This window comes from Corythoichthys intestinalis, chromosome 2 (genome assembly GCF_030265065.1).
Source record: "Corythoichthys intestinalis isolate RoL2023-P3 chromosome 2, ASM3026506v1, whole genome shotgun sequence".
Taxonomy (NCBI): Eukaryota; Metazoa; Chordata; class Actinopteri; order Syngnathiformes; family Syngnathidae; genus Corythoichthys; species Corythoichthys intestinalis.
Genome location: NC_080396.1, coordinates 67,877,161 through 67,935,074, shown reverse-complemented (window position 1 = coordinate 67,935,074; position 57,914 = coordinate 67,877,161). Strand labels below are relative to the sequence as shown.

The 57,914-nt window shown below is 40.2% G+C and overlaps 4 protein-coding genes and 2 non-coding genes across 6 annotated transcripts; 5 read left to right on the top strand and 1 right to left on the bottom strand.

Moving 5' to 3' along the window:
• Nucleotides 1–524: 524 nt before the first annotated feature.
• rnd1a (Rho family GTPase 1a) lies at nucleotides 525–20,535 on the bottom strand. The gene is made up of 5 exons (XM_057830454.1): nucleotides 20,314–20,535; nucleotides 19,726–19,813; nucleotides 13,937–14,046; nucleotides 13,681–13,815; nucleotides 525–2,551 (listed from the first exon to the last, which is right to left on the bottom strand). The coding sequence occupies exons 1-5, from the start codon at nucleotides 20,431–20,433 to the stop codon at nucleotides 2,306–2,308; spliced, it is 699 nt and encodes a 232-aa protein (XP_057686437.1). The 5' UTR covers nucleotides 20,434–20,535; the 3' UTR covers nucleotides 525–2,305.
• Nucleotides 20,536–27,570: 7,035 nt separating this feature from the next.
• On the top strand, nucleotides 27,571–34,581 carry prim1 (DNA primase subunit 1). Its single transcript, XM_057829486.1, has 13 exons — nucleotides 27,571–27,830; nucleotides 29,267–29,424; nucleotides 29,495–29,601; nucleotides 29,666–29,739; nucleotides 29,829–29,965; nucleotides 31,715–31,773; nucleotides 32,700–32,811; nucleotides 32,899–32,988; nucleotides 33,064–33,196; nucleotides 33,269–33,338; nucleotides 33,417–33,523; nucleotides 34,257–34,355; nucleotides 34,429–34,581. The coding sequence occupies exons 1-13, from the start codon at nucleotides 27,707–27,709 to the stop codon at nucleotides 34,446–34,448; spliced, it is 1,290 nt and encodes a 429-aa protein (XP_057685469.1). The 5' UTR covers nucleotides 27,571–27,706; the 3' UTR covers nucleotides 34,449–34,581.
• Nucleotides 34,582–37,533: 2,952 nt separating this feature from the next.
• On the top strand, nucleotides 37,534–46,751 carry naca (nascent polypeptide associated complex subunit alpha). The gene is made up of 8 exons (XM_057830139.1): nucleotides 37,534–37,623; nucleotides 38,177–38,251; nucleotides 45,372–45,457; nucleotides 45,661–45,738; nucleotides 45,824–45,970; nucleotides 46,094–46,222; nucleotides 46,304–46,426; nucleotides 46,639–46,751. Exons 2-8 carry the CDS (start codon nucleotides 38,182–38,184, stop codon nucleotides 46,651–46,653), a joined length of 648 nt encoding a protein of 215 aa, XP_057686122.1. The 5' UTR covers nucleotides 37,534–37,623; nucleotides 38,177–38,181; the 3' UTR covers nucleotides 46,654–46,751.
• LOC130912578 (small nucleolar RNA SNORD59) lies at nucleotides 45,512–45,585 on the top strand. The gene has a single exon (XR_009062631.1). It is a non-coding gene; the product is annotated as a small nucleolar RNA SNORD59 (small nucleolar RNA).
• On the top strand, nucleotides 46,496–46,570 carry LOC130912579 (small nucleolar RNA SNORD59). The gene has a single exon (XR_009062632.1). It is a non-coding gene; the product is annotated as a small nucleolar RNA SNORD59 (small nucleolar RNA).
• Nucleotides 46,752–48,569: 1,818 nt separating the features above from the next.
• On the top strand, nucleotides 48,570–57,251 carry LOC130912471 (prostaglandin E synthase 3-like). Its single transcript, XM_057830584.1, has 8 exons — nucleotides 48,570–48,760; nucleotides 49,674–49,787; nucleotides 49,879–49,948; nucleotides 50,015–50,113; nucleotides 50,196–50,285; nucleotides 56,057–56,110; nucleotides 56,196–56,223; nucleotides 56,310–57,251. Exons 1-8 carry the CDS (start codon nucleotides 48,741–48,743, stop codon nucleotides 56,333–56,335), a joined length of 501 nt encoding a protein of 166 aa, XP_057686567.1. The 5' UTR covers nucleotides 48,570–48,740; the 3' UTR covers nucleotides 56,336–57,251.
• The last annotated feature ends 663 nt before the right edge of the window (nucleotides 57,252–57,914 follow it).

Genomic DNA, 57,914 nt, shown 5'->3' with positions numbered 1-57,914 from the left:
CAAATAGGCCATGTGTCTGGTTTTATAAGATTTTAAAATGAAATCATGTCACCTTGACTGTGGAAGAAGGATGTGATATCACTTTTGCTTGAGACAAAATAGACTAAACACTGTCTTTTCTTGAATTCGATTACCCAAATATCTTTGCTCTACTTTGATAAGGCTCTTAAAAATTTAAAACCAGTGCAGAGAATGTGTTTTTCCACAATTTTTTTTTTTACCATTTTTATTTAAATAAATATTTGAAGATGAAAAAAATGTTTATGGCAATAACAAATACAGAATTCAATCAATAATTTAAGCCATTTTTGTCAAGTTCACTTAAACATTCTTTTAAACAAGCAAGGAAATGTATGTACAAAAATAAACCAAGCAAGGGCGTAAACAGATGTTTTGTTTGGGGAACTGAATGCTCTTAAAACGACCGTGGAATATATCATCAGTATTTGAGAAGTTGTTTCAATATTCTTCTCTCGCTTGCTAGTTGCTACCCATTGCGGTCTTTGAATTAAAAAAAAAAAAAATTTATCTTTGAAAGCAGACCGCTTCACTTTGGCCATGGCTTGTGTCTAATGCTACAAATGAAAGGTGAGGCACCCTCTCACAGAATCATCCCTCCATCTCTGGGCAAGACAGGAACCCTGCACACTGTTGCTAGGCAACATGTTAAATTCCAGTGTTCTCTATTACCAGACAACCCCAGTCTTCTTGGTGCAGTCCTACAAATCATCCAGTCTTCCATTAGCTTAGCTGTCAACAGACACTAACGCCAGAAGACCCAAGTGAATACAAGAATGGCAACAGATTCAGAAACAATACAAACACTTAACTCATTGGCTGCCATTGAAAATGGATCCTCTCGTTCTCTAAATATGTGACCCACTCACATTTCAGGACCATTGACGGATGGATGTCCAATCCATTTGAACTGGGAGAGACCACCCTGTCCAAATCGATTGAACGTCTATCGCTGTCAATGGCAGCCAATCAATTAAGATAGATAGGAATCCAAAAAGATGGGAAAAGTCTTTCGCCAAACAGGACCAGCCTATTTGAGTGATTCTGCTCTCCCCTGTTTATCTTCATCATCTCAGGACATTTGTATTAATGCTAACAAGGCAAAAGGGGGCATTCTGCATAACACAGAAAAATGTTGCATAACTAGCTACGGAACGTGTTTCTTAAAGGCTCATGAGGAAGAAAATGAACTAAAATTGCGCATAAAGGAATGTTGCTGGGATATGGATTGCAGGCGTCTTGAGATGATGTGCTCACGTTCAGCACTAAAATCAAGGCTTAAAGTTAATGCGCCTCTACACTGTAAGGCTCACATGAGTGCTGAGTCACATCTCATCCCTTGAGTTCATCCTCCCACTGACTTTGCAAACCAACGCTCTTCTTGCCAAACCGCTACCCTTGTTGCTACTTTCTCCACTGTCAGCTTTAATCCAAATGAAAAACAGCAAAGGGGGCAGCGAGGGAATCAATCCTTTAAGGACTGCTGTTTTAGGGGGGGTTTCACACTATGGTTTATTGTGAGCCTCAGTGCCATTCACAAAATGACAACAGCGAGGCAAAACAATAGTACCGCTAATACACATTTAACCTTTGTAAATCACATATTAGGTACACCTGCACAATTTTAACTCCAGTACAATATTGACAAAATAAGTTATTATTAGGTCATGTTGATAGACTTTGACTGAATTATTCATTCAGGAATATATCATGTGTGGTTGTATTAGTAAACAACTAAACTACAGTATACTGTATGTCTAATGAACATTGACTAAATCCATTTACTTTTAAATTATACTCATTATAATCCCTCAATGGGAGTTTAAATTGACACTCTGCTGCATATATATAACATTTTAAGCATACAACACAGAACGAAATCACACACACACGCAGGCATGCAAGAAGTGAACAACGGTAATCAGTGTGTCTGATTTTTGCTACATACTCACAAGATGTGCAGGTGTACCTAATAAAGTGTCCAATGAGTTGATATCGATGCCTTCCAGACAGATGGATAGCCATGGCACTGCTTCGAATTTTAAATGGGTGATAATTAAGGTAATGTGTTAAAATGCAGCATTCACCCTATCCACTTAGATCTTGGATGACCTCCATTACATCAACCTTGCGAGGAGTCAGGCTTGTTGATCTGTCACAGCGGCCAATAATGGGTGTATATCAGGACAAGTGATTTGGGGTGAAGAGTATCTAGTCTATTAAAAATCCACATCGCTCTGCTGAACCATCAGTCGTTTACTTGTCCTGGGGTGTGTCCACTGTGCGTTCACATGATGGTGCAACTCTTTGACTTCTCCTTGTTGAAAGTGGAGGAGATGAGCTCTGTCTTGCTGGGCAGGTGTAGGAGTCTCTTGGAGAGGCGGCGGACCGGGCTGGGCTTGTCGGTCGGCTGGAGTTTGTTCATGCAGGCCATGGCCGCTGCACGGAAAACACTGTGGATGCTCTTCTCTGACGTGAAGGCTGAGCACTCCAGGTATGCCTCAGCTCCGAGCTGCTTAGCCCAGGAACAACCCTGCCGAGAAGAAGAAACTAGTTATAATTACTTGGCCCATTAGCTCTGTGTAAACCCTGACTGTCACAATATACAGAACTGCAAAATTAATGAAATTCAAAATTTAAAGTGCTTTTTTTGTGTGTGTCATCCAGAGAATCATGTGAATATGGTAATTTCCTAAGTATTCCATGTCTTGTAGTGTTCGCCAGAGACTGAATAATGTGTCGCCATCCTTTATAAAAGATTCACTTCTGTTTAAGTTTCTCTTTAATGTGGAACCACACACTGACACAAAATCAGGCAATGAATTAAAGCTACAGTTGTGGTCAAAAGTTTACATACACTTGTGAAGAACATAATGTCATGGCTCTCTTGAGTTTCCAGTTATTTCTACAACTCTGATTTTTCTCCGATAGAGTGATTGGAACAGATACTTCTTAGTCACAAAAAACATTCATGAAGTTTGGTTCTTTTATGACTTTATTATAGGTGAACAGGAAAAAGTGATCAAATCTGCTGGGTCAAAAATATACATACAGCAGCGCAAATATTTGGTAACATGTCCCTTGGCCATTTTCACTTCAATTAGGCGCTTTTGGTAGCCATCCACAAGCTTCTGGCAAGCTTCTGGTTGAATCTTTGACCACTCCTCTTGACAGAATTGGTGCAGTTCAGTTAAATTTGATGGCTTTCTGACATGGACTTGTTTCTTCAGCATTGCCCACAAGTTCTCAATGGGGTTTAAGTCAGGACTTTGGGAAGGCCATTCGAAAACCTTAATTCTAGCCTGATTTAGCCATTCCATTACCACTTTTGATGTGTGTTTGGGGTCATTGTCCTGTTGGAACACCCAACTGAGCCCAAGACCCAATCTTCGGGCTGATGACTTTAGGTTATCTTGAAGAATTTGAAGGTAATCCTCCTTCTTCATTATCCCTTTTACTCTCTGTAAAGCACCAGTTCCATTGGCAGCAAAACAGCTCCACAGCACAATACTACCACCACTGTGCTTGATGGTAAAAATGGTGTACTTGGGGTTAAAGGCCTCACCTTTTCTCCTCCAAACATATTGCTGGGCATTGTGGCCAAACATCTCGATTTTTGTTTCGTCTGACCACAGAACTTTCCTCCAGAAGGTCTTATCTTTGTCCATGTGATCAGCAGCAAACTTCAGTCGAGCCTTAAGGTGCCGCTTTTGGAGCAAGTGCTTCCTTCTTGCACGGCAGCCTCTAAGTCCATGGAGATGCAAAACACGCTTGACTGTGGACACTGACACCTGTGTTCCAGCAGCCTCTAATTCTTGGCAGATCTGCTTTTTGGTGATTCTCGGTTGAATCTTCACCCTCCTAACCAATTTTCTCTCAGCAGCAGGTGATAGCTTGCGTCTTCTTCCTGATCGTGGCAGTGACAAAAGAGTGCCATGCACTTCATACTTCAAACAATTGTTTGCACTGTTGCTCTTGGGACCTGCAGCTGCTTTGAAATGGCTCCAAGTGACTTTCCTGACTTGTTCAAGTCAATGATTCACTTTTTCAGATCCATGTATGTACAGTGCTGCTCAAAAGTTTGTGAACCCCCTCAACATTTTGGAATTTTCTATTATTTCAACCTGATTTCCTAATCAATCAATTCAGTAGTTTTTTTTTGTTGTTTTTTTAACAGTTGTGTTGTCGAGACTAAATTAAAAAGAGTTTTCATCAACTGATGTAGGTGCAAAATTGAACTGTTTGGTCACAACCAAAACCGCCATGTCTGGCGAAAAGTCAACACTGCATACCACCAAAAGAACCTTCTCCCAACAGTGAAGCATGGAGGTGGGAATGTCAAGATCTGGGCTTGCTTTTCATCCTCAGGACCTGGACAACTCCACATAGTCCAGGGAATCATGAATTCTGAGGAATATTGTCAAATCCTAGAACATAACCTGACGCCATCTGTTTTGAAGTTAAAGCTTGGCAGAAGGTGGATCATGCAACATGATAATGATCCAAAGCATTCCAGCAATACAACCAAGGAATGGCTGAAAAAGAAGAAGATTCGTGTTCTGGACTGGCCCAGTCAAAGTCCTGACCTAAATCCCATTGAAATGCTGTGGCGGGACCTGAAGCGAGCAGTCCATGCCAGACGCCCATCAAACCTCTCTCAACTGACTGCGTTCTGCAAGGAAGAATGGGCAAAAATCCCCCAAAGTAGATGTGAGAGGCTGATTAGTCACTACAGAAACCGTTTGGTTGAGGTAATCTCTGCAAAAGGAGGCGCATTATCCTATTAACTGAAGGGGTTCACATACTTTTGCACACATGATATCTGAGTTTTTCTTAAATCAACCACTTTTGTTAAATAAAGAATGACAATATAACTATTTCTTTTGTTTCAGTCCATTATTTGGAATGTCAGTATTGTGGATTTGGGTATAACTTAACATTTAATAAGGTTATTTTAGTTTTTTTTACAAAAAATCTGACCATCGCTGTGGGGTTCACAAACTTTCGAGCAGCACTGTATATTTTTGACCCAGCAGATTTGATCACTTTTTCTGTTAACCCATAATAAAGTCATAAAAGAACCAAACTTCATGAATGTTTTTTGTGACAAAGAAGTATCTGTTCCAATCACTATCGGAGAAAAATCAGAGTTGTAGAAATAACTGGAAACTCAAGAGTGTATATACAGTGCCTTGCAAAAGTATTCGGCCCCCTTGAATCTTGCAACCTTTCGCCACATTTCAGGCTTCAAACATAAAGATATGAAATTTAATTTTTTTGTCAAGAATCAACAACAAGTGGGACACAATCGTGAAGTGGAACAACATTTATTGGATAATTTAAACTTTTTTAACAAATAAAAAACTGAAAAGTGGGGCGTGCAATATTATTCGGCCCCTTTACTTTCAGTGCAGCAAACTCACTCCAGAAGTTCAGTGAGGATCTCTGAATGATCCAATGTTGTCCTAAATGACCGATGATGATGAATACAATCCAAATGTGTGTAATCAAGTCTCCGTATAAATGCACCTGCTCTGTGATAGTCTCAGGGTTCTGTTTAAAGTGCAGAGAGCATTATGAAAACCAAGGAACACACCAGGCAGGTCCGAGATACTGTTGTGGAGAAGTTTAAAGCCAGATTTGGATACAAAAAGATTTCCCAAGCTTTAAACATCTCAAGGAGCACTGTGCAAGCCATCATATTGAAATGGAAGGAGCATCAGACCACTGCAAATCTACCAAAACCCGGCCGTCCTTCCAAACTTTCTTCTCAAACAAGGAGAAAACTGATCAGAGATGCAGCAAAGAGGCCCATGATCACTCTAGATGAACTGCAGAGATCTACAGCTGAGGTGGGAGAGTCTGTCCATAGGACAACAATCAGTTGTACACTACACAAATCTGGCCTTTATGGAAGAGTGGCAAGAAGAAAGCCATTTCTCAAAGACATCCATAAAAAGTCTCGTTTAAAGTTTGCCACAAGCCACCTGGGAGACACACCAAACATGTGGAAGAAGGTGCTCTGGTCAGATGAAACCAAAATTGAACTTTTTGGCCACAATGCAAAACGATATGTTTGGCGTAAAAGCAACACAGCTCATCACCCTGAACACACCATCCCCACTGTCAAACATGGTGGTGGCAGCATCATGGTTTGGGCCTGCTTTTCTTCAGCAGGGACAGGGAAGATGGTTAAAATTGACGGGAAGATGGATGCAGCCAAATACAGGAACATTCTGGAAGAAAACCTGTTGGTATCTGCACAAGACCTGAGACTGGGACGGAGATTTATCTTCCAACAGGACAATGATCCAAAACATAAAGCCAAATCTACAATGGAATGGTTCAAAAATAAACGTATCCAGGTGTTAGAATGGCCAAGTCAAAGACCAGACCTGAATCCAATCGAGAATCTGTGGAAAGAGCTGAAGACTGCTGTTCACAAACACTCTCCATCCAACCTCACTGAGCTCGAGCTGTTTTGCAAGGAAGAATGGGCAAGAATGTCAGTCTCTCGATGTGCAAAACTGATAGAAACATACCCCAAGCGACTTGCAGCTGTAATTGGAGCAAAAGGTGGCGCTACAAAGTATTAACGCAAGGGGGCCGAATAATATTGCACGCCCCACTTTTCAGTTTTTTATTTGTTAAAAAAGTTTAAATTATCCAATACATTTTGTTCCACTTCACGATTGTGTCCCACTTGTTGTTGATTCTTGACAAAAAATTAAAATTTTATATTTTTATGTTTGAAGCCTGAAATGTGGCGAAAGGTTGCAAGGTTCAAGGGGGCCGAATACTTTTGCAAGGCACTGTAAGTGTACAAGTGTATATAAACTTTTGACCACAACTGTGTAAGGGAACCTGGTGCCCATCTGTTAGGTAAGAGAAAGTTGGTTAGCTAACTAGCTAGCTCTGGTTAGCACCTTTCATCATACCGTGATAACAACCTAGTGGGCAGTGTTGCCATATTGGGCAGGTTACTGCCCAATTGGGCTATTTTTTAAAGACTTGAGGCTGGGGAGAAATGCATTGGGCGGGTTGATCTAATTTGGGCCACTCTTAACAAAATTTGGCAGGTTTAGAAGGAACCGTTTTGATCAGTTTTACCAGTTAAACTTGTATGTATTTACCCAGAAGTTCAGCCACATTCCTTTCTCACAGCAACATCTTTTCTTAACTAATAAAGTATTACTACTGACCTGGCATTTTAGTGCCTCACAACGTGTGGAGCTGTGAATTGCATGCCATTTCTGATTTGAAGGTACACTGTAAATTCGAGAAAATAATTCCAGAATGACAAAACATGAGAATGAGTTGAATCAAAATCTATATCTACAGTATATAGTGGTACTTCTACTTACGAAATTAAGAGACATGCTTTCCATGTAAATGCCCCAAACCGTTCCAAGCCCCCCAAAATCCAGACAATGATCTTTCATAATGCATAATAATGCATCAAAAAATGTAACAAATACATGTTACAATTTGTTTATTGCACAATAAACATAAAATTAGAGTTGTGTATAATGGAAAAAAACAAGAATAAAGAATAAAAGTTAATACACTCATGTTAAGCTGTCGAACACGAGGGGCAAATGAAGACTGACGCCGGGATATACACTAAGCATGTACCTGTATGAGATTCTGACGGTATGATAACCTGAAGCCAAAATATCACGGTTACACAGTATTGCAATTACAGCTCTAAAATGTGTTACTTTGAGATATCTAGGTTGAAAAAAAATAATAATAACTTTATCAATTGAACCCTAACCCTTTTTCAATAGATATTAGAAATTGGAACATAAGCATCATGTTAAGTCAAAATAAATGAAAAAAAAAAAAGTAAAAATAGCTGAAATATTCTAAATAATTTTTTTTAAAATGCAGTCCCTTAGGTGTTGCCTGGTACACCAGACTCAACGCTGTTCCAGCTATTGAGTCTGGCCACCATTCCCACGAATACAATTTCCAGGGCGGAGCAAGCCACAGCAAACAGACAGCGGAGTGGACCAATCAGCGACGGGCAGACGTGACGTTATTAACTGACGACGGAAGCACGAGGGACTTGCGCGCGGAAGTAAACATACGAAGAGAGCGGGGTTTATTCAACATGGCTAGCGCGAGACAGACTATTGTCAATGACTCGTGTCGATGTGTTTTTGGTCATTTAAAACAGAATTTACCGCGGATTGGAACATGTTCTCGGTTATCCCGTTGACCATCTGTGTTGTGGAGACGACTTTCGACGCGCAAGAGTGACGTTGCTCGTGAAGAACACGTCACGCAAATAAACGAATCTGATTTGTCGATTGATTTTGTACCTGCTCGAAAAGGCCGTTAATGGGATGGTTCCCAGACTATTTCTCTCAGTGTTTGAAAAATACAGGGAGAATAGTTTGGCAGAGCCAGGCAACCTTAGGTGAGCCTATACCCACAGCCACCGCTCAACATTATTACCATCAGAACAAAAATAATTGAAATATTTTCCATAAAAAGCACCTGTGTATGACTCATATCATGTTTACATTATGAACACACTCTTTCTCAACACAGACAGTTGCCAGAGAGAAAAAAAAAATGTTTTACCACCGCTAGACACACTAAACACGCTGGAGTTAACTCTCGTAGCTGGTGGGAAATGTTCACGACAGTGTTTACTAACCTTTAATTTTCTATAATTGTGGAATCATATTGGAGGTACTGCGTCCTCGGCAGCCACCCTACGCAAACATATTTTTCATATCAGCTGGCCCTCCTCCCCTAAGACGCGGCTGTCTGTAACTTTTCTGTAGCCAAAGTATTCCCATAAGAGCGATTTCGTTTTCTTCGATGGGGGTAAAAGTTCAGGAGTTACACCTCCTCCAGCCATCGTGTAGCACAGCTGACTCACTGACACTGGGCAACAACCGGTGGGGGAGGGTTGGGCCTCGCACCTGCAAGCAAGGGATTTCTTCCTGCATTTTTGGGACATAAAAAATAGCTAATACCTTAGGGATGATATGACGGAAATTTTTTGCGGTTTTAAAACTTTGATGTTTTCATACCACGGTGTCATGTACCAATGTACCAGCATATTGCATCAAACTCATGCATGACAAAGTTTCCATCACAAAGACTTTCTACTCTTTAATATGTTACAAAGAACAACTGAGAACAGTATATAAGGCACTAAAACATAGCATTCAGTGTCAGGTCGTCAGCGATTCAGCATACATTTACATGCCAACTAGCTATTACCGCTTGACCTGATTGTTTTCTTTGCCTGTCATCAATAAAATCCTGTGTCTGCAATACGCAACTGGTTCCTCCATCTCGTATCTGACAGTACAACCTTACCAAAATGGAACCAGCGTATCAAACCTCTGCCCTGGACCATCTTCACCAAACGGAAGAGTCTCCCGGCTGTCTGGTGACATCGCATCGCTAATCCAGATCGGCAACAAACACCAGCATCAACTCCAGCAACAGCGAGAACAACTGACTCAGGTGATCCAGACTCTCACCAAACTGGCAACTCCATTGTCACCACAACCTTTGGTTCCAGAAGCCCCAGTTCCGGTGAATCCAGCCTTGGCTATTGATGCCCCCGAGCCAAAGATTGGAAACCCCGAACGCTTTGACGGCGACCCAACCCAGGTACGAGCCTTTCTGACAAGTTGCAAAGTCCAATTTTCCTTGCAACCCTGGACCTTTGCAACCGAAGGGGCCAAAGTTGGGTACGTCATCACCCACTTGGCCGGTCGGGCTCGGCTTTGGGGAACAGCGGAATTTGAGAGGCAAACACCAGCCTGCACCAACTTCAATGCCTTTGCCGATGAAATGATCAAAGTATTGGACCTGGGCTTTTCTAACTCAGAGACATCCCGCGCCATTGTGACCATCCGTCAAGGCAATCAGTCAGTGTTGGATTTTTCGATTGATTTCCGAACTCTGGTGAGGTTCAGCGACTGGAACACGGAAGCCGTGATCAACGCATTCTATCACAGCCTGACATCATCTATGTGGATCTGGCCCAGCAGCTAGGCATTCGGCGTCACCAAATTCCCCATCTGTTCCTGCACAAGCTCTGGATGGGCATCTACTCGGCAGAGTGACCCACATCTCAGCCCCGGTAACCATGCTTCTGTCCGGAAACCACCACGAGTCCAACCAGTTCCATGTGCTCCATTCACCAGGTCAGCCCCTTATCCTTGGTTATCCATGGCTGTGCAAGCACAACCCTAACCTCGATTGAGAAACTGAAGTGGTACGAGAATGTGGCAGGAGATGCTACCAGTCCTGCCTGAAGGAGGCGGTCTTACCTACCAACCTGAACCTATCAGTCCTGTCCCAGATATCGCCAACGTGCCTGAATCTCCCTGTTTGTCAAAGCAGAGAAATGTGAATTCCACGCCAGATTGGTATCATTTCTGGGACAGATAGTGGCAGAGGAAAGTCTTCAGATGGACCCTGCAAAAGTGACGGCAGTTACATCCTGGCCTGCACCAGAGAACCGAAAATAACTGCGACAATTCCTGGGCTTTGCCAACTTCTACAGACAATTCATCTGGAATTACAGCACAGTGGCATCTCCCCTCACAGCCCTTACCAATACAAAGGTTCCGTTCAGGTGGACTCCAGCATCCGACAAGGCCTTCGAGACGCTTAAGGCATGCTTCACTTCTGCCCCAAACCTCCAAATGCCCAACCCAGAGCGACAATTTGTGGTAGAGGTGGATGCGTCTGACGTGGGGGTCGGGGCAGTGCTTTCACAGCGCGCAGCATCGGACGGCAAGTTACATCTGGGCGCCTTCTACTCTGCAGAGCAGAATTATGACATTGGGAATTGTGAGCTGCTGGCTGTGAAACTCGCTCTGGAGGAATGGCGACATTGACTTTGAAGGATCAACAGTTCCGTTTCTGGTGTGGACAGACGACAAGAACCTTAAATACATAAGAACAGCTCGGTGGTTGAACCTATTCTTCACACGTTTCAATTTCACCCTCTCTTACCGCCCTGGTTGCCGGAATGCGAAGCCCGATGCCCTCTCTCGAGTATTCCAGAAGGATGAACCACTAGTGGAGGATTCCAAGCCCATTCTCCCGGATTCCTGCCTAGTTGCTACGTTGACCTGGGACATTGAGGAGCAGGTTAAAAAGCTTTCCGGGATCAACGTGGCCCCAGCGCCTGTCCAACTGATCGCCTTTTTTATCCTGATAATCTGAGTTCCCAGGTGATCCAGTGGGGCCACAACTCCCACCTGGCTTGCCACCTTGGTGTCACACGCACCACCCACCTGCTCTCCCAGCTATTCTGGTGGCCATCGTTGAGAACAGACATCCAAGTCTTCGTGAAAGCCTGCCCCACCTGTAGCCAGAACAAGACCACCAGCCGTTCCCCAGCCGGCTTGCTCCAACCTCTGCCAGTCCCCAAACGACCCTGGTCCCATATACCAATGGACTTTGTCACCGGACTCCCTCCTTCTGAAGGAAACACTGTCATCCTCATGGTTGTGGACTGCAAGATGGTCCACTTCATCCCGATGCCAAGATTGCCCACTGCTAAAAGAAGGCAGAGGTGGTTATGGAGTAGGTGTTCCGTATTCACGGACTACCAAGGGATGTCGTATCTGACCAGGGTCAGCAGTTTGCATCCTCCTTCTGGTAGGAGTTCTGCAGCCTCCTGAGAGCCACAGCGAGCCTCACGTCAGGCTATCACCACCAGTCGAATGGCTAGTCGGAAAGGCTCAACCAAGAGCTTGAAATGTTCCTCTGCTGCATGGCTTCATGCAAACCCCATTCTTGGGCGCAACATCTGCTGTGGGTGGAATGCACTCACAACTCCCTTTCCAGCTCTGCCACCGGCCTGTCTCCCTTTCACACTGTCTACTGCTATCAACCGCTCCTATTTGCCAGCCAAGAGGGAGACACTTCCTGCCCTTGCGCCCAAGCCTGTGTACAGAGATGTTGACGAATCTGGTCTCAAGCCCGTACCACTCTTTTAAAGTCTGTTTCTGGTTATGCCATCAGAGCCAACTGACGACGGACTGCAGCCCCTGCATACCAAGTGGGCCGGAGGGTACGGTTTTCTTCCCGGGACATGCGACTCCAGGTGGAATCACATAAACTGGCACCCAGGTTCATTTGTCCGTTTCCCATCAATAAGGTCATCTGCCCATCAGCTGTCCGACTCCAACTACCCAGGTCAATAAAAGTTCACCCAACCTTCCATGTCTCCAAACTAAAGCCAGTCCATGAAAGCCCCCTGGTCCTGAATACCGCCCCACCTCCCCTTCCTCGCCTGGTGGACGGGGGTCCTGTCTACACAGTTCGCCACCTGCTCAAGTCACGTCCCCGGGGCAGGGGCCTCCAATATCTGGTGGACTGGTAAGGATATTGTCCTGAGGAGAGCTGTGATGATACGTTGTGGCTTTGAGGACATTGGATAAAATTTTTTTTTTTTTTTACTCTTACCCAGAATATTACTAAGGGATTCATTTCAGCTGGCTAATAAGCTCTATAAAGGCCAGTTAGTCTTTGTGGCTGTCTGTGTGTTTATGTTTTATGTACGCTGAAACGGCTAAGCGAATTTAGACGAAATTTTACACAATTGGACTTTATGTGTCTTAGAGTGTTCTGGGATTGATCTCTGTAGGCTTTCAATTAGTACGAAAAATTAATTCAAAACTCCAAAAAATAGCATAGAAAATGTCCATTTTCACTTTTGCACCCTAGCAACGCTGGGTCATACTGCTAGTGTACTCTATTATTTCTACTTTTTATTTTATTTTATTTTATTTATTTTTGCGTATTTTGGTTCGTTACGAACTGTTTCCTCGTGACAGGTGAATTTGCCTCAATGGAAATACTTTTCCTGGAATGCACATCTGAATCCATTCTGGAAAAAATGGTCAGTTTAACTTTTACAGCGATTTCTATGGACAAACGTGTATTTATTTTACGTTTAACAATGAATAAATATGCCGTTCATTATTGTTTATTGTGTTTATTTAAACAGTTGTTTATTGTGTTTATTTAAACAGAAATAATGCAATACTTTTAACCTTTTCAGAAAAGAACTACATCTCCCATGAGACTCATCGGCGAAACAGCAATGATTCCACTAAAATGTGTCTCACACTCGTGACGTTTCTTTCTCGTTATAATATAGTCATATAAGAGGAAAGATTTTATCTTGAATGGGGGTGGGGGGGTTGTAATTTGTTTTTATTGAACTAGACAGGTTTTACAGTATGATTGGGCTGGGCTGTGGGATTACATTCCAGCTAATACAGGCTTTGAGTTGATAAAACTTTGCAGCTCGAACCTGTAAGAATGGTAGTTTTAAGAAAGTTTCTAGATATCAGATAGGTGATTGACAGTTGACATGTTCTATTTTTAACATGTTACACACCTAAAATGTTTAAGAGACGAAACGATGGCTTGATTTTCACGATTTTGCAGCCTCATTTTTATATACTTTAGGATTTGTTTTCCTATCATTTAAATTTGACAGGATGATTCTGTTGCCGTGTGGTGTGTCAAATTTACAAGAAGTCCCTCACAAATTAAAAGAATTGTGGTTGCTTACTTTTCCATTGACGTTGATTGTTGAACACCACCAACATAGAATGTATGCAAAAAAATACTTGTATAAAAAGGGGAATGTGAATTTACCTGCTCATGGGATATTGGTGTCTGTTTCTGATTGGACAGCTCCATGCGCGTGCACACATCTGTGCGCAGGTCTGTCTTGCAGCCTATTAGCAGGATCCGTGTGCAGGGGCAAAAGTCCTGTATCTCTGCTTTCCACTGCAAAAAAGGGTTGTTGTTGTTTTTGGTTTTTTTTTTAGCTGAATGACATGAAGTTGTGATTTTCTTTGTGTCAACATAGACAGTACAAGTTTCGTATTCACTGTGTAGCTGTTCTTACCTTCTTCAGCGCATTGTCTACTGTGTCTGGTCTGCTGATGTCAAAGCATAAGAGCACCGCATCTGAGTCACTGTAGCAGAGGGGTCTAACATTGTTGTAGTATGGGGAACCTTGAAGGGCAGAGGAGGGTACAAATTTTACATTGCCGTCAACTGTTTTTTTATGTATTGCCGTTTGCACATTGAAAGTTGCATGAAATCTGGTTCAGATCACATTTAAAATGGTATGAAAAAGTCCCTGAACCTTTTGGAATTTCTCACATTTCCGCATAAAATCACCATCAAATGTGATCTGATCTTTGATAAAATCACACATATGAAAAAACAGTGTCTGCTTTATCTAAAACCACCCAAACATTTATAGGTTGTCATATTTTAAGGAGGATAGTATGCAAATAATAACAGAAGGAGAAAAATAAGTAAGTGAACATCACACTTGATTATTTTGTAACATTTGTAATATTTTGATACAGCCCCAAATCATGATGTTCCCTCCACCATGCTTCACGGTGTGGATGAGGTGTTGATGTTGGTGAGCTGTTCCATTTTTCCTCCACAAATGACATTGTGTGTTACTCCCAAAAAATTCAATTTTGGTTTCATCAGTCCATTAGATATGTTGCCAAAATTTCTGTGGCGTGTCCCAGTGCCTTTTTTGCGAACATTAAACAAGCAACGGTGTTTTTTTAAACAGCAGTGGCTTCCTCCGTGGAGTCCTCCCATGAACACCATTCTTGGCCATAGTTTTACATATAGTTGATGTGTGCACACATTGAGATATTGGACTGTGCCTGTGATTTCTGTAAGTCTTTAGTAGACACTCTGGTTATTTTTTACCTCTCTGTGTATTCTGCACTGAACTCTTGCCGTCATCTTCGGTGGATGGCCATTCCTGAGGAGAGAAGTAACAGTGCCAAACTCTCTCCAATTGTAGACAATTTCTCTGACTGTCGAGATGGTTTTGTATCCTTTCCCAGCTTTATACAAATTAACAATGCTTGATCGCAGGTCTTCAGACAGCTCTTTTGACTGAGTCATGATGCACATGAGACAATGCTTCTCATCAAGACAATTCTTACCAGGTGTGCGTTTTATAGCGGGCAAGGCAGCTTTAAACCACTCATCAGTGATTGGGCACAGACCTGACTTAAATTGTTTGGTAAAAATTGGTTTCAATTGCTCTTTAAGTCTCCTTAAGAAGTTTCACTTACTTATTTTTCCCCCTTCTGTTATTGTTTGCATGCTATCCTCATTAAAATATGAACCTAATGTTTGGGTGGTTTTGGTTAAAGGAGACACTGTTTTTTTCATCTGTGTGATTTTGACAAAGATCAGATCACATTTGATGGTGATTTTATGCAGAAATGTGAGCGATTCCAAAAGGTTCAGGGACTTTTTCATACCACTGTAACTTATTGGCTGTCATTGACGTTGATCGGCAAACCAAACCAGTGTTGCTCAAAAACTATTTTTAAAGTTTATTGAAAGAACTATTTTCTGGAGCTGAGGCTATTTTGAGCTTCAGGAATGCTCATGTGCTAAAGAAACTGACAGGCTGTCCATTTTCTATTGTCTTTGGTCTGTCCCACACATCAACACAAAGATTTGATTCCCATCACTTTTCCTGAGGGGTGTACATATATGCAAAAGTATTTCCTTGTAAAAATGAAACTATAAATATATCAGAAACAGATACATTTTGAATCTACAACATAATAGTAAAATCTTAGCGAAGAACTTGGCCTCTGCAACATAAGACATCTCATACAACTCAGTCTGTATCTTCAGCTTTACATAACAACCAAGGAATGATATAAGACAGGGTGCCCACACTAGTTACTTTTCAAACAACAGACCTAAAATGGTCTACCTATATATATAACTTTATACACCACACTTCGCTTTATGTAACATATTATTGTATTCTATATTAAACCGTGTGCTGGATACAGATACAAATGACTGTTTTCCTTGTATACACAAAATATACTATTTTTTTGCATACTAATCAGCACAAGCGAATATTGACAATATTTTGGGTCATTACCTTGGTCTGACAACTCGCAATGAATGGAAACTCACTCAAAAAGAAGCCTTCGCTCAAAAATAGTCATGAAGGATTTTCAATCCTTCACCTTCATCTGTCAAAAAGTCAATCCCACATGCTGCCAGTGTTTTTGCACTATAAGACAAGGTTTAATGTGCCACATATGTTGTGACTCATGCAAAAACTAGGGTTGTGATACACTGGAGGGGCTCAGCCATGGGTTCCTCTGCTAAAGCTTGACTGTATGACCTTGACCTGTATGTATATAAAAATATAAATCCAAAAGCAAGGAAGGATGAAATGAGTACTACTACTGTATGAGCCATATTCCTGATTTGTTTTATGTAATTTTTCTCAAGCCACTAAGGGTTGTGAGTCGTATGTTTCCGCTGACCTGGAGTCAGCCCCGTAGGCTTTATAAAGACAGCCAAACATGACAAAGGTTTTGACAGTTAGGCAAAACAGTTTTTTGTGTTGATTGTGCCGTGGAGAATACGCTGTTGTAAACATTACTTATCACTTTTACTTTGTTACATTTACTTGAGAAAAAAAATTCCTTCTAAGAGTAGTTTTACCATGGCATACTTTTTACTTTTACTTGAGTAGATTTGTGAAGAAGAAACACTAGTCTTACTCCGCTACTTTGGTCTACACTACAGTCGTTACGAAGCCGGTTGCAATATGGAATAAGTAAATTAATCACACGCTAAATAAAATTGAAGGGCGATAATTTTCCCGGATGCGATTTATCGCTGCGTGCGTGCATACATTTGTGCGTGTGTGTGTGTTTGCGTGCGCTGTGTGCACTTGGCACACGAGCGTGTTGATTGCATATGAGACTCCATTTTCTCTCACTGATGTTTATTGGTCAACAACACATCATAGAATTAAAGTTCAGACATACAAAATAAGGAAACACATCTATATTAAACATAGTAAAACGTGAGCATTGCTACATTGAGGCTAATGAAAAAAAGACAATGAACTAGCCACTTTAACCTGTTACAAAGCATTGGCAGTCTTACACACAAGCTTGCAGTCGGATGTCGTATGATCACGCCAGACTGATCAATTACATTGTGTCTTTAAAATGCCGTAAAAAACAAACTATTTCACACGCTGCCACCAATATTACTCGAAAGCGCAGCTTTCAACTTTCAAACTCTCCCAGTTTTTATTTGGCACTGATAGACCATGGTAAACAGGATATATGATTGTTTTAACTTCATGCTAGAAAATATTTTTTCTACTGCATGCTGCAATGGCTAGAAGGGTCTCATTCTCTTTGGACTGGTGATGTTTCATTCCTGTATTTTTGTCTATTTGTTTTGGCCATGTAATAGGTTATAATACAATATAATACTAACAGTTCATACAGATTATGTTGTGCTGAGAAAAAAAAATACACCATTATTTAAAAAAAAATCTGACATTGTAAGTAGTTACTTATTACTTGAGTATTGTTTTCACTGAATACTTTTTTAGTTGCACTTGAGTACATTTTTGGAATAATACTTTTACTTGACTTGATTAATATTGTTTTTAAGTAGTGCGACTCTTGAGGGTACTCTACCCCTACCCCTGGAGGTCGACCGATATGGGATTTTCAAATGCCAATGTCGATATCTAATAAAATTTTCAGCCGATTGCCGATATCCAAAGCCAATTCTGTAAGCCGATATACCTATTTTAAAGGACGTAGATTATGAAAGGCATTTTTTCTTAATAAATTGCTTCAACAGCTTCAAATTCACAATGATGACCTGAGACCTAAAGCATGAATTGTTCTAGTGCTACCAAACCAATAAATGCAGCACTTCTTTTTATGATTTTACCCACTCACTAAGAACAGTACATTATTTTCAAATAATCAAACCCATTAGGACGTCACGACGGGATGTAAACAAGTGAGAGTGAGAGTTTAAGAGGATGCTCGCCATGCAAAAGCTAATGCAAACACTCCAAGACTTTTAGAGTGTAAGGATCACTCAGTAAACACCTTAAAAGGCTAAAGCAACATTGCATTTTCTCTCAAGCAAGATTAAAAATTTTTTTTACAATACTTGCGAAATAGGTAAGCATGAAGCTTCCTGTAGCCGCCTGCCTTCAAGCAGCTGCAGGGTCCTTCCGGGGTCCTACCGTCAGTCAGCGGCGGTCACAGTTGCCCATACAGATGCCTGACCAAAATCATTTTTTATCGGCTATTTTGCTGTGAATCAGCTGATGGCCAATGTTGGAAAAACACCCATATATCGGTCCGATATATCGATCGACCTCTACTCTACCCACGTCTGGATGTAAAACATGAGAAATAAGAGGCAGTGAAATTAAGGAGGCGAACGTCTAACACATGAGCCACCTAAAGACCTACTGCCTCCCCGTCCAAACCAAACACACAAGACAAGGGTTAATTGGGGGGAAAAATGAGCGAATTTACTGAATGTGTCCCTTTTTAGTTCCACAGTCAAAAAATGAATGCGCTGTTGTCCATGTAGTCATAAGATGTAACATGATTCAATTGTAACATTATGGCCTTTAGGCCTGGTGGGCGTGTCAAACAAGTGTTCCCAGGCTATGACATATTCAGATTTCTAAAAACCAAGAAGACATTCTATCTCTCTCTCTGTAATGAAGATCCATTAAATGAAAAGTAGTAAAAAAAAACATAGAGGAATTTGTTTGCCATTGTAAATACATAGCCCTTATGAAAGGCTGACTGAGAGTTTTTACTCAACGAGAGATGAAATCACAAAAAAATTATACAGCCACATAGAGCATTGCACGGGTTCATGAATTCGTTATCCCACAGTATCCCTCGCATGTGCCTTCTGTTCTCATAGTATGATATTACTACCCCCTGCATGTCTCAGGCAACCCTCACTCTCAATTAAAACTAGCCTTTTGCAAGCCAACTGGCACAGGTCAATTTCCTCCGTGCCGCAGTCGATGCCGTTATGAAAGAAATCCATATGGAGGAGGACAGATTTGACTTAATTGATCATATTTACATAACACTTTCATTATGTTAGTGTGCCATGCGTTGTTTCACCCACTTCTGTATTCAGATTTCAGGATACAATGAGGTCACAAATCAAAGAAACTTGTAATATTGCATGCAATAAATAACCGTATTGGTCGAACAAGTAATTTAAAACTATTTATGAATATGTTTCAACTAGTGATGACCATAATAATAAGAACCAAAATCCTATCATATTTTTTTTTAGAATCAATTTACTCATTTTCAGTTTAAAAAATGCCCATTTCTATTTAAAAGACAGATCAATATATAAATTTCATAACTTTATGCTGTAGCTACAACTCTGCATATTTTAAGGTCTACATGGACGTGTTGGTATGGTGTTTGATTTGTAGCACAATTACATAATGGGAAATACCCCACACATAATCGTTTTGAGCGCACAAGTATGTGTTCGCTATGCACAATAATGCATTTTGTGTTCACTAAAATGTGTTTTTTGCTAGAACTAACAATTATATGTTATGTACGACATCATTTTCTGCCCTTTCGGTTACTTATGATAACTGCGCACGCACTTTCAGTGCTGACAGTGAATGTCCATATCTCAGTGCCATTGCTGCCGATAAACATCCAATCCATTTGACTGGGAGGGACTGACAGCTCTAAACCCACCCAGTCAAACTGGATTGGACATCTGTCAATGGCAGCCAAAGAGTTAAGAAAATTAGAAAAAGCATATCAAAGCGTGATAAATTGGTACCTGATGTATCCCAAAGACTGAGCTCAACACGTTGGCCGTCAAGCTCCATAGAAGCGGTGTAGTTCTCAAACACAGTCGGGACATAGGTCTAGAGAGGAGGAGGAGACCTTTACATAACACATCTTAAAATGAAAAGCTCTAATTTAATTGCAATTTTAACATCATCCAGTATACCTTTTATTTAATTACCAATATTTTATGCATTTTATAACTAAGTTGCATGTGTCAAAATATTAGAAGCACCTTTCATTAGATAAAAAGCAACCTCAGTAAATTAATTGTTAAATTGATCACTCTCTGCAGTGTCCATCAAAACTCAGCGGTTTTTTCTTCTTCTTTCTTTTAAATGAACCTAATTTTGTGTGCGCACATTATTAGGGAAATTCGAGAGAGATACACAAAAGTACAATTGCAAAATTGCATGTATCAAGTTTTGACCCGCACACTATCATAATAAACTTCATGTGATGGAGTGGTAGCCAACATGTATTCTAAATTTGTCCGAAATGTTTACAGCTCTGGTTTAGATTATTATTGAGACAGGATGACGACGATGATGATGGCGTGGTGCAGGAATCAATCTCTTACCTCCGGGTAGCAGTCCTTGGCCAGGACTTGAAGCATGGCCGTTTTACCGCATTGGACATCACCAACCAGCACTAATTTGCAGCGCGCTACAAAGGGCTGCGGGAGGCGTCTTTCCTTCATGCTGGGGATCAATGATGGAACAATTAATTAGCGGTGAGCAAATCAAGACAGCCTGGCAATGCTCTAAATGCGCGCGTTGGTCGCTTCAGCGTCCCCCTTCGGGCTGATGCTTGGTGATAAAGTGAGCGGAACACTGCGGGACTTTTATATCGTGACGCCAACCAATGGGCTGGCGAGCTTGGGGGAGCGTCGTGCATCAGACTTCAGGGGGTTAGTATTTCCACATTATCATTAGATTAGATTCAACAAAGAGGAATAGCATTGAGTAGCCGATTGAAGGCAGATGACGTTAAAATGAGTCAAATTAAAATCATATTTATATTTAAATTCGGAACATGTTGCCTGAATTCTTGGCTAGGATAAATGTCCAATTCATTTTGACTTGTACAGCCTGCCTCCCAGTCAGAGCATGCACTCCCAGTTTAAATGAATTTAACGTCTATTACCTTCAATGGCAAGCAGTAAAATGAAATATGTTAGTGTAATAGGCCAAAATGTTAAGGAAAAATGGCAGAGGTTTTAGTTATTTCTATAAGCCACAGTCTGAGCATTAAAGTCCCTATGACAGCAAAAAGCATCTTTATTTCATATTTCACACGGTATTTCATGCTCCTGAATGAAATGGACCGCTTGGATATGTGTGGAAGTGATCGATTTATATATTCAATTTTTTAATCCCGCGCCATGAAAATGAGTGACTTCCTGGATTGAGGACGAATGTGAATGTGACGTCACCCGGGTCAGCATCCCACAATACAGCATTGCTTTACAACATGCAGATGGACTGCGGATTCAGCTGATTTTGCTGATTAATTCATTTATTTTTCGCATCAAGCCAGCCAAATGAGCTGCAGGTTTTTGTTGCTGCACCAGGGAGAGGCGTGTGAGCTTTTCTTCAGGTTTCAAAAAGTTCCCGTTCACCGCCGAGATTGGCCAAAACAAGTCCAACAACTGTGGGACCACTGGACTTACGAGGAAGTGTGTGAACTACATGTTTTGTATTACTAGTCCTTTTTAAAAAATTTGCATATTGTGATAAAGTTCATTATTTTCTGTAATGTACTGATAAACATTAAACTTTCATATATTTTGGATTCATTACACATAAGTAGTTCTTGGCAAAAAAAGTCAGGAAAAAACAAAAATCCATATCTGAAAAAATTAACATATTTCATCCGACCAATATAAAAAAAGTTTTTTTTTTAATACAAAAACAGTAAATCTTCAATTAATTATATCAGCTATGCACTCAATACTTGGTCGGAAATCCTTTTGCAGAAATGACTGCTTCAATGCGGCGTGGCATGGAGGCAATCAGCCTTTGGCACTGCTGAGGTGTTATGGAGGCCCAGGATGCTTCGATAGCGGTCTTAAGCTCATCCACAGTGTTGGGTCTGGTGTCTCTCAACTTCCTCTTCACAATATCCCACAGATTCTCTATGGGGTTCAGGTCAGGAGAGTTGGCAGGCCAATTGAGCACAGTAATGCCATGGTCAGTAAACCATTTACCAGTTATTTTGGCACTGTGAGCAGGTCGTGCTGAAAAATGAAATGTTCATCTCCATAAAGCTTTTCAGCAGATGGAAGCATGAAGTGCTCCAAAATCTCCTGATAGCTAGCTGCATTGACCTTGGCCTTGATAAAACACAGTAGACCAACACAGGCAGCTGACATGGCACCCCAGACCATCACTGACTGTGGGTACTTGACACAGGACTTCAAGCATTTTGGCATTTCCTTTTCCCCAGTCTTCTTCCAAACTCTGGCACCTTGATTTCCGAATGACGTGCAAAATTTAATTTCATCTGGAAGAAGTACTTTGGACCACTGAGCAACAGTCCAGTGCTGCTTCTCTGTAGCCCAGGTCAGGCGCTTCTGCCACTGTTTCAGGTTCAAAAGTGGCTTGACCTGGGGAATGCGGCACCTGTAGCCCATTTCCAGGTTTTTGCAGGTCCCCAAGGTCTGGAATCGGCCCTTCTCCAAAATCGTTCTCAGGGTGTGGTCACCTCTTCTGGTTGTGTAACGTTTCCTGCCACACTTTTTCCTTCCCACAGACTTCTCACTAAGGTGCCTTGATACAGAACTCTGGGAACAGCCTATCCGCTCAGAAATTTCTTTTTGTGTCTTAGCCTCTTGCTTGAGGGTGTCAATGATGGCCTTCTGAACAGCAGTCAGGTCGGCAGTCTTACCCATGATTGCTGTTTTTTGTAATGAACCCAGCTGGGAGTATTTAAAAGCCTCAGGAATCTTGCGCAGGGGTTTTGAGTTAATTCGTTGATTCAGATGATTAGGTCAGTTGCTTCTTTAGAGTTCCTTTTCATGATATGCAAATTTTTTTAGATATGGATTTTTGTTTTTTCTTGACTTTTTTTGCCACAATCATTAATATTAAAACAATAAAATGCTTGAACTACTTCAGTTGTGTTTAATGAATCTAAAATATATGAAAGTCTAATGTTTATCAGTACATTAAAGAAGATAATGAACCTTATCACAATACGCTAATTTTTTTTAGAAGGACCAGTATCTCAAATACTGGGATCATGGCACACGTTTTAATAAGGAGGTAGCTTGCATCTTGTGGCTGACAATGCTCCTTGTCCACTAAGAAGGCCACTTGGCCGACAACTGGCGGCTTGTCGCACACCCCCCTCTGTCCTCTTCGCGAGAGACTGCTATACTCGGATTGTGCTCGTGCAGCTTCCCGCTTGTCTACGGTTCTCCATATCGTCCAGACTTCCATCCCTCTCTGCCCTCTTCGTGTGCCAATAGACCACTATCCTCGGGTTGGGCTCGGGCAGCCACGCGCTCCTCCGACGTCGGCCGGTTTGTCCAGCGGTCATTCTCCAGCTTCTTCCCTGGCAATGAGCACTCCTGCCCGCAGCAGGGGAACGGCGAGCTGTAACTTGCTCGCCGCCGGAGGTTTGGTCTATCGGTGAAGACAATCAATCCCGTTGCCGTGTGACATGAGCCGGGGTAGTTTTGTGTGATTTTACGTTTTCGAAAGGCGAGAATAAGACTTGGAAACGCAGCTCGGTTCGGTTTAGCATGTCGGCAAGCTGTCACGCCTCCTGTTTTGTTTACGCTCTTTCCTCTGTCTCCGAAGCCAGGGCAGGGAAATGATGAAAGCCGGACTAACTCCAGTGGCATAAAATACCGTTCCGGAGGTGCAAGAAGTCGAGAGTTTTTACCATAATGCAGTAATTTTGTTGCCTGGTACACCAGACTCAACGCTGTTCCAGCTATTGAGTCTGGCCACCATTCCCACGGATACAATTTCCAGGGCGGAGCAAGCCACAGCAAACAGACAGCGGAGTGGACCAATCAGCGACGGGCAGACGTGACGTTATTAACTGACGACGGAAGGACGAGGGACTTGCGCGCAGAAGTAAACATGAAGAGAGCGGAGTTTATTCAACATGGCTAGCGCGAGACAGACTATTGTCAATGACTCGTGTCGCTGTGTTTTTGGTCATTTAAAACAGAATTTACCGTGGATTGGAACATGTTCTCGGTTATCCCGTTGACCATCTGTGTTGTGGAGACGACTTTCGGCGCGCAAGAGTGACGTTGCTCGTGACGAACACGTCACGCAAATAAACGAATCTGATTTGTCGATTGATTTTGTACCTGCTCGAAAAGGCCGTTAATGGGATGGTTCCCAGACTATTTCTCTCAGTGTTTGAAAAATACAGGGAGAATAGTCTGGCAGAGCCAGGCAAGTAATTTTGCCCTGTCGTACTGAATAAATGCATTTTTCATATTTCATATTCCATTTAGCACAAGATTGTTATTTGTCATGACCAAAAGAATATCGTGTAAAAATATTGGAGAGATTGAAACAATGACATTTTGCTGCTCTCTTCGTCACATTTTCCTCATTCTGAATCTTCCCCCTTAATGGGCTGAATTCTAAATCAGATTAAACTGTGACCCTGCCGACGTCATCCTCCAGCTGGGGACGCTACAGCACTATAATGACAGGTGGGGTTAAACGGCAGATTGAAAGACCAATTTCTCTTCATCTGCGCTTTGTCAAATTGTTGTATATAGTTGAATCGTCTCAACATATGATTCTAATTCACATAGTAATGCTATTTCAGATTTTCTTTATACTGTCACAGGCACTTTAACACTGCATTGCACTTAGATTGGGGGGGGGGGGAAGGGTGAAAAACAACCATTTCAGGGAAACCAAATGCCAAATTACCCTCCCTTCTTCATTATGTCATTATAACATGCACCTGTGCTTGAGTCAATCCATCTGTATGTGCGTGGGTACAACTGACCTCACAAACTGGCAGCATCCATAAGACAGGGGTGCTGGAAGTCACTCAGAGCAGGGGGTGCTAAGGATCTTATTTTGTTTTTCCCATCCAACATTATCTGGTAACAAGCAAGGTGTCAGGTGGTGACCATGTTATTAACAACAACAACAAAAAACATTTTGACATATATATTTAATCCCCAAAGTTAAATAAGCTATTGTTTCAATATGTTTTATTCATTGATTGAAAAATAATATTAATCTACCAAACCCCCCCCACCCCCCCAAAAAACAAAACAGAGGGTGCTACAGCTCTTTCAGCACCCCATTTCCCGCGCCGCTGCCATAAGAAGTCATTTCTTTGTGTTTGGACATTATTTTTCCATTATCCCAAAATGTGCTGTTTGCACGTACAGTGGTACCTCAAGATTTATTCGTTCCGGAGTGACTTTCATGTCATGTTTTTTTCGTATAATGAATTGCGTTTTAAATGTAAATTGACTGATTCGTTCTAAGTTACATTAAAACACCACATTAAATTTGCTGCCATTCTACAGATGTTATCACATGACTACTCAAGTTCCTAGCAAACACAAAGTGCTAAAAGACGGGCTAACTCGGGCAGCCATTGCTTTATAGTTCATCTCGCTGTTTGGGCCTGAAAAAGCATGTCTTGTTAAAGTTACATTCTTCTTTTGTTTTATAAACATGAAAACTGTGGTGTGTATATTTCTTTTATTTACATCATAGTCAAACATAGTTACATTATTGCAGTGCGGCGAGTGGGAATGATCTATTACAGTACGTACTATCTTTCGAGTGATGAATAATTTTTCGCAATGTGAAGCGAAACAGCTTTGAAAAACAATGAATTTTTTTGTCTACCAAAGCTGTATTATCCCAAGGTATCACTTTAGTTACTTTGAGCAACTGTCTATTATATGAATGTCATTCATACTAGTTGTTTCTTGTTGTCAATTCATGTAACATTTAAGTGTTGTGCATTAAATAAATATGGCTACACACTTTCCATTTGAAATATCTATCAATATCTATTAACTATATTTGAATGTTTTTAATATCGTGAATCAATTTTCAAAATGTTTTCAGACCCCATCGTACGCACTGTAGTTGGTCTCAAGCAGGTAGCACGGTAGCAAATGTTTGTAGTTTTGCAACAGCAGAACCATTTTGCATCTCAGTTCAGACTTACTTAGGTCTGACAAAATTTGTTGGTTCATATAAGGAGCAAAATGTCGCTGTTTAATATATGAGGAATTTTACGGTACAAATTTGGATGTTTCCCAAATGTAACATTTGTGAGCTGATGTCTGAAAAATCTGACTCCTGCTGACAAAGGGCAACCGAGGCCTAATGCTTGCCTTGCTTATGCCAAATGCAAATGACAGATGGCTCCATTAATCTGAAATATACAGTAACAGAGAATACTAGAGTCAACCAATTTGAGAGGAAGTAGAGCATGATGACTTGAGGACAACATAATTTGCGACCAGCGTTCAGCTGTCACAGAGGCCCTTGGCTTTTCAAAACCGTTCGTGTACAGAGGGAATCCGTGATGGGTTGACATCCCTCTCATGCTGCCTGGCGCTGTGAGAAATTAGGTATTGACACACTGAACTATTTATTAATTATTTGTATATATGCACTGTATATACATATTTTTGGTAAAATAGAGAGGGCATGCAAAGTCTAAAATCGCCATTTCTCTGAGTAAGGGATAGAGTACTCTGATAGCATGACATACTTGGCTCAGCCAAAGACTGTAACAGCCACGTGTCAGTATGCTAACTGATTATGTTGGTCAACTTGCTCCATAGCAGATGCCAGTATGACCTACTTTTAATGAACACAACTGAGTAGTACTTAACCTTGCCAAACGTGTTTTAAAGTTAAACCACCCCGACATTTACCCATGTTCAGGCAATAACGCAACCATGTTTTATGTTGTTGACATCAACCTGCCCAAAGTTGTGAATTAACCGTTGGTTATAATCTTGGTAAATGGATTTACACTTGTATAGCGTCTTTTCACCATCAAGGCATTCAAAGTGCTTTGACACTATATGCTCATTTACCTACTGATGATGCAGCATCAGGAGCAACGTGGGGTTCAGTATGTTGCTCAAGGATACTTAGGAAAGGTCACCAGGGCAAGGAATCGAACCCACAACCTATGGGACTGTACTACCACTTTGCATATCTATGTTTATATTTTTACAAATTTGTATTGTCCCTATTTTAAATAATGAGTAACGCCAATAGTAAAAATTCATTTTTAGAAGTGTGGTGGTGGTGGTGGGGGGGGGGGGGGGGGGGTAATTTTCTGTTCGTCTGGCTTTTTATTGTTACTGGTTAGATTTTTAATTTTCAATTAGAACATCAGTACATTTACTACGAATTTAATTGAACATTAGTTATTAGTGGATCCCAATCAAAGATAATTTAAACCTCTTGCGCCCTCTGCAGTTGGACGACATTTATTTAGTTTTCGAAATGGTCTCGTTTTTAAAGCATGACTGAACTCTACAATTTTGTTGTTAAGGACTTGTTTGGACTTCAAAAAAATGTATGAGTTTTATATTATGAATGGACATCACCCAGCGATCTTTAACAAAAAATTTGATCGCATATCGGCTACCTTGTTAAAGCTACAAATCCCCTATATCCAGAGAGCACTTCGGTTCCTCGTGTATCACAGCAGCTAGGTAGAAATTGAAAGATAGAGCATATTTACGAAATTCTTGTAATATTGTCGTTAATTAATATATCTAAGTACACGTCAAAGTCTGTGAGTGTCCCGTCTCCCATTTTCGTCTTCCGGTTACGTCATGACTTAGCGCTTTTCTTATTGGCTCTTTGTGAATACTGGAGCATTTTCCCGCGCTGTGTTCGTCGCCAAAAAACACCGTGTTGTCAACCTAGCTGTGTGGTGAAACTTGTGAATCTGATATTTTACTCGCAGTTTACCAGCCACGGTACTGTAAAATGCCATCAGCTTCATCGTCATCTTCGAATTACGACTCAGCAAGTCTACCGGATTTACTCCCGCTTTACTACCGACGACTATTTCCCTTCTCGCAGTACTACCGCTGGCTCAACTATGGAGGAGGTTAGTGCAGCCTTTTGTGGTTTAAGGCTATTACTTTCTTTTTAACAGACTGCCTGCCATTGACGGTGATAGACGAACCGGCTCTGCTTTAAAGTGAACTGTTTTTACTTTGACAACAGAGTAACTTTGACGTATTACCACCATAAGCGGAATTTAAGGGGGCCCAGCCCCCCCCGGTGGCCGAAAAGTGTCATTGCATGAAATTGACCTTCCTATATATATAAATATATATATAAGTTGTAAAACAATAAAACGGCAACAAAAATGAATGAAATGAACAAAAAAATAAAATTTTATAATGGGAGCAACATTATCTTTCGAAGAGGTCATGTGACTAGCACCTTAGACGGTCATTTGCTTTGCATATAATTAAAAAAAATAGGGGAGGGCAATTTTATTTTTCAAATTATATTTTTCTTTGATTGAAAATATATTTTTTTTTTGATTGAAGCAACTTTTATGGGATTGAATGATTTTAAACACAAATGTCCTACCCATAATATGGCCCAAACACAAAATGGATTGCTTCAATCAAAGAAAACTTTTTCAATGAAAAATTAAGTGTTCAAATGCACATTTTTCAATCTCAAATATTTTTTCGCATTCAAAAACATTTTCTATGATTGAATTGTTTCTTTTTTTGATTGAAGTGATTTTTCTTTTTGAAAAAATATTTTTTTAAGCAACCTAATTTTTGATTGAATAATAAAGACAAAAACGTCCTAGCCAAAATGTTGCCCAAACACAAATCAACATTACTTCAATAAAAAAAGTTGATTCAATTAAAAACAAAAAATCAATCAAAGACAAATAGCTTTCACATGCATTTTTTTGAGTTTCAAATTTATTTTCGCATTCAAACACATTTTTTTTTTTTTTTTTTTTTTTTTAATGAAGCAACTTTTTTTGAAAATATATATTTTGATTGAAAGAACTTTTTCTTCATTGGTGCAACTTTTTTTAATTGAATAATAAAGACACAAATCTTGTGGCTCCACCCAGGGGATAAAATTTTTGACTGGGGTAACTACATTGGCACGACACCGGCAGGCATACCATATTCAATGGATGACAATCTTGGCAAAAAGTATTGCCTAAGCAGCTGATTTAGAATTCCCCTCAAGAATGATGGGAAACGAAAATCGCTTATTGACAACTTATTATTATAAATATTCTTGTAAGTTAATTTTATTGCTGACACTGCGTTTCGGGGTCATCAACATGTTGTGCCCCCCTGCCCCAAAAGTCAAAGTCCGCCTATGATTACCACTTCTGTCACTGAAACGTGATCATTCAACGCCAGCCATTACAGTTCAAATGCTACCTATCGTTGTCAGTGGCAGTGGAAGAGTTAATATCGTTGCCATGTATGTTACAGTTAATCACTTAAATGGAATGATACATGTATGTTTGTTTTTCCCCATTTGCAACATCAGTGCAGAAAAATTATTTCCAGAACCGAGAGTTCTCCTTCACCCTCAAAGACGACATATACGTCCGCTACCAATCGTTTACCACACAGAACGAACTGGAGAAGGAAATGCAGAAGATGAACCCTTACAAAATTGACATTGGAGCAGTCTATAGTCACCGGGTATGAGAGCACAACACTTCAGGCCATTGGCGTTCCATTTTTAACACTCTTTGTTGATATTTGTTCTCAGCCCAGTCAGCATAATACGGTGAAGTCTGGAACCTTTCAGGCTCTGGAGAAGGAACTTGTGTTTGATATTGACATGACTGATTACGATGATGTCAGAAGATGCTGCAGGTTAGTCAGTTTTATTCCCTTTGTTTTGGGATAGACTACACCTGAGAGTAAACTTTGTTTACAGTGCTGCAGACATTTGTTCCAAGTGCTGGACCCTGATGACTATCGCAATACAGATCCTGGACAGAGCTCTTCGAGGTATGTTGCCGTTTCTTATACAGTATACCTCTTCAATATCTTAAAATAATGTTGATTTAATTGTTGTGTGTGTGTGCCCATTATTTTAGTGGACTTCGGTTTTCAGCACCTCCTGTGGGTGTATTCAGGCAGACGGGGTGTTCATTGTTGGGTGTGTGATGAAGCTGCCAGGACACTTTCGGTATCTGCTCGATCTGCAGTGGCAGAATACCTCAGTTTAGTCAAGGTCAGTTTAGTTAATATTTACTTCGAAAAAGTGATTACGTAGTTACTGCTACAAATTACTTCTCCCAAAAAGTAATTGAGTTACTAACTCGGTTACCTCATTTTAGTTATTCAGCAAAGTATCTGACATTACTTTTCATGTTGTACACGTTATTGCATTATACATTCTGTTGCATCTTTCACATCAAAGATGTTTACATTAACTGATTCAAGAATAAAAAACACTATATACAGTCTTTTAGAACATTTGGTATTTAATTGGACCAAATACAGTGGTACCTCTACGTACGAGGTTAATTTGTTTCAGGACCTTTTTTGTTAAGTTGAAATGGTCGTATGCCGAGCAGGATTTTCCCATAAGAATACATTATAATTCCATTAATTCATTCCATAGCCCGAAAACCTACACTAAATTCTTCATAAATACTGCTGTTACTAATACAAATGGCAAATAGACATAGCAAATCAAATCAATTATAAATAAAAATCAAATAATAATATAGTAATAATTATAACTCCTGTAATAGCGTAGTGTAAGTAAGAATCGGTTCTCATGTGGCAAATGTGTTACGTGTTCTGTACCTGAACGCACCGCGTGGCTGACGTGACAGAGTGAGAAAGGTGCGGTGGAGATTTTACTCTCTCTTTTAATGTTCTGTTGTTGTTGGCGTCCACTGGGGCAGACAGTAGGTGTGTTGTGTTGCACAAGTTCTGAAATAAATGCTTAAAAACCTGATGAAGATGGCGATGTGACTACAATAATAATTGTCACCTTAACTTGTAAAGACTGGCGAGCGGAGGTCAGAGGAGGACCTTCGAGATGGTAGACATTGTTGAACAAGTTTATGGATGCGAACACCACTGTCATATTTGTCTATCATTTGCCTCTTCATTTCAATGGTAATGGTCACCTTTTTCCCTTTTTTTTCACCACCTGCACTAACCTTTTTGGAAACCTTGTTGATTTCTCTCACAAGAAAATCCGCCGTGCGTCCATCTTGCCGAAAAACAAAGAAACATAAATCGTCATGAATCATCGTATTTTGAGCATGTCGTCGGATGTAGAAACAAATGGACAGTCAAATTTTACTCCGGATGTCGAAAAAATTGTATTTCGAAGCGATCGTATGTCGAGGTACCACTGTGTTTTACAGTCTGTTAAGAAAATGCAAATGTTAACTGACCATCAACCAGTCCAAATCTCTGAAACTGTATGTTAGGCCTCCTGCACAATAAGCAGAACACTACCCTCAAATATTCCGTAAAGTAACAATATTAAATATTGAAAATGATTAAAGTTTGAGAACGCTACCTTTGAAATTCCCTGGCCCGTCGCCATTATCACTGTCTTGTTATGTTTGCTAGAGGGTGCAGTGAAACAGGGCATGATCCGCCCACCTAGCCAATTATCGTGTTTGCAAGGGCGTCACCCCCTTTCCCACCTCCCCCCTTCCACTCTGCTCTTTCCAGGCAGGCAGCTGATGTGTGACAAATCAGACAGCTCGTGCTTCATTCAACCAAATTGTAGTAACGCACCCCTTCACATCCACAGAAACAGTAACGACGTAGATTGCTCACTACTGAAAAAAGTTAAGCCCTTAGAAACGCTGTTATACTCTAACGCCGTGATTGACAACACTGGTCAAGGTAACAACTCTTTATGAAAAAAGAGAGAAAGCCATATTGACTAGAAGTTGATGTGCCTTTGTAAATAGAAGTTGGTTATTATACCTGATTTTTCATTCCACAGGGCGGGGAGGAAACTGTGAAGAAAGTGGTGTTGACTGAACCAATTCATCCCTTTATTAGGTATTTCTCTGCATTTTTATATTGTGCTATGCAGAGGTGGGTAGTAATGCATTACATTTAGTGTACTTGAATAACTTTTTGAGAAAAATGTACTTCTAGAAGTAGTTTTACCATGCCATACTTTTTATTTTTACCTCAGTAGATTTGTGAAGAAAAAATGTGACTGTTACTCCACCACTTTGAGCTACACTAGTTATTACATTTTAATCTTTATTCTACATACTGTACTAGGTTTTACTTCATTTTTTTCCAGACACTGACAGTGGTTCTACCAGTTTTACCAATGAGATGTCGTAACAGTAATCACACGATTCTATTATACCAATCAGACGTAACAATAGTCACATGACCACACACACGAATATAATAACATGGTGTCTGTAGCGCTGTAAAAAATCAACTGTTTCACTGCAGTCAACATTGCAATTTCATCCTCTCTCCCAGTTTTTATTTGGCATCAATAGACAACAGAAAGCCAGAAATATGATCGTTTGAATTTTATGGTTCAAAATGTTTTCTCCACTAGAGGGCACTCATGCACTTTAGACAGGTGATGTTTCATTTCTTTATCATTTTCTAGTCGGAATTTGATTTTTTTGTGTGTGTATTTCTTTGGCCTAATATGGTCATTTAATAGGTTATAGTACAGTTTATTAATAACAGTTCATATATATGACATTGTGCGAAGGAAAAAACGATCATTGTTTAAAAAAAAAAAATCTGACATTGAAAATAGCTACTCATCACTTTCTTTTCACAGAATACTAGTTTACTTCAAGAATGGTTTGGATTACTTCGTTTACTTGAGTATTTTGAAGTTACGCTACTTTTACTTGAGGAAAATTTTTGGCTACTCTATCCACCTCTGGCCCTATACGTCAACTGCGAACTTTTTTCTAACGAGTCTTTATTTCTGCTCTCAACAGAGAATCTTTGACAGTGGTGGAGAGATACTTTTCCATGTATGCATTGCAGGAACAGGACATACTGGGCTACAAAGAGTCTGTAGAACAAGTGTTGGCCCTTGTGCCTGATGATATCCTTTTAGACTTGTCTTTTTAATGTAACTTTTTCCCCCTATATTAACACATTAAACAAACAACTGCCCTTAACATGAGTCTACATGTTCGAAAAGAGTTACAGCAAGACTTCAAGAATGAAACCAACCCGCAAAACAGGTGGAAACTCGTAATGGAACAGGCCAGAAAGAAACAGGTTTGTGATCGTCTTTGTGTTAAATAATTGCACTTCTTTTGATAAAATAGCATGCCATTAATCTTATTATCTCAGGCGACTGCTAAGAAGGGCCAGCACTTTGAGAAAGAAATCATGTTGCAGTATTGTTACCCGCGACTTGATGTGAATGTCAGTAAAGGGGTGAACCATTTGCTGAAGAGCCCCTTCAGTGTCCATCCTAAGACAGGTAGATTGTGAGGAGTTTTCCTCTTGTGAGGTTGAGTTGTTACAATGTCTCTCTCTTTTCAAAACTGGTCAGGGCGCATCTCTGTTCCTATGGATCTCACAGAACTGGATACGTTTGATCCCTTCAGCGTACCCACAATCAGGTAAGCCACAATTGATTAACTCATGGTTTGTGTCCACGATTGATATACTGTAGTGTTGATGATTAAATCTCTTTGTAGTTTGATCTGCAATGAGTTGGATCAAGCCAAGGTGGGTGAGGATGAAATGGATGAACAGGCAGAAGTCAAGGAAAATGAAGAAGCTACAGAGAAACGGAAAATAAGAGGTGACTTTAAAAAGTCATTCATTTTAAACAAAATGAAGGAAATGTGAAACACAACCACTTATAAATTACTGCTTTTGGGTTCTGCTGTTGTAAAGTACAGGCCCAAAGTTTGGACACACCTCATCCAATGCAACACAAATGAAGGTCCCAACTCCAGCAATAAATTCCACTAATCAACCCTTGAAAGGCATACCTGTGAAGTCAAAACCCATTTTAGGTGACTCCCTCTTGACGCTCATCAAGAGAATGGTGGTTGTGGTGGTGGTGTTATACTTGTATAGCGCTTTTCCACCTTTCAAGGCGCTCAATGGCAAGAGTTTGCAAAAGAAAGTAACCAGAGCAAAGGGTGCCTACTTTAAGGATACTAGAATAGAATACATGTTTTTAGTTATTTCACCTTTTTTTTTTTGCTAAGTACATAATTCCACACGTGTTCATTCATACTTTAATTAACTTCATTGAGAATTTATAACGTAAATAGTCAAAATAACGAAAACGCACGAATATAGGTGTGTCCAAACTTTTTGGCCTGTACTGTAAGTGTGTAATTGTTACTTTATTCTGCTCCAAAGTTATAATGGATGTTATGTTGTCTAAAATATTGATCATTGAAACGTGTGGAAAAACACATTTTCAGCCATCCAATAATGTAATTTAAAAGTCAATATATTTTGACATTAGTTTGAGTGAGTGAAAAAAGTCATCAAATCACTAAACTCCCCTCTTTATACAGATTATAAAAGAACCAGTCTGGCAAAATATGTCAAGTTTTTTGATACATTTTTGGATGGGCTCTCTCAGTCACGGAAAGGAGAACTTCTCAGAAAGAGTGGTATGTTTGGTTTTGTCAAAGAAAGAAATGTTGATGTTCAAGTAATTAATATTCTCATACTTTTCTTCATTAGATCTTCAAAAGGAATTTTAAGCTGACCATCTTCGTTGAGAGCTTCCATATGGATGCCATTTCTTTGAAAACGACAACTTCATTATTCTGCTTGATATCGTTAGCCATATACTGTGCAGTCGTTAACACATTCATAATTAAACATTAAAAAGAATTTTTTTGTCTGTTTCTACTCTTCTGTTGTATGGTAATTATTAAAAATCATATTCATCTGATATCTATTCAAAACATGTTGTGATTACAGAATATGGCATAACATATGCAGAGGGGATTTTTTAAAAAACACAATCTTTCCTTATTCTTTTTAAACGTAAAGCATCGTAGCTTCTAAAATTTCTCAAATTATTTATTTTCTCTCAGTTGTTATAAGTGAAGCTCTGATTTGCAGGCAACAATTCAGTTCATGGTGTAAACCACCTGCTGTCATAGTTAGCTGTGAGATGCAGAATATGAATGACTGAGAATAGAAAAACGATATCCGTAACTAAAATGCTTTGGCAACTGAAGTTCTACATCACACAAAAATTGGAAACTATTGCCCATACAAAATTTCAACAATTTGTGTCGTCCTCGAAAGCGAGTTGATGTGGCACATGTTTTAATGTGTTGGAGGTGTCAGATTAAAAATGAATAAATATTTACTCTAGAGATTAAACATGGTACCCGCGGGTTATTAAAAGTAATAAAAAACATTGAATATAGTTTTCCATTATTAAAGGTATTGAAAGTATTAAATTAGCTGTTGTAAGAATGGATTTTTTTCACCGTGGTCTTAATTTTCAAGAACATCTCAGTGCAACCTACACATCTCAGTGCAACCTAAATTATATCCGTGACAAAGTTTTTTATTTTTTAAAATCCATAACGAAGATGACGCATAGAAATTTTACGATGCACTGCACTACAAATCAAAATGCAACTTGTGCGTGCCAAACCACCACAACCGGCAAAACGGAGAATCCACCCACCTCTGCATCGGGAATGCGTCCGTTTGTCGGTGGAACGAAAACCCTGCAGGCAGAAGTATTGTGGATTCTGAACACCAAAACAGACCACCATTCCTATACTTCAAATGAGTCCATTGGTGATCTGTTTCGGATATTACGTCATTTTTGGTCGTAATCGGCTGTCACAATGTTGGTCATATTGCGTTTTGTTCCAAAGAGAGCGTTCCCGATGTCGTAACTGTCTTTTGTAACAAATTTTCAGTTGGCAGAAAAAAACGCACATTTTCTTATGTTTAGTCGACATATTTTTATGACCATTATAAATGCATTTACACAATGAAATAACGCTGGAAAAGTTTGTTAAACATAAAGTTGGTCAAATCGTGTTTTTTTCCGGAGGGAGCATTCTGGACTTCGTAACTGCAGCCAATTTAAGCTCCTCAAGACTTTAAGATAGAGGTAAAATCGGGCCTAAAAAATCCAGCCCGACCCGAACTGGTCCGCGGGTATTAAAGCCCGACCCGCGTTTTGTGTGATAACATTTGTGACGATGTCTGCATAAAAGCCTGTCTTTTGTAATGAATTTTCAGTTGGCGGAAAAAAAAAAACACAAATTTTCATAATGTTTAAATAGACTACATATTTTTATGATCATTATAAATTTATTTACACAACGAAATAACGCTGGAAAAGTTTGTCAAATATAAATAAACAGATGCGGTTTTGCGGACTCGCAGAGGGGAAGATTAAAAAGGGCGTATAGGCACGCTCTGGCTCTGCAATGACCATACAGCGCCTTTTTTTTATAATCCAAATTATTGATTTTATAACAAGTATTCCTTAGTTTATCATTCATACATCGTTAATACATAGTTATTTCAAAAAGTTAGCGAGCAAGAACCCTGGTCCGGGCCAACGTAATAATTGACATTTTAATTTTGGTCATATATTCAGTTTAATTGAGCTTTTTCCAGCTTGCTTTGTTTATAATTGCGATGTTTGTTTACCGCTTTTCCTCTTACTGCGAAGAGGGAGGAAGTTACATCGGCCGCCGCTATGATATTTAAGTCATCAGCTATCTGCTGTGACCTGGGAATTTAACGCCTTCTTTCACGCACACTGCTTCCCATGTCAGTCGACATGGCAAATTGTTTTCACACACAGCTGCTGCACGGTTAAGTCCTGTGATATTCCCGTTGTTTTGGAGTATGGCATAGGGGCTCAAGTTACAGCCAGATACTTTAAATAGCAGTTTATGGGTCATGCGAAGGCAGTGGACCTGCTTAAACATTTCGGTTTGCCTTTCGAATGAATGTGAATTTTGCCGTTTTAACTCAAGAGTTAGCCATGTTCACTGGGGTCTTGGCAGGTGCACTAGCGGCTAGCCTGTTACAGATGATGGCTGGTCTGACTCCTGTCCTCCTCCTCTTTTTGTCCGTAATTATTGTGTGCGTGTGTGTGTTTAAAAAAATTCTGACAGACTTTATAATGTTACTTTAAATGTGTTTTAATTGTATCTTCAATATATGTGCATTCTTTTGTCAAACAAACTTAGTAATTGAGGTTAAATTTGATGTTCAGTGATTTATTTATTTAATATGATCTAAATAATGGGTGCGAGAAAAGTATTCATTTTCAGTTTGAATGGCATTAAAAAAAGGTCTTAAAAGTCTTGAATTTAGATTTATCAATCCTGGGGGGGACCCTGTTAAAGTCGATCAGTTTGGGCATTAATTTTTTTTTTTTTTTTTTTTTGAATTTGAACACCATTGTGTTATTAACATTGTTAACATCCAAACTTAATTGGAAATTGGATGGGACCCTAATTTTGGCCTGAATTTGGTCATTTCAGATAATTTGGTAAAATAGGAAATGCAGGTTGGCAAATGGCATTTATTTGGTTTTTTTAACAAGATAATTTGATTTAAATTATAATAGGAGTAATTTCATACTTGGTCATACATTGTCTTCTTTTATTGAATTATTGCATTAAGATTGTAAATGATGCCGTATAAACCGTGTAATTTGGGTTAGCTGAATTTTTTAAAATACACCTTTTAGTGCCTGTCATTACCCGATCGTGACGGGTGCATCACAGTGCCAAAAAGAGGTGTGAGTAGTGTTAAAAAAAAGTATGTCGGTAACCCGGAACGAGAAATTGTGTAGCGACTAGTAAACCGGATATCCGGTTTGCCACTAGGGTCACAAGTTCTCTCTCGTAGCCATCTTGGGTATAGCATCTTGGGTCGGTGAGTACCTCCGTTATAAATCTAATGTCATCCGATTGTTTCCTAAACCTTACAGACTGTATCAATAGGCTTAAACGTTAAATTTGAATTATTGTTATTATTCGGTAATGTCATTTCCTTGTCTTTTCCAGTGCCTCCCCACGTTATGTGTATGCGCCTTTGTACCGCCGGTAAACTGCTCAAAATGGGGGAGAACATGCTGGCTGTAGTTCATATATATGTGGCCTGTCACGACCACATTAGTATCGACAAGAATTATAGCCTTCGACTTATTGACATCTTATTGAGCCTTTGAAACTGCTGTTTACATGTAAATCAACAAGGTGAAATGAGTCCCAAGTCGCCTTAAATAAATGTTTGTAGCATAACGTAGCTAACTTAAAGGCTCACTGAGCTAAAGCATGGGTTGCCTACTAGCCTGACAAGTACTATTAACAGTGTGGGACTCGTGGAATTTGCACATTTTTATTATTAAACATGAAACTAATGAAGTTAACTATTTGCACATCATTGACTTTTTTGCATATAAAGTAACCGTTCCGTCTTTTGATAGCAAACATGCCTGGCGAAGCAACAGAAACTGTCCCTGTCACCGAGCAGGAGATGCAGCAGCCACAAGTGGAGACGGGTTCGTACTTTTGAACTTGTCATAAGCAAGCATGTATTTAGTAAGGCTGTAACTAACAGCAACACTCATGGGGTCCTGGTCTTACACACGAGGGTGCTTATGGATAACATACATTTGGACATTTTATTTGATGGGCTGAATTGGTGTAAGATGAGTGGTCTGTATTGGGTGTGCATGCAACAGGTGATGGTCATTTTGACTGTCAGCTGCTGTGTGTTGTACATTTGTTGCTGGCTTGTCTTCCTAAGAAGTAACCTAGGACCCCCTTGTGTTTGTTCAGTTGTGTTTGGTGTTATGCTCTGACAACTCCATTTGTTGTAGAAAGCATGTTGTGTGTATTGTGTGCTCACTAAAGGCTTTCTCACAAATACAGGAGACATAATTATACCGTCAATCTTGTGGGTTTTTACCATAGATCACTGCCAGCTTCCAGTTTAATACGGATTAGACATCTATCCTCTTCAATTGCAGGCAGTGAGTTAACAGTGGCCCAGCGCACCGTTCTTTTGGTCTACTATCTTCGTTTACACGCTAGCCTGTTCAATCTTTGGACACCAACAATGGCCAAGAGTGATTTTTGTGACTTGGCAGCAAAAAACCCCACCCAAATCAGGATGTTATGATTGAACAACGAAAAATACTTATATGTTGATTTGGTTATAAGGATGCAACAATACTCGGTTTTATATTCAACCGTTTGATACGCCCTCTTCGATTCGATACGCAAAAACATTCGATTCAAATGAAAAGCTCCCATAATGTATTTTCCGAATTTATTTTTGTCATCTATCTCGCTTAATTGTCCGGCGCAGCTTTGCCTTGGAAAAACAAACTCTGCCGCTAGCAGCCCCCCTCCTCCACTCCTCACCCAAACTGCATGAAAGGTTGGAGCTGTGGCACACGAGGATCATTGCTCGTGAGGAAAGACGGTAACTTAAGGAGGCGGCTTGCCGGCTTCAAAATCGTAAAGATCTGTTGTTTGGCAGCATTTTGGCTGAGCTGATATGCTATCCCCACTCTTACATATAAAATAAATATTGCCTTTCCGGATACGAACAACAATGACCGCCAATATATCATTGCCGACTTGGCTGCAATGCATAACCTCTGTTTGACAACAGACAGGTTAAGACCGTGGGTCATAGAGCGCTAACTCACGTTTACACGATGAACATTGAGTGGCAAATTAGGAGCGCTGTTAAAGTTAAGTTCTCCCACTTGAAAATATTAGAGAGGCTTGTAATTGTCAACATGGGTAAACCTCAACCATGAGAGACAGAATATGGAGAGAAAAAAAACTGAAAATCACTGTTTGATTTTTAAAGAATTTATTTGCAAATCATGGTGGAAAATAAATATTTGGACAATACCAGAACTTCATCTCAGTACTTTGTTATGTACCCTTTGTTGGCAATTACGGAGGCCAAACGTTTTCTGTAACTCTTCACAAGCTTTTCACACACTGTTGCTGGTATTTTGGCCCATCCCTCCATGCAGATCTCCTCTAGAGCAGTGATGTTTTGGGGTTGTCGTTGTCAACACGGACTTTCAACCCCCTCCACAGATTTTCTATAGGGGTTGATATCTGGAGACTGGCTAGGCCACTCTAGGACCTTGAAATGCTTCTTACGAAGCCACTCCTTTGTTGCCCTGGCTGTGTGTTTGGGATAATTGTCATGCTGAAAGACCCAGCCACGTCTCATCTTCAATGCCCCTTGCTGATGGAAGGAGATTTTCACTCAAAATCTCTCGATACATGGACCCATTCATTCTTTCCTTTACACAGATCAGTCGTCCTGGTCCCTTTGCAGAAAAACAGCCCCAAAGTATGATGTTTCCACCCCCATGCTTCACAGTGGGTATGGTGTTCTTCGGATGCAATTCAGCATTCTTTCTCCTCCAAACACAAGAATCTGTGTTTCTACCGAAAAGTTCTATTTTGGTTTCATCTGACCATAACACATTCTCCCAGTCCTCTTCTGGATCATCCAAATGCTCTCTAGCGAACCGCAGCCGGGCCTGGACGTGTACTGGCTTCAGCAGGGGGACACGTCTAGCAGTGCAGGATTTGAGTCCCTGGCGGCGCATTGTGTTACTGATAGTAGCCTTTGTTACTGTGGTCTCAGCTCTCTGTAGGTCATTCATTAGGTCCTATCGTGTGGTTCTGGGATTTTTGCTCACCGTTCTTATCACTTTGACGCCGCGGGGTGAGCTCTTGCATGGAGCCCCAGATCGAGGGAGATTATCAGTGGTCTTGTATGTCTTCCATTTTCTAATAATTGCTCCCACGGTTGATTTCTTTACACCAATCGTTTTACCTATTGCTGATTTAGTCTTCCCAGCCCGGTGCAGGTCTACAAATTTGTCTCTGGTGTCCTTCGACAGCTCTTTGGTCTTAGCCATAGTGGAGTTTGGAGTGTGACTGACTGAGCTTTCGGACAGGTGTCTTTTATACCGATAATGAGTTAAAACAGGTGCCATTAATACAGGTAACGAGTGGAACCTCGTTAGACCTTGTTAGAAGAAGTTAGACCTCTTTGACAGCCAGAAATCTTGCTTGTTTGTAGGTGACCAAATACTTATTTTCCACTCTAATTTGGAAATAAATTCTTTAAAAATCAAACAATGTGATTTTCTGTTTTTTTTTTCTTCCCACATTCTGTCTTTCATGGTTGAGGTTTACCCATGTTGACAATTACAGGCCTCTCTAATCTTTTCAAGTAGGAGAACTTGCACAATTGGTGGTTGACTAAATACTTATTTGCCCCGCTGTAACACAGATGGACTCGGACCACAAAAAGGTTTTTCTCATGTGGTAAACATACCTGCTCAGAGAGTAATAGCAATCAACAGTGTGCCCCGCCTAACTTTACAGTCAGTCAAGATTGTTCTCAGCACATTTATACAAAATTTCTTCCAATCAGTAAGAAGTAAGCACATAAATGTTATGCACAATAATGTAGGGGTGTGACAAAATATCGAAATCGTGATACTTTGTATCCCAAAAGGTTATCGATATGCTCCTGCCTCGAATCGAGATATCGTTTTAAAAAGGTGTCAATGTTTTTTTTTTTTTTTTTTTAATACTTTGTATCCCAAAAGGTTATCGATATGCTCCTGCCTCGAATCGAGATATCGTTTTAAAAAGGTGTCAATGTTTCTTTTTTTTTTTTTTTAAACTAATACTATATATTTTGTTACTATGACTAAGTGTGCTTTTCATTAAAAATAAGTGTGGTAATATTTCAGTGTGCCCTCTGCTTTATCTATTTTCAGATTAAAACAAACAAAAGTTGAACAGTTTTTCCTCTCCCAAAAAAATGCGGAATGCACACCAGACTGAACTCACACAAAGTATTCTGAAAACGATTGTCCAGGACATTACAATTCATTTTAACATTTAGAACAATATAAACAAAGACATACCACAAAAAGAGTAGGATTTGTTTTGACTCCCGTTAAAAAGTTGGTCACAGTGTTTCCGTTTAGTTTTCTTTTTGCAATAGTTAATGCTAGCTGCATTTGGCCTCATTTTTTGTGATTTATTATTGATATTTGTTATTTATTTATACGTTAATAAAGCATTTAGGTGTTCCAAAATGTTCAACAAAAATGTAATCTTTAAATTAGTTTTTTTTAAAAATGTTTAGTCAACTAATCGTAAAAATAGTCGGCTGACTAATCGGGAGGAAATTAGTCGTTTGGGACAGCCCTAAAATATTTGTGGCTTTATTCGATGAAACATCAGTGGTGTCTGGAATTTCTTTTTGTGGGGGATAACGTGGCTGGGCTATTTCAAGGAGAAAGAAACTATAAATTCTGCTGTTAACAGCAACATGAGCAGAACAAGAAATTTCCTGATATTTTTCAGATCAAACGTTTTAGATTGTTTTTGATGCATACCGCATTACGTGTGAGGATTGTTGTATCAAACCTGTGGAGATAGAAAAAAAAAAAAGAATTTAAAACATTGTAGTTTCTGTATTGTCCAAGTCTAAATCTTTAATACAGTGAAAATAAAAATAAATATAAATTCTTTGCTCGTTAATTTACAGTGTGTGCCCCTAAAATTTAGTTAGACCGCTTATCCTTGTTAGGATTTTAAGTAATTCTAGGCTGGAGCCCTGAAATATAAAATTTATTAGTGCTAAAACCCCTCATGATAAAATGAGTTTGCTGTGTGGAATAGAAAATAAGGTCTGCATTTTCAATAGTGTTGCATCAAGACTAAGTAAAAGGAAAGAATCACTATTCTAACCCAAAATTTATGATTGCGTCTTGGTTTGATCATTTAACCTGCATGGGAAACACCTAAACATAATCGTTTAAATATAAATTAAAGAATATTTTTTTGTTCAGCGACACCATCTGCCACAGCTTCAACCCAGCAGCCTCAGACTGGCCCTGCAAAGCCCAAAGGCAAAGATGCCAAAAGTGCTCAGGGTTCTTCTGCTCCAAAGGCTGTTCCTGGCAGAAGGAAACGCTCTTCTTTGTCTGCCTCTTCTTCCTCTCCCACATCCCCAAAATCCACTCCTTCCTCAATCCCCTTGTCACCAATTCGATCCCCTTTAGCTTCCTCGCCTTCTGCCAATCAGGGTGCTCGCTTTACCCCAAAGGTTGTGAAAGCAGGCAAACAAGAAAAATCCCAGAAAGTAGAGTCCTTTTTGCCTCAACCTACCCCACAGGATGTCAAGGTCATCGAAGAAAGTAAAAAAGATGTCGGTACTAAGCAAGTTAATGATCCTTCCCCTGTCCCAACTGAGCCAAAACATAAATTGTCAGCTGCTGTAAAACCTGTTGACACCCCAGCAACACTTAAAGTTAGGCCAAACCCTGCTGTTGCAGCTTCAGATTGTCTTGCTTCTAGCCCTTCGAAATCTTGTGAAGTTTCTTTGCTGCCATCTGCTTCTGTTCCTGCTGATGATGATCTGCCACCGCTCATTCCACCTACTAAATTAAACAAAATGGTAAATAAAAGCAGTCCCAATGCCCCTACAGAAGTGTCTAAAATAGAATCCAGATCTAAGCATGTATCTCTAGGGGAAATACAGACAGACATAGAACCAAAGCCAGAGGAAACTGTTATAATTAAAGAACTCAAATCATCAACTGTCACTACTAAGACAATAAAACACTCTCAAACTAAAGTCACTGAAACTGTTTCAAAGGCCAACCCCAGCTTTCTTGGGACTGACCCAGCTGTACAAGTCAAACTTGCTCCTGTGGGTGTTGCAAAGCCAGCCATTGAGCTCAAACCTGCTTCTGTGGAGATGGCAAATCCAACCGCTCAGGTTGGATATACTCTGATGGAGGCTGCTAAGCCTGGCTCACAAGACAAATCTGTTCCTACACAGGCTGTTAAGGCAGCCCATCAGGTCAAATCTGCTCCTGTGCAGCCTGAACCTATGGTTAGCAAGCTTGTCCCTGTAGATGCAGTCAAGGCTTCACCACAAGAAAATGCTGTTAAACTTGCTCCAATTGAGGTTGCCAAGCCTCAGTTGCAAGAAAAGATTGCTTTTCATGCTGCCAAACATACTCCCACAGAGGCCCCCAAGCCAGCCATGCAGGCCCCCAAGCTAGCTGTGCAGGACAAGCATGTCCAAGTGCTCGCTTCCAAGTCAGAACAACAGGATAAGCCTACTCCAGTAGAGGTTGCTAAGCCAGCCCCTCAGGAAAAGTTTACTCCCATACAAGCTGTCAAGCTTGCTCCTGTGGAGGTTTCCAAGTCAGCCCCTCAGGAAAAATCCACTCCCAAGCCAGCGCCACAGGACAAGGCTCCCAAGCCAGCGCCACAGGACAAGGCTCCCAAGCCAGCGCCACAGGACAAGGCTCCCAAGCCAGCGCCACAGGACAAGGCTCCCAAGCCAGCGCCACAGGACAAGGCTCCCAAGCCAGCGCCACAGGACAAGGCTCCCAAGCCAGCGCCACAGGTCAAGGCTTCACCACAAGAAAATGCTGTTAAACGTGCTCCAATTGAGGTTGCCAAGCCTCAGTTGCAAGAAAAGATTGCTTTTCATGCTGCCAAACATACTCCCACAGAGGCCCCCAAGCCAGCCATGCAGGCCCCCAAGCTAGCTGTGCAGGACAAGCATGTCCAAGTGCTCGCTTCCAAGTCAGAACAACAGGATAAGCCTACTCCAGTAGAGGTTGCTAAGCCAGCCCCTCAGGAAAAGTTTACTCCCATACAAGCTGTCAAGCTTGCTCCTGTGGAGGTTTCCAAGTCAGCCCCTAAGGAAAAATCCACTCCCAAGCCAGCGCCACAGGACAAGGCTCCCAAGCCAGCGCCACAGGACAAGGCTCCCAAGCCAGCGCCACAGGACAAGGCTCCCAAGCCAGCGCCACAGGACAAGGCTCCCAAGCCAGCGCCACAGGACAAGGCTCCCAAGCCAGCGCCACAGGTCAAGGTTCCACAGGACAAGGCTCCCAAACCAGCCCCACAGGACAAGGCCCCCAAGCCAGCCCCACAGGACAAGGCCCCCAAGCCAGCCCCACAGGACAAGGCCCCCAAGCCAGCCCCACAGGACAAGGCCCCCAACCCAGCGCCACAGGACAAATCAAACATGAATGGCGCTAAATCGGGCATGCCGGAGAAACATGCATTGGCAGAGATGGCAGCTGCAGAAAAGCCTAATCAGAAGGCTGTACCCAAATCTAATGCAAAAACTAAACAAGTTAAGAACAAATTGGTTGCGCAGTGTCCTGTCTCTGACCCAACTTCCGAAAAGCTGACGTTTGCTGAGGCCCTTGTCCAACCTGATATTGAGGTAATAAATTCGGTCCCATCACTCAAAACTGCCCCTACAACTGATAAAACCCAAGCCCAGGTGGAAACTGTGGTCAAGAATGATGAGGGTATTTCTATTTTTTTCTTCTTTCTGTATGTTCTAATGTCAAATGAATGGATAGTTTCGCACACGTTGACGCACATTGTTCAAATCACTTTCCTAATCTTAAAAATAAAAGTATCAATTTGGCTGCTTTTAGATTTCCTTGCCTTTGGAAAAGTACTAAATGCAGTACATGTGTAGGGATGGAAGCAAGCTCAAATTGCAATATGGAAAATAGGCGATTTCCAATGTGCCAGCATTTTCTTATGGTAGCTGTTTGATCACACTTTTAGGTTCTGGTACGGAGTCGGAGAGTGACGATTCGGTCCCTGAATTGGAGGAACAGGACTCTGCACAGACACAGACACAGCAAGCACAGGTAAAGCTAAAGTCTCTTTGCTGGTGGTATTTGCGAAATATTTTTGGCCGTGTCTCTTCGGTGATGAATTACACAGAGACTTTCGTTCTTCTGAGCTTTCTGAAGCCACCCTTCCTGTCCTGAGAAGATTTTCTTGTTATCAAAGGTGCTCAATTTTAATTTCTTGGTTCACATTAATATGGATGAAACTTTTCCGGCAATAGGTTGCTGCCGCTGCTGAACTAGATGAGGAACCAGTCAGTAAAGCCAAACAAAGCCGAAGTGAAAAGAAAGCACGAAAGGTAATCTTGAGTTGTATTTTTTTTCCTTTTGATTTGCCTAAATCATGACTCTAATGGAATGGATTTGTTTGTGGTTTTCTTATAGGCAATGTCAAAGCTCGGCCTGAGGCAGGTCACAGGCGTCACCAGAGTCACAATTCGCAAGTCCAAGAACATATTGTTTGTCATTACCAAACCAGACGTCTACAAGAGCCCGGCATCAGACACATACATAGTGTTCGGTGAAGCTAAGGTATATAGCTCAGTCGTACCTTGTCATGCTGCCCTCTGTTGTCAGGAATGTGAATCCTCTTTAACCATTGTGTGATGATTCCCCATCACTTTTTTTTTTTTTTAACACCCTTCTATAATACAGATCGAAGATCTCTCACAGCAAGCCCAGCTTGCCGCTGCAGAAAAATTCAAAGTTCAGGGAGAAGCCGTATCAAATGTTCAAGAAAACACACAGACGCCAACAGTACAGGAGGAGAGCGAAGAGGAAGAGGTGAGGACTAATCTAACAACGGGCAAATGTCCCATCATCCCCTCCTTTTCTCTAAATACATTCCTCATCCTGTTGTTTTAGGTTGATGAGACTGGGGTTGAAGTCAAGGACATTGAGCTCGTTATGTCACAAGCCAATGTGTCACGGGCAAAGGCTGTGCGTGCTCTGAAAAATAACAACAATGACATCGTCAACGCAATTATGGTAAGTTCTTTGGCGCTTTCTCTGTTGTTTAACTTGACGAAGCCATGTCAGATGGTTTGCTGAAAGAAATCTGCAGTGATGATTGATACAGTGACTTTCGTTCTTCTGAGTTCATCTGAAGCCAACATATCTGTCCTGAGTAGAAGTACTCTTGGGAATTTTAGTGAGGAAAGAAATAATTGTTGTTGACCAACTATTTTTTTTCTTTGCAGGAATTGACGATGTGAACTGGACCCAAGAAGTGTTTGAAGAAAGGTTGCTGATTTAGCTCGTTTATAGAATTTATAGCCAAGATGGAAATAAAAATGTGACTCCACAATATAAATGTCTCTAGTCATTTCTTGGGGAAAAAGACGTATTCATTGCAATTTATTTGAAGGTTTTACATCATTAAGGCATCGATTTGCCATGAACATTACCAGCCTATTCCCATGGAAAATCACCTGTGGCAGCCTACCCGTGACACCTGCTGATTTTTTATGCTGTGCCTTTTACACACTTTTATAATGCGCAAGCACACGGCAGATTGACCCTGCGGAATTTCACAATTTTGCAGAGCTGGTATTGGGACACATTTTAAATTGGTTCCGTTCAATAAGACAATTAATAGCCAAATACAATGCACAACCCTAACCACGTTCCATTGCTTGATGAAAACATTTTGTCGTGGATCCGCATTAGGACCAATTGTACTCTAGCTCCCTTTAGTTGTTCAAGAACTGGGGGATTTTAAACTACTTTGTCTAAGTGAATATTACCAATGGTTTTATTGATACCTGTGGTCCCAACTGCCTTGAGATGACTAATTTCTTGTTTAGTTATAGGCTAATCTCTTAACCTTTCTTTGGATCATTGTAACCTCACGAGGTGATATCTTGCATGGAGCTCTAGTATAGATTCATCCATGTTATACTTCTAATTCTGAATAATTAAAAACAAAGGAGTGGTTCCACAAGCACATCATTGTTATGGATGTCAGTCTCCTGAACTTATCACTATTGGAAATCTATAGAGAGGTGAAGCTGCTAACTTCAAAACACCTGCCTCAAAACCTTCAGGATTTGGAGACATCTGCAGAGAGCAGTGGACCAAAATTTCTTATGTGTATGCCAACCTAGACAACAATTACAACTAGCGTTTGACTAGTTCTGTGCTTTGTCAGCAAGGGTTTTGCCACCAAGTATGAAATTGTTTTAATAGGATGTCAATCCATTAAATGACATGCATTCATGATATGTCATTTTCTTGATTTTAAATTGAAGCTCTCATAAAAATCAGAGTGGGATTAAATTGTCGGCATTGACTGCGATAGACGTCCAATCGATTTATTGTGTCACAGCCATAGACTTTGCTGTTCTCCCTCTTGGATTCCTCTTGCCGTGAGCGGGACTGAGGTAATCGCTCTGCTGTATTAAATGATCCAACATAGGAATATGACTGCTATGTAGAAGAAGCATGGAATAAAAATTGGTTTTGATGCCAACTTTAAACAAGAAGAGTGCTTGTCTAATGTGCAATCTGCGGTCGTTCCACAATTCCGGAAAAATAAAAAGTTAATCAGAATCAGTAAAAGGACGAACATAAATCTGAATCACGACATCCGGAACCGTGTCGACCCCAAAAAAATGTTTGGGGCGTGTTTAAGGGTGGGTGGGGAGTTATGTTGCCATGGTAACCGATTAAACAATTTTTAAAAGTCATCTCATTTGAACCCATATTTGTGGGGGTAACTTAACAGTCTTGCCAGGCTCCAATTAGATCAAAAGCTGGCTGTGGTTGCTTATCTTTTGATGCCTCCATTGACGGCGCTACTCGTCCAATCCATTTTGACTGGGACAACTCGATCGATGCCAGGCCCACAGTCAAATTGGATTAAACGTCTATCGCCGTCCATGGCAGTGAATGAGAAAAACCTTTGCCACATCGAAATACAAGTTTCACACCAAGGCAAAAACGATTAAAATGTATATTTTTAAGAGCAAATTGCCTTTTTTTTAAATTGGAAAAATAATGTATTGGCAAGACAATAAAAAGAACTTCGGACGTGTTTGAGTCGTACTAATCGCGTCAGGTGGCGGCGGCAGCAGCCCGAGACACGATAGTCAAAAACGAAAGCTCTAGAAAGGTCTAGTGTAGTGGACGTACGCCTCCCTCCATTGCTATTCTCGAAGCCACACTACGTAACAACACACTCACTTAAGTTTCAGTAACTGGCTTGGTGACGTTTTGCGTTGCTTGTGTGTGGCAAACGCTCCTTCTCTCCACAGGCTCTTGGCGTTATTTTCGCGAGACCGTTTTGTCCCCAAAGAAGACAATGACTTCTCGTCAAGACGCGTAAGTTGTGTGACCCAGCTAAGGCTGGAAAGTGGGAATTCTTGCTAACGTTAGCCGCCCGACCAACATGCCGCGGTAATGGCGGGAGGCTGGCCTTTACCTAGCTTAACTGTGAGCTATCATTAAGCAGCTAAATGTCAGACAATTTCAGGCCACTCCTTAAAATGCTCTTGGTAGTACTCCTTACTGTGTTTGCAAAGATTCGTTTGGACTGCGACTACATTTGTATTACGTTATGGCGTGTGTCAGGTGCACCGCATGGTTCAACTACTGTTAGCTGAGCTAGCACAGAGAATTCATTCAACGACATTCTAGCCAGTTGTAATGACTATCGGATTCGCGTCGAAGGACTGCGGCGTTCTTTTGGGTTTTTACAGTAAGCCATATAGTAATACATTGAAAATAAGGAGTAACCGTGTGATCCAGTTCATATTTACGTTCCCCTCCATTCTGTGACGAAGAGGATTTTGCTCATGTCATGAGGGAAGGAATTTATTGAATTTTATTTCTAGAGGATATTGAAAATTAAGATGCATTTGTATACTTCAAAATTTCCAATCCAGCAATGACACATGTCGCCCTGAATCATTTTTAAAAGTAGAATAAGGAGACATTTTGATGCGGAATGTTCTACTGTAATTTGACTCTGGCGTCACCTGATACTGACTTCTTTTTTTTTTTTTTTTTTTTTAACAAAATGGAAGCCCGGATTTTATACCAGTACTCAAGCCCATTAGCCACCTGTTGCGGCCTTTGTTTAAATGTAATTTTAAATTATAGTTAAAATTTGTTTAATGAACAGGATAGTTATAATGTGAGTCTTCTTTTGTGAACCTATTATTAAGTAACGTTTGAAATGCAAACATTATTTAATGTATTAAAATGAATTGACATGTTTTTTTGTTATTCACAGACACCCAGCAAGTGCCAAGTGGTACGATAGGAGGGACTCCGTTTTTATAGAGTTTTGTGTAGTGGACAGCAAAAATGTAAAAGTCACTTTTGATAAAACAAAATGTACTTTCAGGTATAGAATATTCACTCTACAATGAATGTTTTCAGATCCGAAGAAAAGTGAGGCTGCAGTAATTTATTGAGCTTGTTTTTTGCCTCCACAGTTGTGTTGGAGGAACTGACAATGTCAAACATGACAACGAAATAGAACTCTTTGATGCTATTGATCAAAGTGTAAGTATTGTATGCTTCACTGGCCTATGTTTCCCCTCCTCACCATCAGTGTGTTTGTTAATGCAGGAATCCAAACACAAACGCACAGATAGATCTGTGATGTGCTACTTGCGGAAAGCGCAGCCAGGCAAGTCATGGCCGAGGCTTACCAAAGAAAAAGTTCAGGTCGGTTGCCTTTCAAAATCGTCACACGTTCAACATCACCTAACGGGTTAGATGACTTTTTTTGGGGGTGGTGTCTCCACAGCCGCGGTGGGTCAGCCTTGACTTTAACAACTGGAAACAGTGGGAGGATGACTCGGAGGAGGAGATGGGCAACTTTGACCAATTTTCAGATGTAAGAACTCTTTGAACTATGCATTCATTTTTTAAGGCCAAAAAAATGTTATTTCTAACTAAAATGTAACTGCCATCGGTTTGAAATTTCCAAGATGAAAAGAACATAAATGACTCTACGTGAAAGATGCTGAATTTAGGAGTATGTGCACAGTATTTTGAAAAAAAAAAAAAAATATATATATATATAGAGAGAGAGAGAGAGATGTTTGTAGATGAAATATTTTTATTTGCTGTTCTATGCTAGAGGGCTCCGGTAGTCATGGTTTAGTACAAGCAGGCAACTCAACATGTCATTTACATTACAGCATTAGCTAATAAAGCGCCAGTAGGTGTCATTATTGCGCTGCAAACCTTCCTGTCTGCTATGCCTCCTCAATAAAGTACCAAAAATGATGATTATGGGGTTACAATTATATGATGAACTGGTGTCAAAATAAGATCAAATTTGAAGTCACCCAGCGTGGCATCATGGAACAGATTGTTTGACTTAGCAGGTTCAACTACAGTAGAGGTTAGCAGGATTTACATGAGAATAATTGCTTTAGAAAATGTTCAACGCTAACTGGTTAATGCTGAAGACAAACAAATGGAACAATGTTTTTGTCACAGTACAATGTAAATCTCAATTGCTGTGGAATCCTTGAACCACTAAAATGACTATTTTCAGGTAATCAAACAAAAAAAAATGGCAACCTGCTTGAGTTCTCAAACAGTATTCAAGTTGGTGTTATAACTTATATCGTATACCATTTCCCACTCACATCAACACATCACCACCACAAAATCATGTTTAATCATTGATTAAATATGCCAAAAATGTACCAATGTCTTACTCTTGTCATTTACTTAAAATGGGATGTAAGCATGTCTAGCACTGGCCTTGCACATCAAAGCCCGCGTATAGACAGACACCCTTAGACATTGATCTGCAGTAGAGCTACAGCTATCGATTATTTAAGTAATCGATTAATCTATCCATTAGTACGACAAATCGAGGAATCGGATTAGGAACATTTAATGCGTTGCAGAATCAATTGTAGGAGATTTAAAACAGGCTTGCTAAGATTGCACTTTCAAAAGAGCATTAAATGCGATACCAAAATAAAATTTCCAAGGGTTTTTCAAACTTTGCAGGATAGCACTTTCATTTCACAAGAGCAATAAATGCATTCAACAATAAATTAAAATACCTGCGCTAAAAAAATAATAAATGGGGATCGAAGTACAACGAAAGAACAATTGGCTAGCTTGCATAGCAAAAGTCTGCAAGCTTAAATACTATAAATTTTTTTTTTTTTTTTTTTTTTTTTTTTTTTTATGTACAATGCTCTTAACTCATTTGCTCCCAGAAACATATAAATATATTCTATTTTTAAATGCTTCTTTGTCCCAAAAACATATTTACAAGTCTTTTGCGTTTTTTTTTTTTTTTTTTTTACAAGAAGAATCTATAGCTTCCGATCTATCTCCGAAACAAAAAACAAGCTTCAAAACCAATTTTAAAGCAATAAAACTGGCCACTGGAGGGCAGTAGCGCATTTGGTAAGACCCCCCAAGACCCCCCGATTCAACCAGTAACTCTTTGCATTGACCGTGCTAGTAAGTTAGCAGAGCCCCTCCGCAGGCTTGCTGCTCAGGTCCCCCGAACGCTCGAGTATCTTGCACATAACCGTGCACGGCCAAACCAGTTCCCCCCAGGAACACAAGTTCCCCAGGCGAACGAGACAGTGGTCACCACAAAAAAAAAAAAAAACTAAAAGAAAATCCATCTTTACGAAACAGTCAGCAATGAGGGAAAAGTTTAACTGCTGTCGCAGCCACCAAACGTCATCTCTCAACTAGGTAAGTGTGAATAAATTGTTACTTTACTATCAAAAGCTCTATTTGGCTGGTTGTTCATGATATTTTGTAAAAGGAAAACATTATTCAGATGTTTGGAATGTAACTGAAGTAAAAAATAGCCATGTTAAAGTCAAAGTTATGTTTGAAATGTTTGCGTTTACAAAAAGCTCATTTCCTCCGTTTTTTCATCAGAAATTGGAAAATTGCTCAAACGAAGCTATTTTGTAATGCTGATTTCTAAAGAATGGAAAAAGATATGAACTTACTTTTTTTCTGCTGAAAGAAGGGAGTCTAATCTCTCTTTTGGTGGGTTCCATGTTCATATAGCAATAGAACAGAATTTTCTGTGGGCCTTGCAAAATCAGTCAAAATCCAGTGAAACGGCCAGGAGCGAACGGCCTTTCTCCGGAGAAAATGTCTGGGAGTGAATGAGTTAATTATCGTCAAACACATATTCCCTCAAAAAAAAAACTGCTAAATATACCTCTGAACTAAAGTACAAATGCATGAACAATCATTGGCGCAATCAAAAACTTACCTTATGTTGGTCTTAACAGGGAGCAGCTGGATCTAGCCATGTTCGATGAGTTATGTCGTGGAGGGTAGTGTATCCACCCAAATCAATAAAACTAAATGCAAACACTTTAAAAACCATTACAACGCCACTTTAATTAAACGAATCCTCGAAGCAGTAATATTTGATTCAAAGGTTTTTTTCTAATATAATTACTCGAGTTAATCGCTTAATTGTTGCAGCACTAATCTGCACGTAGACTAGGGCTGCAACAACATATTGATAATAAACTTGTTTCCAACAAATTTGATTATCAATTATGGTCGGCAACTGATCGTGGATGTACTTCGCATAAGTGCATGCTAAAATCAAGGTGAGGCATAGGCACTACACACTCTTGTACAACAGGTGCCGATACGCATCTAAAATTTGCTTGCAATCCACTATTAATTAAAAGAAGACTGGAAATCAATACAACAATGACAGTCCGGTAAATTGGGTTGTGAGCACCTGTTGTCATAGCTTTTAACATTTACAATTCTCATATATTAATAGTCTTGTATCATGTAATTTGTGCTATAAAATCATGAATGCTAAAACAGGATCAATTAATTTGGCACAGTGTGTAGATACAGTGCCTTGCAAAAGTATTCGGCCCCCTTGAACCTTGCAACCTTTCGCCACATTTCAGGCTTCAAACATAAAGATATGAAATTTAATTTTTTTGTCAAGAATCAACAAGTGGGACAGAATCGTGAAGTGGAACAAAATTTATTGGATAATTTAAACTTTTTTAACAAATAAAAAACTGAAAAGTAGGGCGTGCAGTATTATTCGGCTCCCTTGCGTTAATACTTTGTAGCGCCACCTTTTGCTCCAATTACAGCTGCAAGTCGCTTGGGGTATGTTTCTATCAGTTTTGCACATCGAGAGACTGACATTCTTGCCCATTCTTCCTTGCAAAACAGCTCGAGCTCAGTGAGGTTGGATGGAGAGTGTTTGTGAACAGCAGTCTTCAGCTCTTTCCACAGATTCTTGATTGGATTCAGGTCTGGACTTTGACTTGGCCATTCTAACACCTGGATACGTTTATTTTTTAACCATTCCATTGTAGATTTGGCTTTGTTTTGGATCATTGTCCTGTTGGAAGATAAATCTCCGTCCCAGTCTCAGGTCTTATGCAGATACCAACAGGTTTTCTTCCAGAATGTTCCTGTATTTGGCTGCATCCATCTTCCCGTCAATTTTAACCATCTTCCCTGTCCCTGCTGAAGAAAAGCAGGCCCAAACCATGATGCTGCCACCACCATGTTTGACAGTGGGGATGGTGTGTTCAGGGTGATGAGCTGTGTTGCTTTTACGCCAAACATATCGTTTTGCATTGTGGCCAAAAAGTTCAATTTTGGTTTCATCTGACCAGAGCACCTTCTTCCACATGTTTGGTGTGTCTCCCAGGTGGCTTGTGGCAAACTTTAAACGAGACTTTTTATGGATATCTTTGAGAAATGGCTTTCTTCTTGCCACTCTTCCATAAAGGCCAGATTTGTGCAGTGTACGACTGATTGTTGTCCTATGGACAGACTCTCCCACCTCAGCTGTAGATCTCTGCAGTTCATCCAGAGTAATCATGGGCCTCTTGGCTGCATCTCTGATCAGTTTTCTCCTTGTTTGAGAAGAAAGTTTGGAAGGACGGCCGGGTCTTGGTAGATTTGCAGTGGTCTGATGCTCCTTCCATTTCAATATGATGGCTTGCACAGTGCTCCTTGAGATGTTTAAAGCTTGGGAAATCTTTTTGTATCCAAATCTGGCTTTAAACTTCTCCACAACAGTATCTCGGACCTGCCTGGTGTGTTCCTTGGTTTTCATAATGCTCTCTGCACTTTAAAGAGAACCCTGAGACTATCACAGAGCAGGTGCATTTATACGGAGACTTGATTACACAAAGTTGGATTCTATTTATCGTCATCGGTCATTTAGGACAACATTGGATCATTCAGAGATCCTCACTGAACTTCTGGAGTGAGTTTGCTGCACTGAAAGTAAAGGGGCCGAATAATATTTTCAGTTTTTTATTTGTTAAAAAAGTTTTAGTTATCCAATAAATGTTGTTCCACTTCACGATTGCGTCCCACTTGTTGTTGATTCTTGACAAAAAAATTCAATTTCATATCTTTATGTTTAAAGCCTGAAATGTGGCGAAAGGTTGCAAGATTCAAGGGGGCCGAATACTTTTGCAAGGCACTGTAGATAATGTAGCGATGCTGTCTTATACTATGTTACAGTGGTAAAAAAAATACTTTTAATAAAATACTTTTTTTAAGCCTCTTGGTGTGGTGTCTTTAAGGCACCGTTAAAAAAAAAAAAAAAAACTTTCAAAACTTTCACGCAGTGCTGCCTTCAACATTACAGGTATTCTCCGGGTTATGAACGAGTTAGGTTTCTAGACTGGCGACGTAATCCGAATTTCCGCGCAAGTCAAAATTAACCCTTTTAGTACCCCTAAATACTCCTCAAATCTCAATATAACTATCCAAAAACGTACTGTATTATACGTCATTGTACTGTACTTGCCAAATCCTAGCTAGACAGCTCACTCGGCTGCGCGACGTCTTCGTGTGCGTAAATACATTCTTTGTGTGTACATTTGCTCCTACTTGCGTGTGGGAGTACTACCTGCTCTATGCTTCCAGCACCAAAATAAAAGCATGCATCAAAATGTAAAAGTCAACATCATTTAAAAAAAAAAAAAAAAAAAAAAGACACTAGAGACAATCACGCAAGTCGGGCACATTGTAACCCAGGGACTACCTGTACTCGAAAGTACTGTTTTTTTAAAGTCTCTCCCAATTTTTATTTGGCACCGATAGACCACAGAAAACTGGAGATGTAATTGTTTTAAATTCATGGTAGAAACTGTTCTTTTTAGGTGTTCACTAGAGGGGCACTCATGCTTTTGGGACAGGACGGAACAAACATCCTTAGTTGATGGAAGAAAAAAAATATTTTGTTTTGTTTCTTTTCAGAAAATGAGTCATTGCCACAATAGTCAATTATGAAAATAATGGTTGGTGCAGCTCTAATGGAAATGCAATGCAATGCAAATCTTTAAAGATTATTTTTCCCTCTGACCCAAAACGTAAAGATAAAATTAGGCAAGTAACAGTTTTGGTCATATTATGTGTGTGTATAGTGTACTCTGATAATCTCAGTAAAATAGATTTGATTAATAGCAACTGGTAGTGCTGGTAAGTGAAATCTACGAATTTTAACTTCTTGTACAGGGGGTTTCCACCTAACAGCGACAATATGCTCTATGACGTCAAAATCAGGGACGGGAGAAATGCAAAGTACCCTACCGCAAGCTGGTTTTCTTCATTTTTTTCCTTTTTTTAAACTTTTCTTTCTTGTTACAGATGATGAATAACATGGGCGGTGATGATTTCCAACCTGATTTAGATGGTGACGATGTAAGACATTTATCTTTTTTAAACGGCTCATCCAGTCGATTGTCCCGTGTTTTACTTAATTGTTCACCACATTTTCTTTTTTCAGGATGACTCTGCAGACAGTGATGATGAAAGTAAGAAATCCTTTCCTGTGTATCACGCAGTTCTCCATTTTTGTGTGTTTTGGCCTGAAAACTGGAATATTTCTCCTTACATTCAGAAATGCCAGATTTGGAAACGAACTGAGGTGCTATGGAAGGAAAAGATCAGCTGACAAAGGAAGCAAGCAAAATTGACACTTTTACACCCTTTTTTTTTTTTAAGGCAGTGAAACTAAAGAACTGTCGACAGCCATAATTTAATGCATAGCCTGTGCTCTACGCAACTGTGAAGGTGCATGGTAAATGTACAGAGCCGCTATCTCCACTTCCATTTGCTGTACTGCACGTCGGGTATCTTGCTTTACTGTTATGACCAACGAAGCACATGGTAATGGAAAAGTCCTCGATTGAGCAATATACTGTATGTTGATCAAATTGACTAACAGTTTGTGGTTTATTAGTTCAACCTTTGTCAAAATGTTGTGGTTTCAAGTTAGATAATAGTGTAGTTTCCTCTGTAGAAGAAAAAAATGAAGAAAAATACTCGTGGTCTCTCAAGCCTTCCATGTGCAGTGAATTAGATAACCAGTCTTTTTTTTTTTTTTTTTTTTTCCTGTAACTTTGACTTTCTGCTTACATGTTTCCCTTTACTACTTGTTTATACGAAATGATGACAGATATGTTAATATGAAATCAGGACAAACATGTTTCATCTGTCCAATACTATACTGGGGTATTGTGAATGAGGTTTTTCCATATGAATATCTTTACCTCTCTCCAACATAACCAAGACGAACAGAGTCTGCTGAATTAAGTTCAAACTACTTGCAGGAAGCGGCATCACAGTGACTTCTTTGTCTTCTGGGTTCTGCACCCCCAATCTACTATAGAACCTTGCCGGCAAAGTGTGTGTTTGAAAGATGCTATGCTGTATAATGACCAAATTCTATTTGCACTGTCAACAAAAAAAAGTATGACGAGACATGTTGAATTGCAGTGGACAGTTGTTTTTTTTTTTTTTTTTTTTTGTCTACATATTTCTAATAAACAGATAAATCTGAGATGCTCCCATGCTCTCCTTAATAATTGGCCTGGTATGACTTACTTACTTATGACTTATGTACTGATGTGCATAAAAATATTATCCTGAATGTGCGTTAATGGTTGTCTCTGTACCTTGCGAGTGGCTGCCAATCAGTTCAGGGTATACCCTACCTACTCCCTGTTGTTAGCTAGGATAAGCTCCAATGACCCTTGTGATGATTGACATGCAGTGAAAAATCAACTTTACATGTAGACATTCATATAAAAATACTTGCTCAAATTATTTAAGAATAGTCCAGGCATGCAAACGTGCCACCTTTCGGCGAAATTTCGCCGTTTTGAAATCAAAATGGGTCATTCTTCTGAATCACGTAGATCTGAGGAGAAAAAAATGGGGGGGGGGGGGGGGACATGTTAACGAGCGAGTGAAACTGTTAACTTCAAAACTGTAGTCCATGCTCAAAACTACACTCTAGTCCTATGACCTAGTCCTATCACTGCCACTCTCTTCTCGTGACAACAAATGACTGACAAGAGTGAGAGACGAGAGCACAGTTATCACCAATCAGCAATGAGGAGGCCGAACCCCTCTCCATCCCAGCTTCTCGCCCGGACCCGTTGGAAATTGCGGCAAGGTAAGGGATTAATGTCAAAAATTGTTAACTTCTTAAAGCTAAAAG

Excerpts from the sequence above, each read along its gene's own strand:
- rnd1a (XM_057830454.1), bottom strand. The coding sequence starts at position 20,433 with ATGAAGGAAAGACGCCTCCCGCAGCCCTTTGTAGCGCGCTGCAAATTA. Across the intron at positions 19,814-20,313 it reads CCAAGGACTGCTACCCGGAG|ACCTATGTCCCGACTGTGTT; the intron begins GTAAGAGATTGA and ends CCTCCTCTCTAG. Across the intron at positions 2,552-13,680 it reads CACCAATATCCCATGAGCAG|GGTTGTTCCTGGGCTAAGCA; the intron begins GTAAATTCACAT and ends TCTTCTCGGCAG.
- prim1 (XM_057829486.1), top strand. The coding sequence starts at position 27,707 with ATGCCATCAGCTTCATCGTCATCTTCGAATTACGACTCAGCAAGTCTA. Across the intron at positions 29,740-29,828 it reads CCTGGACAGAGCTCTTCGAG|TGGACTTCGGTTTTCAGCAC; the intron begins GTATGTTGCCGT and ends CCATTATTTTAG. Across the intron at positions 33,524-34,256 it reads AGAGAAACGGAAAATAAGAG|ATTATAAAAGAACCAGTCTG; the intron begins GTGACTTTAAAA and ends CTCTTTATACAG.
- naca (XM_057830139.1), top strand. The coding sequence starts at position 38,182 with ATGCCTGGCGAAGCAACAGAAACTGTCCCTGTCACCGAGCAGGAGATG. Across the intron at positions 38,252-45,371 it reads GCAGCCACAAGTGGAGACGG|GTTCTGGTACGGAGTCGGAG; the intron begins GTTCGTACTTTT and ends TCACACTTTTAG. Across the intron at positions 46,223-46,303 it reads AGGAGAGCGAAGAGGAAGAG|GTTGATGAGACTGGGGTTGA; the intron begins GTGAGGACTAAT and ends CTGTTGTTTTAG.
- LOC130912471 (XM_057830584.1), top strand. The coding sequence starts at position 48,741 with ATGACTTCTCGTCAAGACGC. Across the intron at positions 48,761-49,673 it reads ATGACTTCTCGTCAAGACGC|ACACCCAGCAAGTGCCAAGT; the intron begins GTAAGTTGTGTG and ends TGTTATTCACAG. Across the intron at positions 49,949-50,014 it reads TTGATGCTATTGATCAAAGT|GAATCCAAACACAAACGCAC; the intron begins GTAAGTATTGTA and ends TTGTTAATGCAG.